The sequence below is a fragment of the Aplidium turbinatum genome, chromosome 2 (assembly GCF_918807975.1).
Source record: "Aplidium turbinatum chromosome 2, kaAplTurb1.1, whole genome shotgun sequence".
Taxonomy (NCBI): Eukaryota; Metazoa; Chordata; class Ascidiacea; order Aplousobranchia; family Polyclinidae; genus Aplidium; species Aplidium turbinatum.
Window position 1 is genome coordinate 40,057,399 of NC_137473.1, and position 72,089 is coordinate 40,129,487.

Below are 72,089 nucleotides of genomic sequence, written 5' to 3' on the forward strand. Positions count from 1 at the left end.
AGCATTTTCAACAAAAATGTGGGTACGAATATTCCTGTAAAATGGTGCTGTCCGGTAGCATAGCAAAAGGATAAGATCATGTTTTCTTCGGCATTTTTCGAAAATAAAGCTAGGTCTCTGTGTTTTCTTGTTGCTAATTCTTGGCTGAGATGTTTGAATGTTTGGTATTGGCAAAACTCGTTCTTTTAATGCAATTTTGTTTAAAATTAGGCAATTTTTTATTAGACTGAAAGCATCATTCTCAATATCGTGACGTCACACGCGTGCCAAAGGGGGGTTGTAACCACCAACCCCCCCCCCCCCCCATTGGCTACGCTACTGCTAGTGTGCGTTTCATCGTTATTGCGTTTCACGAGCAGTGTTCTCTTTATGCAAGTTTTTGTTGGCAAAATAGATCGGTGTGCCAACTCAATTTATAATAAATTGGCAAAATATTATATATAAATTTAACGACTTTTTCTGATTGTAGGGGAGAACCTCCATCAATGGGACAAATTTTGCGTTTTGCTAATTTTTTTAAATTTTGTAACGAAATGCAGTGCTTTTTTTTTTACAACACTTATGCTAATGCATTTTTTTTCAAATAACACTTGGTTTGATTTCATTATCTCCAGTGGTTTAGAAATAACGCGCAGTTTTTTAAGGTAACTCAAAACGTCCCATTGTTGAATCTGGCTCCACCATTGGGACAGGCAATTTCTAACAATGGGACACAATTTATTATCTGTGTAAATGCACATTATAAACTTGATATTCACTTTGTTATTGATTATATTTACTGTAGTGCATTATTAAAGTTTTCTAAATTTTTCTCAACTTCATCATTCAAAATCTTTTTGACACCATAATGAAGTTGAAAACCTAGATTGCTTTTAAGATCATTATTTGCTTGGGCTCTTTTGTATGTGTCAACCCAGCTTTTCAATGTTTGGCTTGGTATATCAAATTCTCTTGCTACAGGTCTATTTTTTTCCGTTTGTATTGCTTTTTCAACAGCAGTTTTCATAGTTAAAGGATCTGTGTTTCCCTTTTTACGAATAAGTCGAGTTGATTTACAGTGTCCCATTGATGGGCAAGACCTGCTGTCCCATTGTAAGATGCCATCCGAAAATGCAAAAAAAATCAGCTAATTTCTTAAAGACTACTTCACTGACAACAACGTTTTGTCCCAAGAACTGCCAGACATATAGACTATGCTACCGTGCTTTTTCAACTTGCTTCGCCAAGTATGTACAAAAATATCTTCAAGACAAGCGACCTATCTTTTTTTACTTTGGGTATCAAAAAACACACTTTTTTTTTAACAAACCAGCCATGCATGCAAATTGAAGGATCCCACTGTTGGTACAAGCGAAAGACTACATGGCGAATTGTAATTCGTCATATACATTGTGCTCGCTTGATCAACCAAGCGTGGGAAACCAAGTGTCCCATTGTAGAATCGTCCCAATGATATTATGAAAATATTTAGCTTAGTTCTGCAAAATGTTTTTTTTTTAAGAAATATGGAACGCTTCACAATTTTGCGTGTCATCCTTGCGCAGGGACCATGCTAATCTTCTCTGTATCGTTCCAATTTTAGTATTGCCGAAGCATGTACTGCCGAAGCAAATACGTAGGCTACTGCAAAATGTTGTTCAACAAATTCTTGCCACGCTGATAAGCATCGCAAGTGACAGTTGTCTATAGGCTAATAACAGAAAGACGGTTTTATAGACTCCCACAAAAAGGATGAAAAACCAACTCATTGCTATTTTAGAGGGAAGACTGTTCATGAATTACGATAGAATTACGATTTTTCGGTGATTTCCACAAGCGTTTGTTTCATGGTGCCTGGTTTCTTTCTCCTTGTTAATGGAGCCAATTTTTCGCTGATATGTTTGCCGGTCACTATTGTTGCCTATATTGCGATGTGTCAAACATTTCCTTGTTTACTGAAATTGTTAATTGCAAGATATCTTTTGTGAAGCGAAGTGACAACACCACTCTTGCTTGGCGATGAAGATTCTGATGAAACCGCTCGCCTCGCTATAAGTGCGCAAAACAATAAGTGGCCTCGTTTATTAAGCATTGTTGAAAAGTCAAAAGTGTTGTAAAAGGAGCTTCCCAGCCAGCAAGCCTATATGGGCCCCACATGGGGACCCATATGGGCTGATGTACGGGCCCCATGTGAGATGCCCATATGGGGCCCATACACATTGTGTCCGCGGGCATCACATTGCCCCCATATAGGCTGCCCATATTCATTTATGGGTTTCATGTGGGTTGCTCACACTCAAACCACAAATCTAATATGGGCTGCCCATATGTAACCCATAAATCTAATACAGGCTGCCCATATGTATATCAGGTATATAACTGCAGACAGATGCCAAAGTGCCAAACTGCAAGCAGTGAACTTTGCGCAATGCATAGCAAGGTGCCCCCAGTAAAGTGCTCAATCGGCGTAAGCCAAGAGCGTCAACTGCAGACAGTGCACATGATGAACTGTTTTATTTTTTGATCAACAACGCACGAGTAGGTATATAACTCCATGTGACATTTTCCTATTTGTGGTACGTAAGCACAAAAAATAGTACTACTGCTAACCTTGCCAAAGTGCTCCAACTGCAAGCAGTGAGCTTTGCGCAATGCATAGCAAGGTGCCTCCAGTAATTTTGCTTGTTCAATTTCATTTTGTGTTTGTTTAAAAGATCAACAAAAGTCGTTTAAGACAACTAAAAAATCTCAAAGTCTAGACAAATGCTGATCGAGGTGTATATCATATTAGTATGGGTTGCCCACAAACCTTTGAATCATTGTGTGGGTAGCCCATGGTCTGCCCATAAAAAATGTGGGCAGTCCATGGTCTGCGCATAAAAAATGTGGGCAGCCCATGGCCTGCCCATGAAAAATGTGGGTAGCCCATGGTCTGCCCATAAAAAATGTGGGCAGCCCATGAAAAATGTGGGTAGCCCATGATCTGCCCATAAAAAATGTGGGCTGCCCATGTTCTGCCCATAAAAAATGTGGGCAGCCCATGGTCTGCCCATAAACAAAGTGGGCAGCCCATGGTCTGCCCATAAACAAAGTGGGAAGCCCATCAATATTTCATGCTTAGCCCATAATCAATAATTTTATGTGGCTAAATTTCTTAAAATGCATTTATATGATCACGCATTTGAAGATTGGAAGTTTTATATTCCCCCTTGTCATTTAACAACACATTCTGCAAGAAAGCCCATATTGGGCGCATATGGCAAAAACAAAAAAACCCACATAAAACCCACATGCCCACAAGCCCATTAAAATAGTATATGGGGCCCATATGGGCTTGCTGGCTGGGTTGGTCTGGCAGTAGCGTTGTTCGATTAATTTTGTTGCTGCGGTATTCTAACATAAATATGAACGACATGTAACGCTGGATACTGGGTAGGAAGTGCGTTCTTTTCTAGCATAGGCTAAGAGTCAACCTACCTAAAATTTTATTAGTGCGGCCCGCCACAGCTCTCCTTAGTGCCAAAGTGGCCCGCATGCAAAAAAGGTTGGTGACCCCTGGTGTAGTAGAAGAGAAACAGTGGTTAAACCACTAGCGATGGATAAACGAATGTTACTGTGCTATCGGAACTGGCTAATTTTCAAGGACAAAACGCTTCAAAACACAGTCTTTTCTTGATCAACAGACGAAAATGAATCTGGCAAGAAATTTCTGGATTTCAACTTAAAAAACACTTTCTTAAACAATACGTAGGCTACCGGTAGCCTACAACTAGGCCTGGAAATTTTACTAATGCTTTCAAGTAGCCTAATCACCCGAACTAAGCACAATAGCTAAAATTTATTTTTTTAAGCATGCGCAGATACATTGTCACAGCATATACTTTCAGTGAACATGGTAGGCTACTTTTTATTCAAAGCATACGATTTATGCAAAGCAAGTAGGCTAAGCTCCCTTTTTTATATCAAGAATTTGCTCTAGTTTCGGTTGAAATAACGAATCAAGAGTGTTTTGCAAAAAGTCAACCTCGAGTCTTTCTGATTAACTTTAATCTCTTCAGATATCTCATCAACACATCTACGTGAATGATTACAGACACATAAGCTGAGGCGCGGAATTTTTGCTTTTTTTGCGGCGGCTTAATGGCTAAAATATACCAGGGATACATAAACAGCAGAGCGGTTAAGCGGAAAACAATCTACACACCCATGTGATCCACTTAGCTTCTCTATTCAAACGACGCGGAAGAATGATTTGACCACTCTGTGATTTAACTCGTGATATGACGCAACACGTGCAATGACTAAAATACTTCATGTGTTGCAAACTTGGGTCAAACGTACAGATCGGAGCAATTTGCAGAGTCCGTATTATTTGTCACGACAGGCTACTCAGCTTAAAGCTGCTCTAAATTAAGGCCACTGACGTCGCTAGAAATTTATGCGAGAAAAAGATTGAGTGAAGGGGTCCACAGCTCTTGACACAATTACAGTGAATTTTAAACTTTTTTAAACTACGGAACACGGGAACACCAATGAATTTTGGAATCTACCGCCGTACATTAACTAACTAAGTTACGCCAGTGTTGTTTTTTTGCTACAGTAGGCTACTGGTTTTCATTAACTCTTTAATCGCGGCTGCTACGTTGAACAAACGATTGGCCACATCACAAAAGTTACTTGTTAAAGTTGGCTTTATTTTAAGCAATGTAGCCTACTGTACATTATCAGTGGCGTATGCAAGGAGGGAGGGTGAGGGTTGAAACCCCTCAATTGATCTTCATATTTTTTTTAAAATGTTATTGCTAATTATGGCTTTACTTAAATGCGCTGTCCTCCAAAGCAACTTATAAATAGTTTTTATGTAAATCAAGTTAATAAACACGTATTGGTGTCATGATATAACTGTAATATATTGAGTAAGACGGATAGCCTACACAGGTTTACAATCAATATGTCCTCACAACACAAAGTCTCTCAACATAATGCCAATTAGATGTTCTGTGCATGTCTCGTTTAGAACAGAGTTTCCAAGTTAACAATTAAGATTCTAATAGATCACAATAACAATAGTCAAAAAATTATCTGCGACTGGACAAAAGAGAGAAAAATTGAGTATCTGGTTTTAACAATTTTTGCTTACTTTCGTTATTGATCAGTCTACTAGGGGTGATTGAAGTAAAACTAGGCTATAACTACTTGCTTAAATTACTGGTCTGTTGTTTGCTGGCCTATTTTTAGTGGGCAACAGTTTCCACCGTTTGTTGGGACAACTCTCTAACATGAGCAACTTTAGTCACTTAGGCTAAAGCAATAAAGTTTTGTATCATTTTGAAGGATATTTCTTTTATCTTTTTTGATTTCAAGATCTCAGCAATTTCGTTTTATTGCGCGCTTGAAATAAATATGAAGTAATATCAATGCATGAAAATCGTAGCCTAAAAAGAAAGCGCCAAAAAAAAGACGCGTAGACTAAACAGTGTTATTTTTGAGATATGCTGACGGCTTTGACAGGAGTGTTTCATATTAGCCTATAAGACAAAGCATATTTCAAAATTTTGTTTCATTTGATAAATGTTAATAATCAAAGGGTTTGTAGAGATTTTTTATCATAGGCTACTATGTCTACCATTTTCTATTGCAAAATACAACCAAAGAACTACAACGAGTAGGCTACGGCATTCAAAATGCCAAGAGATACAGTTTCAACGTAACACGAAAAACATCTCCGTATCCACAGGAAAGACCTGCCAAATTCCGGGTGGACGGTGGATTCATGATTTACATTTCATTGACCACAACCAACAAATTTTGAAGCAAGCGTAGCCTAATCTTGGTGAAGCTTAGGCCTACTTAACCGTCTTGTAGCCCTCATCATCAGCACAGTTACAAGCCTACGTTTTGCTATACGCTACGCCTAGTTTTTTTCTGCCATGATGAAGTAAATGTTGGATAGCCTACGTTTACTAGCAGTCGTCGTCGTCGTCGTCGTCTGAGCTTCTGGGGCCGAGGGTCTATCCTTTTACCACCCCAGATTCACGATGTTCCCGGACTACACTGGAAGGCTGCTAGAGAGCAGCCAGTCTTTAGTTTCATCATCCATGACGCGCAGACCTTCCACTCCGTTAGGTGGCTTGAAGATGGTACAGTCATTGATGATGTGGTCTGCGGTCTGTTCCTCGGCACCACATTCACAGGAGGAGGAAGAAGCCATTCCCCACTAGCAGTAAGCCCTCGAAGACTAAACTTTGGTTTTATGTTTGGTCCTTCTCGATAGCTTAGTTTAGTTGGTAAGGAAGCATTTTCAGAACTGCTTTTCCTTCAGCGGCACTTGGCGGATGAAAAATTAAATCAGACTAGAACGCTTCAAAAAGCGGAACTCATTCAAGCTCGATGGCCAGGTCTGCGTCATTGCTTCAAAGACTCAAGTAGCCTGCACATGCTGTATACGAAACTGCTTGGTTTAAGCTCTGAAGTGGAATTTCTTACAATCAACCTATTTGTCAAAAACGAAACTGATCTTATTCAATGACTGCTGGGGAACAGTACCAATTCATTTTTTAAGCCAGTCTGATGAGTAGTAAACTAAAACAAGTGCCACGCGAAAGTGTTTAGGCTTGCATTAAAAGTAGACATCGTGTTTCAAGCAACTCTTGTAACTTGGTTACTATAACAAGGCCTTACGGCCTTACTTAGCCTACGCACTGCGGCTCATCTGCTTGCTTTTATCATCAAGATAATTTTTGATGTGATGAGCCTACATATGAACAGTACGTAAAACGACAATGAAATTTATTTTTAGCTTACTCTTGTTTAAGAGCTACAGTATCATATGACGTCATTTTTTATTTTTCTTCCGCCCCATATAAAGTTTGTCGCCAACCAGGCGCAACCAATGCGTCGGTAAGAACATTGCAACGGACATTGTATTTAAATATCGTACGATTTTAAGAAAAAGCTTGTTCTTTTCAACTTAACGAACTGTTCAAAAATCGCAAGACACCCTTTACGCCATTCTGTAGGCCCATAAGACATGACAATTCTAACATCCCTTCTTAGAACTTATGACATATTTGGACAAGCCCCTAAGCCCAGAGGTGAGGATCCGCTACTTCGAAAGAATCGCACTATCGCTACCTGTCGATGAAAAGTAACGCGCTACTACTACTCGGACCAAAAGTAGCCTGTACTACCGCTACTTCTGTCTTACACTGACACTTGAAAGCTCTATTCAAGTACATTGTGAACTCAAAATGACCTTGAAAACGAATGACATCACCGTTCAGTACAGCATTCGTTTAAAAAAACTACATTGCTATTTTAACGTCGTGACGGAAAACAATTTCTAGGTGAAACTTTGTTCTTATTCTCCAGTGTTTCCATCAAAAATTTCTAAAAACAAATCATTTTTTCTACTTTAAATTAGAAAGTAGCGGGAGTACGATTGAAGCAAGTGTAGCGCCTCTCCGCTACATTGTGACAAAAGTAGCGTCGCTACTGCAGCGACTACTACCCTCTTCTGTAAGACTAATGGGGTTCTAAAAAATCTACATCGTGTCAACTTAATACAACTAGTCGACGGACTAATGTAGTCTTGCTTTTTCAAAGGTAGCTTCAAGCAACACTTCACATTATTTAAAACATGTACGATTCTATTGCCTCGGGGTAGGTAGGTTAAATTTCTCGATTGAAATCAATCCCAGGAGAAATAGCTTCACATTAGCATATCTTTTCATAAAGAATGTTGTTCATTAACATCAATTTGAAGTTTCTTGTTTTTCTTCAAGAGCAGTGTGTTTCTAATCTTAAGTTAAGAAAAAAATTCTGTCAGCTGCAATTTCTCAGAGTTTGTTTGTTGCTGACCATCATAACGTCAAGCTGACATACGGTAGGGTACTTTTACGACACGCGATTACGTCACTGGAACTAATGTGTGAATAAACTAACCGACGAGAAATAAGACATAATATGGAACGCGAAGGACCGTAAACTTTATAACGACTCATCAACGCTAACAACAAAACCGTCCACACTAAATCATGGCAAGCGGGTGCCATCGCAGTCTATGCCATGACCACAGGTGGCCGCCACAAGTGCGCCACCATTTTTTGGAAGCGGCGCTACATTTTGTTAGAGTAGCGGCTGCAATAGCGACGCTACTTTTTCCCAATGTAGCGGGTAGCGGAGAGTAACTACATTTTCTTCAGTTGTACTTTCGCCACCGGCTATTTACCAATTTAAAATAGAAAAAATAAATAGTTTTTAGAGTTTTTGATGGAAATACTGGGGAATAAGAATAAAATTTCACGACATAGAACTTGTTTTTCATAACGACATTGAAAATTAGATATATTAGACATTGAAATATTAGTGCAAACGAATGTGGTACTTGAAGATAAGCTTATTCGTTTTCAAGGTCATTTTGTCTTCACATGGTACGCTACTTGAATAGAGCTTTCCAGTGTCAGTTTCCAGTTTTAACACAAACGCGTTACTTTTCATTAATTGGTTGCGAGTAGCGACAGCGCAGCTTTTTTGACATAATGCAGCGATCGCGCGCAACTTTCAAGGGAGCGTATGCCCAACCTCTGGCCATGACGCACAGAAAAATAAATAAAGGAATGAGAACACAGCAAAGAAAATAACTAAAATTACAAAATCGCCAACACATAAACACAGTGCAACGTTTCAAAAACAAACAGTAACACTTAACAAAACAGGCGCCACCACAAGAATGACAAAATAAAAAGTAATTGCAATATGAAAAATGAAATCACGATGAAGTCACTTTGTAAATCACATAAATTTAGATACATAACGTGAAAGTTTGCCATAAGTAAACGCAAGAAAAATTCTAAATTCAAGCTTTTGATTGCATAAGAATATCACAAGGAGTTGCTTCATTGGCTACTACTAAACCATGCAAATTGCTGAGTTCTTTTTGGATTCTGATAAATACCTTTTTACGGCGGGGATATCAACTTTTTCATTCTTGTTTAACTCTCGTCGAAAATTTAAAGACAGATTCATCTCCACCAAGTACTATCTGATTAGAATTTGGATATTCTTCATGCAGTTTATTTTTCCTACTGAAGTACATTTACGTACTTGATAGACGAAATTTACCTCCCAACCTCGAGGGATAAATTTAACCCAAGTTAAAAACTTTGTAACATAGGACAAAAAAAAATACATTGAAAATTGATTGATTTTGATGTAAAAATTTCCTAACTTGCAAAATTATCCCACCTCAACGGTATCCCTAATATTTTTGTATTTTTTTTCCAACCTGAACTAATCTTTGTGCATGCAGGCCTTGTCTTTGACCTCCAAGTATGGCCATAGCCCTCCAAGCATCTGAAATATAACATGTGAACGTAGACTGCCGTGTTCGGAAGTATAATCAAGTTATGTTTCTATTTCCCATTCTGTGTTAGTGGGAAAGGTTACGTTGGTTTCCGAGGTAGACATAGGCTTCCGTCTATATTTTGTGCTAATACAAGACTCTAGAAAGGATTACTGTGAGTTTTTTCTGCAGGAGTCACATATTGCATCAAGATTTACTCAAAATCTAGCGTTGAAATTAAATCATCCACTTAGATTAGGACAGCAACACGTTGCATCACCAATGCCCAGCAAGTTACCATTTTTGCATCATTTTAGCATAGTTAGATAATTGTTGGCATGGTAAAGTTCTCATTATTTACAGTAGATGAAATTATTTGAAACTGCAATGGAAAACAAATTTCTGATATCAACAACGGAGTAAGTACTTTACTTTCGATTAAAAGACTGCTTAGCCTTAGAAAGTAGTCGAAAATGTCGATAGCCACCCCACCTGTACGCTGCATGGTCGTTCCAAGTACAGAGCCCTCGCATGGCACGAGAACATAATCTGCAGGTAGGTCGCAAAACCTGTCGCAATGTGCCACCAAGCGTGAAGTTGAGTGGCTACTTTTAAGACACCAAACTGATCACTATTTTCCCGAACATTTCTGCGTAAATGATGTACGTTTGATTGACACATCAAGACAACTTTAGATAATCTTTGGAGTCAAGAAAACGTGAATCATGCGCACACATAAACTACTTTAGACAATAAAATGTTTAGATATTTTTGTATTTTTGGGGTTTTTGAAATTTACTATGCATTGGATTAAAGTTTTGGTGTTTGGTCACATTATAGTTTTTATCTGAAAATACCATTACGTATATCATCATATAACATATCAAAGAATAGAATATTTCTATTTGAATAAGACCTTCTGATGAGCCCCTTTTTAGGGTGAAACAGGCTGTAGACTGTAGTGTAGAGGTTTAAGAAATAACTATATTTAATTTAATTTGCCCTGCTTGGCTTTTTTGTTTGGCATGAGCACTTTTTGTAGTATTAATGGTATTTATTGTTTAATCATACTATATCATTAATTCATCATCCCTATCATCAATGCCTCTACAGCAAGCTTGCCACAATTTAATAGAAAAGTTTGTTAAAAAGCAGAAGCTTGTATTTTATTATCAATTATCATGGGCGGTCGTAGTAACTGTGAGTAGTAGATGAAGGAGTAATAATAAATTATTCTTTCAGTTTCACAGTTAGTCAAAAGCAGGTTACCTGCATGCACAGTGCGCACGGGAGTGGTATTTTGCAAGCCCAAAGTTGAAAAATCATCAAATTGATACAATACAATAGTATTTCTTAATTTTTATATGTAGCGCATAGAGTGGTTTTCAAACCGAACATAATATAAACCAATGTGTTGAATCACTCAATCAATTTTCCAAGCTTTTGCTAGGTTAAACAAAATAGTGAGACTATTTGTATAATATGTAATAAAGAATCGGTAATTCTCTGAGACTTAGAATTGGAATCGGATACTCTGACTAGTAACAGACCGAATTATTCAACACGCAAATACTAGAATTCGTTGGTAAATGAGATATTTCAAATTACAAATGTAACTGAACAACACATAACCTGAGAGACGGGCAGAAGAAGTTGTCAATGTTCCAGAGGCAGAAACCGAACAAATATAAGCATAGTGACGCAAAAACAGTGGATCGAACAGGAGGGAATCTCTGCATTGTACATATGGCCTCATATATCAAGCCAAAGACGAGTAGCCCGTAACATGTCTGAAGAAAAGCGGAAAGTGTTGTCAAATACGTGCCCCAGGGATTCATAGTGTAGGGATCGCCAACTCGGCTGGATATCTGACAAGCGGAGTGTAATGGTGTTGCCAAATATTTTTTAAATTCTTAGAAAAATTAATTTTTTAGCATTTTCAAAAAGTAATGGTCTCCCAAAGCTTGCCCGTTTATTTACAGTAAAGTTTTGGGCAACTGCAACTTTAAAAACGCCAAAATAATATTTTTTCTAAAAATTTAAAATTATCTGGCAACACTTTTACACTCCGCTTGTCAGATATCCAGCCGAGTTGGCGATCCCTATACTATGAATCCCTGACGTGCCCAATGAAACTGAACGTTCATGACAAGCACTTCTCCAAAATATATTATACTTCTCTGACATACGAGCATAACTGATTAAACACAGAACAACAACAGGTAAAGCGGTAATAAGGTTGCGTCATTACTTTTAAAGCATCTTTACCTAAAACTTGTTAAAAAATTATAAAACTACAGTATGTCAGGCCGAAAAACTGTACACTATCTCCCTTATCAGGATATCAGGTTGCATTATCAAAGCCACAAAAGTAGATTGTCGAAATCTGAGATAACTAAAGCACTCATTTTCTCATTTTATGGTATGGCTTTTCCAATTGCCCTAATGTAGCTCACCATGCTCTAAGTAAGACTTGGCAACCGATTACCTCGAAGTTACTCTTAAAAATAACTAACTTGAAAGTTTGAAGAAATTTTGTGCATTGCTTGAAAATACGATGAAACAAACTTGCGCGCTTAGTAAAACAACCTTAATATTATCAATAAACAGTAGCAAGTTTCCAAGACCAAAATGCAAGCAAACTTCTCAAGCAGTTAACTACGGTACTTGAGCAGCATAGTATCCACGATGATAGCAACAATGCCACACAAGACACAAACCTGGTGGAAAAGAGGATTTCGCCATTGAAGGTATACAACAGTGACCACAATGCTGCAAAAAGCTAATCCAAATACGATAAAACTGTTCCGATGCTTTTGCGGAGTGGCATGATGTCTCCTGCAACATACATATTCAATAGTTACTGAAGAAGGAATACTTAACTTATACTTCAGCAAAACGTCTCAAAAACTATACTGTCATCTTCAGTGCTATAAACGTTTAAATATTAGTTTCTCCATTTTGGTATCTTTATTTTTTTATTAGAGTAATCAGGAGTTCCAACCATTTTTTCTTCTAAGGAATTCCTGTGCTAACAATATCACGTATACTGTGCGAACAACATCTGTTACCCAGGAATGGACGCCTATAATGATGTTCCACGTAAGGAGTACGGCATAGGTATAAATTTAAAGAAGATACCATTTTTGTAGGAAGTACTCACATTGCATAGAGAATGATGCATGTACCATAAATCATCGGTAGCTCATCAAGCAGCTAAAAATATTTTACATTAATAAACAATGCAATGGTAAATAATTATAATTAAAAGAAAGACAGAAGACTGCAATACTTTTTCGTTAATTGATTTAAGTATTATGTAACATATTTTTAAGTATTATGTAAATTTCAAATAGATTTCAATAATACCATTAAGTTAAATTTCAAAAAGCACATACTCAAGTTGAGAGAAAAAACGTTATCTCGATAGTTCTTTTTTAAAGTTGAATAAAATATCGTAGAGACGAAAAATTACCAAATGCTGGAAGTTTGTATTGTACAGCACAATAGGCAAACAACTAGGACTTTCCCTTGGTACGCTGTCAGGCTTCTGTTCAAGGGTGGGTCACTGGGCCAACGAAGCCAAATCTGCAACACCCAGACTACTTCTCTCCCCTCGTCTCCAGCCCACAAAGCATTCCCTCCTTAAAGCAGACGAGTAGAGTCCTTAAACCAACTCCCCGCCTCAGGTGTCTGCCACCTGATTAAAAGTTTGTTGACGTCCACGTTGATGTATAAACTTAACGCTCTTCCTGTTTTGATGCCTAAAAAACTTTTGTCTAACATCAACAGAAAACTTTTCCAATTTCTGTGGGGTTCGTCATGGGAACGAGTAAGTCGCATGACTCTTTGCTGTGATATACATGAAGGAGGCAGACATACAGTCTTACATCTATGCGTTCCAATCTCGATGGATAAACAAACTGCTCGATGAAGATTATTCTGCTCCTTGGAAAGTTGTTGAACAAGCTTTGGTATCCCCAACCATGCTCATGTGTCTAGCAACCAGCACCTTTACTTCAATAAACAAAAAAATCAAAAATATTATACCTTTCCAGTCAACCTCTGCTTGCATGAAGTCTCTGCAAATATTATACTGTTACCACAACGCATCGCACGCCGAGACTTTGTATCAGCCCCTATGGTTAAATAAGTCAATAAAACTCAATGGGAAACCTCTGTATAATAAAGAATTAGCTGAGGCGCAAATTCTCTTTTTTGGCCAATTGCTAGACCATAACGGACAGTACCAGTCTTATGATGACATATGCTCAGCATACAACTTGACACCCACCAACGAAACATTTATTAAATTTATCGAACTCATCTCATCATTACCTCCTTCCTGGGATGGAGACAACGGCAATTTAAATCACCCAAACTACACCACCAACATTACCACACTCACATCCAACCTAAACACAATATGCGAATCAACAAAAACTGCATATCACTTTTACCTTGACAAAGTCAAATTAATTCCTACAAAGCAACAAAACAGATGGCAGCACATTGCTGGAATGAATTGGAACCTTCTTCTTTCGTTTGAGACTAGATCAAATCAAATTTCAGGGCAGGTGATGGAGAGCCAGGTGAGTGTAGCTTCGTCCAGCGTTGCTATACCATGCGTTCCATTTGGTGCCTTATAGATCGGACATTCGAGAACGACATGGTCAGCAGTTTGTTCCTCCGCGCCGCATTCGCAGGATGGTGAGGGAGCCAAACCCCACTTGTGCATGTTGGAATGGAAGCGACCGACTCCGGTTCGGATTCTGTTGAGCTTGACCCAAGTCGGCCGAGGCAGGTCCATACCAGGGGGGCGCGCCACCGGGTGAGGTATAAAACGATGTAGTTTCGTGTCGGTGGCACACCACGCTGCATTCCAATTGTCTTCCATGAAGTGTGCTGCGCTGATGGCATGATCGCTGAACGGATGTAGTAATTCAACAGCAGCTGGCACAAAGGGGTGTCTTGACTTTAATTGCCGGGGAGATTCCTGAGGTGGGATGTTGAGTTTTGCATGAAGCAAGTGGTTAGGATCCCCCGCCCGGCGAGCCAGGTGTATAAGGGGTACCCGGTCAATTGGTCGAATGACATTTGGTCGACAGTCATTTGGTCGACAGACATTTGGTCGACAGGACGTTTGGTCGACAGACAATTGGTCGACAAAACATTTGGTCGACAAGACATTTAGTCGACAGGCATTTGGTCGACAGGACATTTGGTCGACAGACATTTGGTCGACAGGACGTTTGGTCGACAGACATTTGCTCGACAAGACATTTGGTCGAAAGACATTTGGTCGACAGGACATTTGGTCGAAAGAACGATTCATTTTAGGATTAACTAACCCTAACCATAATCCTAACCCTAACCCTAACCTTAACCCTAACCTAACCCTAACTCTAACCCAAATGTCCTGTCGACCAAATGTCTTGTCGACCAAATGTCTGTCGACCAAATGTCTTGTCGACCAAATGTCTGTCGACCAAATGTCTTGTCGACCAAATGTCTTGTCGACCAAATGTCCTGTCGACCAAATGTCTGTCGACCAATTGTCTTTCGACCAAACGTCCTGTCGACCAAATGTCTGTCGACCAATTGACTGTCGACCAAATGTCTTTCGACCAATCGACCGGCCACCGTATAAGGGCTCCCTTTCGGCGAAGCTCAGCAGGTTGGAACCTGACGCGGTGGGAAAACATTTACAAATCTGTACACTACAGCACGCTAGAGAGCAAACTACGAGCATTCCAAATAAAGTTGAACCTCAGAGCAATTGTGACCAATGACGCGTTGTTTGCATTTGGTCTGGAGAGCAACCTCTGTACATTTTGCAAAATTGCTACGGAGAATACCTTTCATTTGTTTTGCAAATGTCATGTTGTAAACTCCGCCCAACTCCAACTGACTGTTTGCCTGTCCTTGCAAGCATTGAGCCAGCTGTACTACGGCGCCAACGTGCTGTTCTTTCCCTGAGCCGTAAAGCCCTAAACCCTGGCCATCCGCTACACACAACCACGCTGAGATATCCACCAAAGCAGCGGCTAAAATCAAGAAAGCCATTTGTACGCGCTGCACAAGACCTTCTGGCAGCCTCTGGTGGAAGCCCTAGCAAACAGTGGTGCCACGCGGCGTGGTGTGAACAATGGTCAAGCAGCACGTCCCCACTTCGCCAAGTATTCAGATCCCCGTCCGAAAACCAGCTGGGACATGGCCTCTCTAGACTTGCCTCATCAAGGCGTAACCGTTTGCTCACTGGTGTTGGACGCTATGGTGCAGACATGTTGCGCTGGGGCTTGGCAGAGAGTGCTGCTTGTGAGTGTGGCGAAATGCAGACGGCAGCCCACATTATCAAGGATTGCCGGCTATACAGACCACCCCATGGTATGGAAGGCCTAATTTCCATCGATGACAACACCAGGCAGTGGCTAACCAACGGATGCCCTGACATATAGCGACAACACGAGAGAAGAAGAATGTTGTAAAGAATTATTGGGAAGATGTTTTTTCTTGGATATCAGCAAAACTGAGATATCCTGTTAAAGCTAACCTGTTATAGATATCCTGTTATAGCTATCCTGTTATTGACCAGTTGATTCTGTTTGGAACTGTGAACTCTAATTTGTTGAATTGTTTACTTTTATGCGCAAGATATGTTGTTTATCGATGCAAATATGCCGAAGCTAACCCGACAATTTCCCAGTTTATTCAAACGGTGAAAGAAACTCGGCAATCAGAGCGAGTGATCGCCGTAAAGTCTAAGAATTTGAAAAAAACACGAATTGAAATGGAACCACATGACATAGATAGTTTGTGAACTAGAACTTGCATGCATCTTGCTGATGTGCTGATGAGTACAATATTTTTGTGTTTGTTATCTGTGTTGTTATTGTTGTGTAATAAAAAAAAAAAAAAAAAAAAAAAAGAAAAAAAAAAGACCACGAATGACACAATCCAACGGGCAGGCGGGCATCTATAGTGCTCAGCTGTTTTCATTGGGAGAAAACTGCCTTTATAACGCACTGAAATGGCTATCGTCGAACAAACGATCCTCTACCCACACCATTTGCAAATCACTGGTCCAGACGGCGAATAACAACACCCTACACCCAGATAGTAGTAAATCCATCCAGGGTTGGTTGATTTAAATCAAATGATTTAAATCATGATTTAAATCAAACAATAAAAATCAAAAAAATCAATTAAAAAAATCAAATGATTTTTTATTTGCTAAAATAAAAATAAATACATCAACAAACGTTTCACTGCTTCTCTGTAATACAAAAGTTATATTTAAATACTTAATTAAGGCTATAGGCTATGCATGTTTTGAAAGGCAACTTAGTTTACTTGGCAGTTCACAAACAGTGTTGTTCACTAAACATAGTTTTTGAGCAAGTTTTATCCACTTTTGGTCTGGTTCAATCAGAAGTTCGAAATCGATTGGGCACTGCAAAAGCTGGCAAGCTTGTATTTATGTACAAACTTCTCAATGCAAAATAAACTGCAATTTTGTGTCATCTGAACTTTTATTGTTTTGGTATGGTATGTCGGTAACATAATTATATTACACAGTTAAACTTTTCTTGTAAAAAGTCTGGTTGTAGGCTATGCATCAGTTGAGCAAAAAAGCAAAGTGATGTGTGCTCAAACGTAAGGAAAGATCTTAGTGTAGTGAGATGACAGTCTGAGAAGTACCTCAATCTCGATATGCACATTATGATTTAGTATAAAGCAACATATCACACCTACTTAAAAATATGTGTAATAGACAGGCTAGCCTACAATATGATAATAAAAATGATTAAACACTTGCAAAGCAAAGCTTTTCAATCAATCAAGGGGTTAAAAATAATTCTGCTATCTTACTAAAATGATCTCTTCCCCCAAGTAGACTCGACGCTTTTTTATATAAAAAAAAATCAAAAAAATCTGTTTTAAATCAAAAAAATCCGATTTAAATCAAAAAAATCCGATTTTTTTGATTTTTTTAAAAAAATCGTGATTTTTTCCAACCCTGAATCCATCATTGTCTTGCAACGAATGGCACCGATCCTCATTACCGACAAACAACTAATGGTTTTCTGCCACTGCAATCTGCTGAGAAATAAGCCAGCAAAGTAGGCCCATACACCCCTTAACTAAGAGATTGATCTACACATCGTGCTCTCATCCGACATTAGTTCGCCCTTCTCTATCGAACATCCGAAGCTCAAGGAGGTCTTTAACTAAAAGCCGGATGAGCAGCTAAAAGCACCCCTCCCCAAGGTTGATCCCACCAATCGATTGACATCTGTTCCCATGTAGTCACCACACTTTCCTCTGTCGATGGCAACATCTTACAGCCTTGACCAACGACCTCAACTGTAGATTCCGTGGGGAAAAGATGGGGCATCAGAGCATTTCTGATTTCGTTATCCTGCTTTCCTGATAGACTGTCAGCTCACTATCAGTGAGGAGACTCGGTCTAGCGAAACTGCGGGAAATCTCCAGGCACCTGCAGTGATTCAACAGCAACCATGATGTACAAGTACATCATGTAACATACGATACTTATTGTTTTAAAGTAGTAAAGTACTTGGTAGCCATGAGAGCACTTTTCGAAAAAGCTGTTATTTACGCATACAGAATGTTTAACATGTTGTTTGGTACTGATTTGAACTCAACTCATACAAAAAAAGAACATGATTCCTCACCTGCATTTCATACTTCAAGGTCATGTGAAACATCCATGAGCCAACCCCAACAGCTTTGAATAACAATAAGTTTACAGGAGGTATTGGACAAATTTTTGGTCTACAAAAAGTCTACAATAAATTATCAACTGTCAACCTTGTTTCTTATCTGGTCCAAGGATTTTGATTGATTGAATCTTTATCCTCAGACTAGAAAAGCTTTTTGCAGAGCTTAATCCTGTTCTGGCAGTTTCGCATACTTGTAGAGGCTTTGAATCACTGACGCAGGCCCGGTCACTGAGATTGACAACTAGTGAAGTTTCCGATTGTTGAAGTCTTGTTGCTAGGGAACTATTCCATTCATTAGATGCCGCTGAATGGAGAGCAGTCCTTAACGTGCGCTGCTCCAGCGCACACCCCGAGAGTCGAACCAGCGCCGCTTGATCTTGAAGCTTCTTCATTCCAGAAGTGGCGCGCTAAACAATTGAGCTATCGGGGCGGCTTTTTTGTTTTAACATTCCAGAAATGTTACTGTATTGAATAAGTCGAAAAATTAAACTGAGGCATAAACATTACCACGCAAACACATTAGTTTTCGCTGAGACTGTCTGTTCAATTCAACAAATAATTATTATTTTAGTCAACATTTATGTCATAACATACACGAGTTACAACGTTATAAAAGCGGTCACCAATAAAACATCAAATTAGTAATTTTAATAAGGTCAGAGAAACAAGCAAAAGTTATCTCAAACTGAATATTAGCTATCAAGCTGTAATATTATTGTGTAATTAAAGATTTCACTTGGTGTTGCCTAATGCCTAATATAATGAGGTACGGTAAAGGTGATTCCTATATGTCAGTGGTTCCCAACCTGGGGTTCGCGGACCCCTTGGGGGTCCGTGATTACCTTGAGTAATTTTGGGAAAAAAAACGAAAAGCGATGTTTTTACTTTCATTTCTCTCTTTACATTCTCTCGAAGCTACGACATAATTAGATGGGTAGAGGACTAGAGGTGTGTGGTGTTTTTCAACAATAAGCATAAGTTGGGAGTCAAACTAAAATCATATGATTGGAAAGCACTTTATCCACTGCGCCATCCTACCATGCCTATGACTGCAACAACATTCAAATTTGAGGATTATCATTCGATGCAGTTTTAGCTTAAATTCAGCTGTAAAACATTACCGTGTCCGTATCCTTGGATAAAAAAAATTTGTCCTGAAGCAAGCTCAATTCCAGCAATTATAAACACGCTGCATGGATGATCATAATGCATAGATTAGGAAGCACTGTTTATAGTTTAACCAGTTGGTTTCCAAAGCTAAGGTAAGTGTGAAATTATCAGTCTAATATAAATATCATGTGGGCTGACTTACTTAAAAATGCAAGATATGTCAATAAATATCGTGATTCAACTCCCTTTCTCCAATAGTAGTATACAGAAACTAAGGCCGGCAAAATCATAATAATATTGCTAATGGTATTCCCTGAATAACAAAACACTAATAATTAATTCAGCTACACATATATATATATATAGTGTATGTTATGCATGGTTGATACATACTAATTGAGAAACCTAGGAAATCACTAAAAGAAAAAAAAAACATCACTTATTAATTCAGCTACCGGTACACATACCAGTATGAAGACTGAAGAGTCATACAATCATACATGTACGTGATTTGATACAAACTTATTACAGCGGCAACAGTGCATAGGAATTTGATACAACAATGCATTGTCTTTTACGCCCAACACCTGTCCCATTGGCCTGGCCCTACCAAGCCAGCTGTCAGTACAACCATCAACTCAACCATCTTTGCATAAACGGCAGACTTATCCACTCAACTTTGCACCAGATCCCACCATATCAACAATGATTGTATCATCTTTAACTTTTCCAACAGAACAGAAGGTCTGCACCTCTTGCAGGATGAAGCTAAAGACTGGCTGCTTTCTTGCAGCCTTTTAGTGTAGTCTGAGCAACATCATTATGCTGGGGTGGTAAAAAAATAAACCTGAGTTCCCAGAAGCTCAGATAAACAGAAAACCAGTTTGTCTTCATACTTATCTGACTGCAGACCATATAATCAATGATTATATCATCTTCAACCATTCCAAAAGAGCAGTAAGGTAGGTGTGTTACGAATGAGACTAAAATCTGGATGCTTTCTACTCACATTTCAGCGTACTAGTCTAGAAACATTGCCAACCTGGGTTGATAAAAAGTTTTAACAAACTTGATATATGACCACATGACGATAAAGGTATAATAAAAACATAAGGGAATGTTCAAATATTACGTAACGCCTTCGAGGGGGAGGTTTATGCAAAGCGTTACGTTAGCGTCACATCGGGGGGGAGGGGGTTCAAGCAAAACGTTACGTAACGCTTTTGAGTACGGAACGGTAGTTTTTTGTGCTGAATTCGTAGTGAAAAAGCGTTACATGGGGGAGGGGGGGGGTCAAAAATTCGGAAAAAAAGCGTTACGTAATATTTGAACGTTCCCTAAGTGCAATTTTAAACATGCTAGAGTAGATAGCTTTAAATCAAAGTCAAGACCTTGGTGCACAACGCTTTGTTGAGTCAATGGAAACATACTATTATATATATACTGGATAGGCCAACTAGATGTGAACAAAATATTATCAAACTCACAAAATTCAGCAAAATATGGTGTGATAGCATAGTTCTCTTCACACCAATCCAGTGTTGAAGTTGGCCTCCCCCAAATTCCCGGTCTGTCTACTGTAGGTGCCATGTTGCAGTAAATGTTAATAGAAATCCTGAGTATATACACTCTACAAATTCAATGGTAAATCATAAAATAAAAAAAATTAAATGGAAAAGTAGTTAGGCTACAAGATAACTTAAAGCCTAGACTTGACCATAAAACACTATAAAACTATTTGGAGTTATGTTAAATTACTTTAAACTAGTAGATGGGCACTGGGCACCTCCAAGCTGGGTTTTTTTTCGGTTATTTAGCGGTCATTGACCGATTTTTTAGCAAAATGTCCGAAAAAAATATAGTCAATTCGGTCAAAATATCCAAAAAAAAGTTATAGTCAATTGACTATAAATGACTAAAAATGACCAAAATAAATAAAAATGACTGAATTTTTTCAAGCCATTTCGGACAAATGACCGAAAAGTCTCAGCGAAAAAAAAAAACCCAGCCTCCAAGTCACTCCCAATGGTTCCAAAATAAAAAGTTGTTTACTTGGACCTCTCCTGACGGGAAGACAAATAACCAAATAGACTTTATCCTATCACGCATCTCGCCCTCTAGACTAAACGTCCTGAACAGCTCTACCTTGAACACTCCTGACATATCAGACCACAGAATGATACGTACAAAATTCAGAATTAAGGTGCGTCTACACGAGAAAGTGTTCTTGCTTAGAAATTCTTGCTTAAGCTAGTGATTAAGCTCGTTTCGTCTACACTGGCAACCTCGACGAAGATTTTGCTCGCTTGAATCGCAGTCACGTGAGTATCTAATCCCCAATGACGTCACGTTTTAAAAAGTTTGCGCCAAAGCATAGCAGTTTGCGCTAAAGTACAGCAGAGTAGACCAAGCAACTGACTGTTCTTTAACCATTTAAAGTTGTTGCAGTTTTTCAGTCATGGCTTCCCAGAAGTTGTGTAAAAAATGCTGCAAAAAGCGAAGGATGCAAACCCGCAATTTACTGCTTATTGAAGCATTCAGACACCTCAGTGAGGTTGAAATGTTGGAAACAGAATTTCGTGTCAGCGTGGGTGACTGGTAACAACCAGCAAGATCATTCCTCCGCTATTTTTATTACCCGGTGTGCTATGGCAATGGTTTTCTGCTGAGATCCTGTTTTGGATTTGAAATTGGAAAATATTGTGCTATCTATGGGCTGTTTCGAAAATGGTCACCGCCAGTTCAGCCCGCAACATTAATAAGAACGGGTTGGAATCAAAACTTAACAAAATCCTTTAACGATACCGCCCTGCCCTGTCTGGATACTGAGCTGAGAGGAGACCTGAGATTTTGGCGGGAAAAACATTTCTAAGCAAGAGAACTCACTTAAGCGCACAGTTTTTCGCTCTGGAGCGTATTTTTTCTCAACGGCTCGCTTACTCGCCCATTTTCTTAAAAGTAAGCGGCACAAACTGCGATTAACTTAAAGAAACAAGAAGTTTGGCTAGCTTAAGCAAGAAAACAGTCGTCGTGTAGACGCACCTTAAGTTTCTCATGGCCTCAGAAGCAGAAGCGGAAACCAATCCAGAGACCCCACCTTATGAAACAACAAGAAGTCGCTGAACACTTCCAAGTAAATTTACAAAACAGATATGCCACTTTACAGCCAATGACAGACCCAGAGTCCATACAAGAAGCTATAACTGCAGGACTACGGAAGCATCAGAAGTTGTTCTTCCCAGAACAATGCAACAAAACCAACCAAACTGGATGTCGCAACAAACTAAACAAGCCATCCAATCTAAACATAAAATTTGAAAAGAACATGCATCCTCATCTACTCAATACAAAATCGCTATATCTGAGTCAAAGAAGCTCGTGAAAAAAAACCAAATACAGCAATTAGAAGATAAATTTGATGAACTTAACACCATACCTCCACACAAAATCTATTATGCTGCCATTTAAAGAAACTTAAAACAAAACCTAAAAACATCAGTTAAAGATGCAAAAGGAAACATCCTCACGAGCAAAAGCTGATGATGAGTAGGCCTAGATGGGCAAAAAACATTAACAGCACAAGCCAACAAAAAAATTTTTTTTTCAAGAGGCACTGCAAATTAAAGTCAATTTGGGGTACCGTATTTTCAAGGCCACCAATGTTGAAAATGCACTTGCTTTTGTTAAATTGGCTCTAGTTTTTGAAATAAACCAAAATTATTTGCTTTGGAGTTTTAAGTACGGTATGCTACAAGTAAATTTAACGTCATGTTGTTAATTACATTGACATGACTGGAAGTAATTCCAAGCAAACTTCTGAGTTATATAACTGCTATTTGGAACCAATCAAGTTGATTAAAATCAAACAAATCCATGTGTGTTACAAGTAGCTCACTGTGCAGTACCTACACAAGTAGCTACTGCCAGAGATGTATGTATACGCCGCACACCTGCGGCGTAGACTTTTTGTTTGCGCTGACGCTTGCAGCCACATTTTTTGGATAGTTGTCGCTTGAGGCTACGCCGTAAAGGCTACGCCGCGATTTTTTAGCGCATAGCGTCAACGCATACTTTGTAATGTCTTAGCTGTTGTTTGCATTTTTTTATTATCAAACTTTCCAAATTTTAAATGATTTGAAAGAATGTTTTCAATAGGCAAAGACATATTGAAACCAAAACGCAACAAAATTTCAGATGAACACTTTCAGATGCTAGCTTGTGTTTCTTTGTGGAAATTTAATATAAAACTTGTTTGTTTCGAATGGTTTATACCTTATGAATGTTTGGCACCTAGCAAACAAAAGGAGTTTACGCTAGCTAGTGTATGCGCTAACGATGACGCCGCAAGCCTTAAAGCAGCCGGCGGCCATGGACGCTAAATAGTGCTTGAATGACCGCCGGTGCTACCTCCTCAGTCGGCCAAGTTTGGCAGCCGGTTTCTTCTAGCCAATCATTTAATTTCGCAATGGAATGATCGTGGATTAACTGTCGAAAATATCTAGCATCAAAGACTGACGCAGAATTAGGTCAGCGCGTCATAATCACCACTGTTGTATTGTGCGGGAACATTTGCTATTGTACGGAAAATATCAAGTCTTGTTTGTAATTCCCAAGTCCCGACGTTTATTTTAACAAAGTGTTAATCCGAAGTGCTAATTTACATCGGTTGGCAATATTGTCGTTTTTATGTCGATTCAATGTTGTTGGACATTGAATCGTTGTTAAAAAGGAGAACTACCTAGACAACAAAATTCGTCATTTTTACCCTGATTTAACGACTGCAAACGTAGAATCAATGTAAAAATGACAGATTTTGTTGTCCGGGTAGGTTATTTGACATCCGAGGGGAAAATACGTGTCTTCAGAGTTGAGAAATGTTTCCGCTGTGTGTTAGTGACTTCACACCCTAAATGGTGACATCATAACGATATAAATGGTCAGGCGGTATGCAGTTGAAACAATTTACTGAGCAGCGAGCAGTTGAAACAATTTAGTGTCGTTAGATGGTCTCGCAATACCGGATTACAATCCCGCTAAAGCAGTTATTGTGTGGTACAACGATTCTATTGCAGGATGTCGCCCAGACTTCAACACTAAGTGATCATTTTGGCCTTGTTGCAAGTTTAATTCTATTTACTTGTGCTATCGTTATTTGTATTTTGGCCTACAAGCACGCAGATTCGGCCGCCGAGAAGGAGCTCCCGGTAGGCCACGATGGCTGCCGGAAAAAAACACGAGTTTTAAGGAATGCGCCGCCTACTTTTTTCACAAGTTACGTTGACGTATACGGCAGATGGTTTTTCGAACGTTTGCGTTTACACTGACGGCATCAATATTATTTGTACAGTAACTCCTCAGCTTACGAACAAGTTGCGTTCCGAACGGCCGTTCGTATCTTGAATTGTTCGTAAGTTCAAACTGTACTGTTGTTTGGTGTAGCCTACAGAACTGCTTAGGCCTATGTCTACTAGACATTTGTCCATCACATACGCATTACGCAACATACACCTAAATTCTTTCTAATATTAAACGCATAGAAATAAAGTAAAACACAGCAAACATTGTCTCAAATCATTGCATTGTATTTACATAAATATACAGTGTAGTGTGCAAAGTAGCCTACGTACATTGTTTTATGGATTTAAGCTGTCCATCGACGTTGGAATAGAAGGGGGAAACGTCTGACAAAAAAGGCAGCTTATTCAAAACACATTAGTTGTTGAGTTTGAATGCAGTTATTCTACATTTTCTTGAAGACTTTCTACAGATTCGACGTTCTCTTGCGGGTCATCACGCTTCCTGAAGAATTGGTTCAAGGAAAATTGCACTGTCTTTCGTTTCTTTTCATCGTAGATGATGCGATAACACTTGAAGGCATCGCGGACACTGGCTGCTACCCTTGAGAATCGCTCTACATTCGGATCCTGATTCTCAAAAGCACTGAGAGCTTTCTCAATCAAACTAAGCCCATCGGCCATCAACTTTGTTTCAAACTTCTTTGTAGGAACAATCTATTCATCATCTTCATGTCTTTGCATGGCTTCCAATTCCATTAGTTCCTCATTTGTCAGTTCCTGTGTGTGTGACTCAAAAAGCTCTTGAAAGTTGAATCACTAACGCACGCCCGGTCACCGAGATTGACAGAGTGAAGTTTCCGATTGTTGAAGTCTTGTTGCGGGGGAATTATTCCATTCATTAGATGCCGCTGAATGGAGAGCAGTCCTTAACGTGCGTTGCTCAAGCGCACGCCCCGAGAGTCCAACCAGCGCCGCTTGATCTTGAAGCTTCTTCGTTCCAGAAGTCACGCGCTAACCAACTGAGTTATCGGGGCGGACATTGGTATTGCGGCAGTGCACTCCACTGGCCGTAATACTGACTTACTGAGCGATTGTCGTCGCAACAATGACCATTGTAGGATCACGGTTGCCATTTTGACGATACGGAAATTATTATACGTAAAGAGAAAATAAGGACTGTTTCTAACACAAACAAACCCGCCATAGATGCATTTACGAAAATTTTTTGTGAGAAAATATAAATGTTCGTATCTCCGAATGTTCGTAAGTCGAATGTTCGTAAGTCGCAAGCTCAAAAAGAATTCGAATCGGAGTCGGTCGCTTCCACTCCAACATGCACAAGTGGGGTCTGGCTCCCTCATCGGCCTGCGAATGCGGAGCGGAGAAACAAACTGCTGACCATGTCGTTCTCGAATGTCCCATCTACAAGGCACCAAATGGAACGCATGGTATAGCAACGCTGGACGAAGCTACACTCACCTGGCTCTCCACCACCTGCCCTGAAATTTGATCTAGTTTCAAACGAAAGAAGAAGACCGTCTCTATCAAATTGTCAGACAATCACAAAAGGGTAAACGACTATTCGACGCGGCACTTTTCGACGAGGCCCTATTCGACGAGGAAACTATTGAATGCGGGAATTATTGGCCTATACAAAACTAGATAGTGTAACTTTTGACTTTGGTAAGTTTTTAGAAAAAATCCAAGATTTTTACACTTTTTAAGGTTCATTTCCCTACTTTAATTTGCATCTATTGGCCCCATATTGGGAAAAACACATAAGTAAACCAATAGTTTTAGGTATAAAAGAAATATTACAATATTATATCAACTTCAAATAACGCGAAAAAAACTTTGAAATTTTAGGGATATTTTGAAATATTATGAAATTTCAACTCAAAAAGTGGGTAGGTTCCTGTTGTCAAAAATCGCTGAAATTTTTTGTGTGATGTTTTCTCAAACCTCCACAAGAAATATCTGCAAGAGAATGCTCAAATCCAAAATTAGTACCGTACTTTTTCACCCCACCCTAATGCGCGTACATCACTGGCTACAAGTAGCCACTGCACAGTACCTACACTTTATGTTATGGCAACATCTCGATGCTGGTTATATACTCATGAATTTCTGAGTAAACAAATATCTGAACTCATAAACCATGCAAAACAAAAAGAATCTGAAATTTTTTTTCCCAAAACATCATTAGCTTCAATGACACAGTCAACAAGTTTCAAAACAAACCGCTTCCTCAGCCTACTTCCTACACAGAATTCCCACGGTTCCCACGCGTAGGCGACGTTTTCGTATGCTGAAGACAGTTTTATATGTTCCGTGTGAATCTCGCCTTGGATCGCAACATTTACCTGCCTGATAAACATTCTAGCAATTTTGATTATCCGACCTCTTTAAACTCTTTCCACATAGTTAGTGTTCGAATTTTAATTTTGAAGTTCTCTGAAGGTGTTCATAATATAGACGAATCGGGAATCGCCCACGCGTGAGAACCGTGGGAATTCGGTGTAGAAAGTAGACTGAGGAAACCGTAGGCTACTCAGAGTCACTATATTGTGACTCTGGGCTACTTACCTTGAGAAAACCGAGGATATATAGATAAGGATTCAAACCAAAAACCAATTTTAACACTTTCATGCCTGGGCTAGGGCATCTCATGCCTTACGAATTTTTAAACGCTGAAAACCATAGGATAAAACTATTCTAAAAAGCTGAAATTTCATGACTTTGTCACAAAGTTCATACGCATATTGGAGATGCTACTCAAAAATTTGTATCTCAGATACTATTTGAAATACAACGTGGCTTATGACACCTTGTCACAAACAATTTTGCAGTTTGCTCTTTTTTGGGGCAGAAATTTTCTCTTGTTGTTTCTTTATTCACTGGTGATACGCGCCGGCGCATAGCACGTGCCCAACTTGCAAAATTGAATCTTTTATAGAAACATCACCCTATTTGCATTGATTCAACGCCAGTAGACGTCAAATTATTATGAACATCTACTTTCGTTCCTCGCCTTGCGTTAGCTTGTGCAGCTGTAACCGAAATGATCGCGCTGCTTTTACAAGACATACACAACATCAACAGACGTCGAACGTATGTAAGTAATCTACTCTACCATAATATAATCTACCATATAATTTGTTTGTTCAAATATCAAGCAGCGAAAGGTCAACTCTGGTTTGCCGTTCTTGCCCTGACCTAATTCTCATCGTAGAGAAATAAGCACAGCTTGATATGTCCTATCGTGTCATTGCGAGTGCTAACAGCTTATAGATACTTTGCTTATGTCGATACAACGTTCAGCGGTGTTGCGATACAACCTAAGAAAATCATGAGTTTGTTTCAAATTGCATTCCTCTTGAATGAATGCTTTTTTGTTACGCAAAACTTTCGCAGGAAATGTCGGCCGCTTTACAGCGGTTCACCATCGTCAGACGTTGAAACAGTACAAACATTTGATCTGTGAAAGTAATGCCTATCAGCGAAAATGGAAACACATAATGTCATCCAGGCACTGTTTATTGAAAATGAAGACATGCAGTTCGTCATTGCATTGAGAAAAACTGACTTATCAAAATTTTTCGAAGACAAGAAATTCCAGTCACAAAAAAATATGACTTGTGCGAAATATTGTAGGCTACAAAACAGACCGTATTGCAAGTGTAGTAAATTAGCATCGTCAAGTATAATGGTAATGAAATTGAACCGCACAGCTTTATAAGTAATATTTCGATCAATTAATAGATAGAAAAATACCCCGCTTTTGAATAAATCGGTGATGACCAAATCATCATCATCATCGGCCATGCCTGAATAAGGCGTCGGCTACCGTGAGTCTCCACAACGATCGATTGTCCATACTTTTAATTAGATTTTCAAAATTTTGGTTTGTCCACGTTGAAAGATTTTTGAAGATTTCCAAACGTGGACGCCCCTGGTGTCTCTGACCAGGAAATCGCCCCATCATTGCCGAGTGTTCAATTCCGCGTTTGCGGTAGACATGCCCGATAAATGTCATTTGCCTTTTTTTGATAGTTGTGATGAGGACGCCAGGGGTGCACCCAGAGCGTCTCCACACTTCTTCTTTAGTGATTTTATCCATCCAGTTAATTCCCATCATTCTACGAATGAACCAAATTTCAGCACTGTTGATCTTCTTTACTATCTTTGGGCATACAGTCCAGGATTCACAGCCATATAGCAGAAATGACCAAATACTGTGATTAAAATATCTAATCTCATAATCAACGATAACATGATAAGAACAAATCTTATGATAGCCCGCTATTTCATTATGAAAACCACTGGTAATAACAAATTTGAGTTTGCTGTTAATCCATGGTTTCGTCCCAAAAATGTTGACATTGCATGGCGGAGTGACCCACGTAGAATAGGTACATCATCCGATCGTCTAGACATGTGTGGTTTGACTAATGACATGGCTAGCTGCCACCCCTCCACAAAACTTTCGTCTCCCTTGGCTTGTGAAAAGGACAACTCGCGGTTCAAGTAACTAATGGTCATTGCATTGACCCGCGCAACGTCTAAAATGTAAGAAAATGCAGACACAGTCCATTTTGCTGATTTCGGCTTGACGCTATAATAGGGGAGGGTGGGGTGGTTTGAACCACTTTTCTCAATATTCCTAATGTCTGCTTCAGGATTCAATTTTTCAGCAATTTTTTTGCATGACATCCAAGTCTAGGATGTACTTGAGCAAGCCCAAAGTGAATTTGCAAATGAAATTTATTACAACGAAAAATATAAAGTATTTTCAGAAAGTTCTCAAGTGGTTCAAATCACCCTTGGGTTGGGGTGATTTGAACCACTCAAAAGGGTGATTTGAACCACACTGGGGTAATTTAACCCACCTTTTCAAAGTTGGATAAATACACATTGTTTCACAAATAATCAATGAAAAAGATGTCTCAAACATTTACAGCGGTATAAGTACAAAAATAATAAAAAACATGCAACACAAACAACGACCAGTAACTGTCAATCAACTGTCTCGTAAGAGTAATTAAGCATTGTCAACATCAATATGTTATCATTCCAAATTGAACTCTTTCAGGCAACAATTGAATATAAAATGGCTCTCCCTTCTTGCAGTTCCTCCCGCTTTTTGTGGATTGGGTAAAACTTTTACTATGTCGCTTCGTGGAAAAGACCCTTCATCATTTTCTTTGAATGTAAATGATGGCTTTCCACTCTTAGTTGTAGATGGAACCTTTTGCAAGAAGCGAGCTTCAGGCTCCTCGTCGATTGTGCCCACGTCATCTATCTTGCCAATGTAATGACGTGTGTTCTCTTTGGTATTAAATTTAACAACAACAAAATCTCCTACAGCAAGTTCTTTGGGATTTTGCTCTTCATTTACACTACTTCCACTCTCTGATGCTGTGTCTGACATATCGTCCAAAGGAACTGCATCATCCTCATCAGAACTTGAGCTTTCATTAAGAGCTAGCACACGTTTTGTGGGGGGTTTCTTTGGCTTTGGTCTAATAATTTTTTGTTTTCTTCTGAGCAATTTTTCCTGCTTTGCACGTCTTTCTTCGTGCTGAATTTTTATTGCCTGTTTTTCTGGAGTCTCTGTGAGAACCCGACTTTTTACTCGTTTCCTTTTGCGTTGAACTCTTGGGGTTTTGCTTGATGGTAATGGAATAACTTCGTTGGGTGGTATGAAGCTTTCTGAGGCGTGATATTCCTCGAGATCTTGCAATGAAGATACGGGTAAATGTGTCGCACCTTCAAAGAAATAAGCATTATCAGTTGATCGGTTAGCAATAGTGTTGGGAACTGCGGCCATAACATTAGCTTCATTCACTTCAGGTTGATGGGAGGTACTTGTTTGGGGATTTGGTCTATCACTCAGAAGTGATGGGGCAAAATCTGTGTCTGTGAATATACTTTTGTTAAAAGGATATATTCCTGTAGAGGCAAAGCCAGAAGTGATGTTCCTTGGCGTCATAGCGTTTAAAAAAGCCTCCTTAACGCATTGTGGAATGTCATAAATCCGAAAAGTTTTGTTGTTGTAGGTTCGCATCCATCCATCTACAGCCTGGTTGAAATAGCCTTTAAATGGCCCAAACACTGATTTATCAAGCGGTTGAAGTTTGTGAGAAGTGTGAGGAGGCAAAGTCAGCAATTCAATGCCACTTTTATCAGCAAACTCCACAGCCTCCCAAGAAACGTGAGACTCATGGTTGTCGAGAATTAAGAGGACAGGTTGAGAGGGGGAACAACCACTATGCTTCACAAAATGTTTCAAGTAGACCAAAAATTTTTCTTCGTTAATCCACCCAGATTTGGTACCTTCTCCAATGGATTCTGCTGGTCCATGTCTAACAAATTCCTCCTTATATCTTACTCTTGGAAAGATAAACATGGGGGGAATGGCAACACCTGAAGCACTGACAGCACATACAACTGTTACAAGTTCTCCTCTCTCTGCAGATGTCACAGAACCAACTTGTTTTTTTCCTTTCGTTGTCACGATATGATTTGGTCTTTGCACGGTTGTGACACCTGTTTCATCAAGGTTGTATATTCTACTTGCAGCAAAGTTGTACCTAAAACACAAAACGATACAATGAAGCCTTTTTCAGATCATAAGAATTGCTAAGTACAAAGCAATGTTAGGCTATTGTTACGAGACCTGTCCATAACTCTTCCAAGGTTGTCGAAAAACTCCCCAACAGTTGTTTTGTTGAAAGCTGTCGCTCTTCCTAAAGACGTCGCTTCTGGTTTACGACATGTCAGATGGTGTCTCTCCTTGAAACCTTCAAACCAGTCAATTCCTGCAAAAGTTTATGGGAAAGAATTGAGAGGTGGTGTGTGTTGAGTAATGTCGAAAAAACAAACCAATGTGATCTACAATGTGCTACCGTACACAATTTTCCACACAGAATTAATAAACAAGTTAATCGTGTCTGATTAACGAAACGTCGGAAAATAAATGCAGATTATCACTAAAAACACCTTGTGATAGTTTTGCTTATTTTACACCAGAAGAGCGTATCATGTTATTGAATTAAATGCCTGGTGAACAGTCTCATTCAATTTTTAAACAACATAGGCTTAAAATAAAACAAACCTGCCATCTTAGAAACCACCCAGTTACTTGGCATCTGAATGTTGTTCTTGTCAGCCAAACTGAAAGCCAACTCACGGCATTTGGTGCGTGTGAGTCCGTGAAATCTATCGTCCAGGTCTTTTATGTGCTGTGCGAGCAGACTTTCCAACTCCCAAGGAAACACCAGACTTTTTACCTTCGTTCTATTATAGCCAATGTTTTCTGAGAGTCTACCATTATCAGATCCAGGACGATTGCACTCTTTGTAATAGCGACCTAAAGTGGTCCTGTTAATATGTCTTCTTTTGGCAACTTCTCTGATCGACATTCCATTCTTTATTTCCTCCAAAGCAAGCAACATCTCCTCACGAGTGGCTGATGCGTGGCTTGTAGTTCTAACATGTTTGCGAGGCATAGTGATGGAAATAAAAACTTAAATTCAACTAATGCTTGTAATTTACTGTGGCCAATAGGAATACCCTGTGTAAGCAATTCGCAATATTACTACAGTTAACATAGACTGTATAGCCTATTTATAAGTAGCCAAATGCATACTAAAGCACTAGACTTACAATACATTGACTACTACAGACCGCAAACTATTTCAGAAGAAGCTACTAAAACTTATTTTCTTCTGGGAGGTTTGAGCCACCGGTTCAAACCTCCCGAATCAACTGGTTCAAACCTCCCTGTTGCCACCATTTTAAGAAACTTGTCTAATCAGCTATTAAATCTTTCACTTACAGAGCATTTGCCAGCATCATTAAACACCTTTTAGATAGGACTACTCATGGTAGTATTAACTATTGCCTAAGTAAAACAGCGAAGATGGCATGCAGCTACAAACTGAAATTCCTAAAATTTACTTTTTGCAAGGAAAACAAGTTCTAACCTGCTTGCGCTAAAATCGCTGCTGCTATCGCTCTAACGTAGACATGCTTTGGAATCACTTTACTTCCTCTGTCTACAGACATAGTTACGTCATTTCTACTTTTATGGTATCCGCAATAACAGCCATGGTTCAAACCTCCCAGTGGCTCAAACCTCCCCACTCTCCCCTATGCCATCTTCTGGTCGACGACATCAGTCCCACCCTTGGTAAAATCGTAGAGCTTGATTATTGCAGGTTTTTCCTTTCCGTCATCTTTGGTTACTCCAAGGATTGGCTGCATAGTTGATAAGACCAGAACATTGCGTTTACCGGTAGATTTTGGTTTGACTGCGTACGACGTAACGGTAATGTGGTTTCTCGACTCCTCCCAGTAAATTTTGGTACTGATGGCTTCCCAATCAGTGAGAGATTTTAACTCGCTAACCCCTTTTCTATTGCTTTGCCATTTTCCAACTAAAGTTATGTTTTTGTTCCAAAGCCATTCTGCCTAATCAAGTGAAATGTAAAAGCGATCAAGGGATATGTTTCGTCCTTGAAGCGAAGAAACTCTGTCCAAATTGTGTACCAACGTTTCCACAAATATTTAGCAGGCTTATTTTTTGCCTGAAGCTTATTGCCTGAAGGACACACCAACGCGGGATGGAAACAAAGTCTCATCCAGTGAAAGGAAGTCTTCTGGTATTAAAATCTTTTTACAATTTCCAGTAAAATATTGGAAAAGTTCTCTGATTGCTGTAAATCGGTCACTTTGCCAGCGATTGGCCCTAGTGCTTTTATCATCAAAACGAATATTTGCAGACAGAAATTTGAATCGGTTCAACGACATTGTCGCACTAAATATAGGATGTGGATGTCCATATAAATGGGAAAAGCAATCTTAATTCGGTGAAATGTTCGCTTGAGTAGTCCTCTAATACACCACAATCCAATGAATGCTTCTATTTCCATGGCATCAGTTTGCTGAAAATGTGAAGCATGCCAAGATGTTCGTTGAGTCTCCGATATTCGCGATAGCCTCTCTCGTATACATGTGCTGGTGCTTGAAACAATGATGTAGATCATCTCTGCTGTAAATAAGAAACGCCATGCATCATACGACGTCGTTGCATATTGATAATCGCGCTTTACTCCTGGTAAACTGTGCACCACATTAGCAGAGTTTTGTCTTCCTCTTATTGATGGTTGCTTGGTACTCCAAACAACTTTCACTCTACTTCTTTAGTCAACAACCACCGACATTCGCTCCTCTTCCTGGTCAGGCAATGTATGGTAATTTTCCTCATCCAAGGCGCTATCTAATGATTTGACGTCATGGCTCCTACGACGTTGGGACTGCCTATGTCTGACGGTCACGACCTCATCTTCGTTACTCTTGTCAGATGTTAGCGGACCACCTTCACCATCAGATAAAGGCAAATCAACATCACTATCCGAAAAAATTTGCATCTCTTTCATTTTCGGTTGCTAATAAATTTGCCGTTTGCTTTGCATCATAATACACATTCGAAACCATAATTTTGAACTGTGGTATAAGGTACACACGGGCCACTTGCTGAAACAAAATGACTTCATTTTGCAAGAAAAATAAATCCAATATAGGGTGTGAGAAAATTTTTGTCTTCAACTGTTCGTGTTTTGAGCAATTAAGAAGTTAAATTTAATAATACAATAATCGGAGGAAAGAGCAGACATTCGTTACAATTATTATTCAGACGCTATACTATCCCTTGCTGGCAGAGTCAGCCATTTGCATTGATTCAACGTTGGCAGATGTTGAATCGTTGTTGAGTGACTGATTTTGATAGCCGAGGTGACTCAACTACTGTATCGCATTTTTCGCTCGATTTTGCCATTGCAAAAACATAGCTTCATTCTTACTTTTGACTGACGATGAAAACAGCAGTTATCGAAACGTTTGAATAATATGTTCGCTAATTTGTTAGCTTTGATATTCATAGTCCGAATTTCCTCTAAATCCTACGGTTATGCTCCGAAGTTTATTACTTTACTTCTGGCCTTTTCAATATCAAATTAATTGGGCCATAAAACATATTTTTTTCATATAGCCTAATGATGTAACCTGAGTTGTAATATCGCCATGGTATTATGTGCATTTCTACATTACTCCTGTACGCAACGTTGGTCTTTAGCATACTTACATATCGTAGATGTCGTTTTATTTGGACAGTTGCTCATAGTACTCCCAGAGCTAAATATACTGCAAACCTGTTGCAGATAATCTATATCGCACCTTTAGAGGAATTCATCAGTACGATTTTACATAATTCAAGAGTTTGCCGCAATAATCAGGAATGCTTTGTGTCTTATTCAAAGTATTCTTCATCTCATAAATAACAAAGTGCCATGAGACATCAAAATGACGTAGAATAGCTGTAAAGTTTATAAGTTTTGCGCAAAGAAATTAAAATGAGCCAGGATACTTTGTTTTCTGTCCGATATAAACTCATCTATATTTGTTTAAATAGGTTGAATGACAGTAAATTAGCATAATTAGACTGTTACAACCGATTACACAAATATGTGAAACGTATAATGATTTTTAGCAATGATGGGACCGCTTGAAGTACCTCTCATTCTTCATTGTAAGGATGCTATGAACTCATAACGAAAATCAATGACCTAGAATTCATTACACCGTGGTGCTGACAAAACACGTTATGTATGTAGCATGACAGGTGTTATATTATATTGTATCGACGCTCTACGAGATAAATACAAGTGAATATACTTGCAAGAATCTAGGGTACGATAAGGCGTTGTGAAATCAATAATCGAGCAATTTTGTTATTATTATGGGAATACAACATGCATCAAAAAGAATGCTAGCATACAGCGTTCGCCTAACTTTTACTAGTATATAATAAGGATAAAAAGCATTTAGGCCACCGTCGCAATGTAACAATTATTATGGAAAACAGACGAAAATATGATGATTTGGTACTGCTGTAGATGACAAAAATTAAAAAAAAGATAATATCGAGAGAAAGTCGTCCTTTGCATGAAGCCCTTAAGGTGTGTATGAATGTCCATGTTGGTTCTTGACATTTTTTTAAAGCCATGGAACTGTGTGGTCACAGCGGTAAACCATAGGCTATATCTCCGTGGGAAAGTTGTAGGATAAAATTCCCAAATCCTTCGTCTGTATGCGATGACACCGAAGAAACACACTTCTGAAAGCCTCTTCACGAATTGTATCTCAGAAAACACAGCAACACGGGCTGTTACAAAGACAGCGCAACACGGTACGCTCTAACAAAAAACAACTTGTCACCACAAAACAGACTTCTGGATAAATAACGTAAATTTCGACTTGTTATTACCCAAAGCAGAACTGTTTAATATCTGACCAACTTTCACAGCGACAGTCTACAAAAATGAGAGAATTGATTGCGATACTTCAAATGACGTAAGACGCCAGGTTAAGTAGACTTTAACGGTTTTATGTGACGTTTGATTTGGGGAGCAATTGTTCGTAACACTGTGAACCTTTTATGTCGTGTGAAGGGTTTACCGTTCCATCGCATTCAGTTTCAATTTCCATCGCGTCTAGCTTCAATTTCCAAAAGTTTTGTAAAAGTTACAAGCGAAATAATTTTCTGACGATTTAAATGCAATGATTATTTCATGCCATTATTGCTTTCACTTTTTATTTACTCTGCTTGTTTGTTTATATGTTAGCTGTTGGTTAAACACCACAAGTGGTCGTCATAAGCAGGCAGTTTCGCATACTTGTGGAGGTGGAGTCTTAGAGCCATTGCCCATTGATGCAGGCACGGTCACCGAGATTGACAAAGTAGAGTTTCTGATAGTTGTTGAAGTGTTGTTATTGCCGGAAATTATTTTATCCAATGCTGCATGAAGAGCAGACCTGAAATGCGTTGCTCAAAATGGACACCCCGAGAGCTAAACCAGTGCCGTTTATCTTGAGTCGGCCGCGTATCTACTGAACTAACGAGAAAGGTAAAGCTAAAGTGCTGAAACATGTCAAGACTATTTAGTGACCGTAGCGGTGGCAGAAAGAAATAGATTTTGTGTTCTTTGTCAAAATAAAATAAATGCTGACTTGCTGTCTGTCATTTCGTTATGCTTCAACAAGTTTCATAAGACAATTGCAGGGTTACCAGATACAGAAAGAAGTAATAAAAAATCAACCAGGTTTGGTAAGTACAAAAATTTATTGGTAGAGCTTTCGCCGCCTTAAAGGCGGCTTCATCAGTACTCTTATTCAAATAGAAATGACTTATCAAAATGAGTTATCATTTTGATAACATTTTGATATCATTTTGTTAACAGAAATGAGTTATCGATTCTGAAGTTTCAATAGTTGTGAAAAAAGGCTTGAAGCAGCAAACTATTTACCGAAGTATAACCGAAGTACAGTACCTTTTTCTATATGAAAAACATTTTTTTTTTTTTAGAGAATCACATTGATGTGGCTCCTCTCCAGGATATAAAATATTATAAGGTGCTGTGGAAATTTATTGGTAGACGCATATACCGCAATATTAGATCCTTTCATGCACGTCTTAAACCATTATGGTTTTGTCACTTTTTCCTTTTGTTGGTTTTGTTACTGTATTTCTTTTTCACAATAGCATTTCTTTTGCATTCTGACAAAAAAATTTGAATTGACATCTGGTAACACCTTTTGCCATTGTATTTGCTTTGTTTTTCTGGATCTTAGGCTAGGCAGTAGGCTGCGAATGCGACGAAAGCTAAGCTGTGAGTGGTAGCCTACTTGTGCAGAGTAGGTCTAAAAGTAAGCAGGTTGTCATCATGGCGTCAGTGTGAGTGCCGCTGAACTAACCTAATCTTGTTGTGATATCAGAACTTTTTTTTTATGAATAGCAGAAATCAAAGGTTGAATAAAGAGAGAGAGAGAAACCTTTTATTTTGTCTGCTGCTAAAAAATAGTATATACGGTACAAATATATTCAACAACAGGCAGGAAGCAGCGAAAGACTATATTAGTTATCGAGTCAGCTGCTTCCCATGTTTTTAATGTGACAAATGTAAAGCATCGGCATTATGTTGCAAAAAAATAAGCATAAGTTCCCTAAAAATGTAAACAAAAAAGTGTTCCTAGCCCTGTGGTTTTATTAAAACATCAAAAAATATCATGCCCTACAAAAGTAAGGGGTAACACTAAAAGGCGGAAGCGCGGAAATAAGCCGAAATAACTTTAGAATTAAAACAGTCATAGTATTTAATGATCTCACAAATGCTTCTAAATAATATCTTTCAATGATATTTCAACATAAGAAAATGTTCGGTATTAAGTTGTGGCTAAAAATCGCATTTCCGCGTTTTTCCTATTTCAATAAATTCCATTAAATTTCGAAATTTACTCCAATAACTGTGGAATTAAAACAGTCAAAGTATTTAATGACCTCACAATTGCTTCTAAACTATATCTTTCAATGATATTTCAACATAAAAGTAGGTTCGGTGGTGAGTTGTTGTTAAAAATCGCATTTCCGCCTTTTTCTTTGGTTGCAACATTTCATTCTTTCATTATGAAGTTAATGCTATGATAAACAATATGTATGGACGCCAAGATCGTATTTCTGCGTTTTCTACATCGGCATTAAATCGCTACTTTTGCGGACAATACGCCATTTCACGCCCGGCTTATTTCCGCGTTCCCCATTTCCGCCTTTTTAGTGTTGTCCAGAAGTAAGTTAGTATGAGAAAAAAAAAAAAAAACACCTATGCAAAAACAACAACTGGTAACTGCTAGCATAAAGGACGAAGTAAAAAAACTAAAAGTAGGCCTATCGTATAAATACATACTTCAACAAAATCAGTCAGTTTATAGGCCGACTTGAGTACAGTTAATAAGATTGCAGTCGTTAATAAGTACAGTAGAACGGTGGCCGGTCGATTGGTCGAAAGACATTTGGTCGACAGTCAATTGGTCGACAGACATTTGGTCGACAGGACGTTTGGTCGACAGACAATTGGTCGACAGACATTTGGTCGACAGGACATTTGGTCGACAAGACATTTGGTCGACAAGACATTTGGTCGACAGACATTTGGTCGACAAGACGTTTGGTCGACAGACATTTGGTCGACAAGACATTTGGTCGACAAGACATTTGGTCGACAGGACATTTGGGTTAGAGTTAGGGTTAGGTTAGGGTTAATGTTAGGGTTAGGATTAGGGTTAGGTTAGGGTTAGTTAACCCTAAAATGAATCGTTCTTTCGACCAAATGTCCTGTCGACCAAATGTCTTGTCGACCAAATGTCCTGTCGACCAAATGTCTGTCGACCAAACGTCCTGTCGACCAAATGTCTGTCGACCAAATGTCCTGTCGACCAAATGTCTGTCGACCAAATGTCCTGTCGACCAAATGTCTTGTCGACCAATTGTCTGTCGACCAAACGTCCTGTCGACCAAATGTCTGTCGACCAAATGACTGTCGACCAAATGTCTTTCGACCAATTGACCGGGTACCAGTAGAACTTGGTAACTCGTCTTCGGAAAACTCATCAGTTTTCCCAAGTCGTCAATGATTGCCAGGTCCCGGCAGAAAGCCTATCTTTTGTATACACAATCAAGTTCGGTTAAGTGGTCATCGCATAATTCGTCAATTCGATTATGTCGTCACTGTTTTTCTTCCCCTGGGACGTAAAATTTGTCTAAGTTGTCATCCACCCAAATACTAACGTGGCATTCACAGACTCTTTCGAGAAGAAATTACTGCGCTGAGACGTGTGCACGCACACACATGCGTGGAGTATGTTGGTCGGGTTGATTGCGGGTATGCGCGCACGTGCTCTGTTGCCGATAAGAGAAGCGCTGTAAGAAATCCAAGGCACCTTAGGTAGAGAAAATGAAGACAACGAAGAAGATGCTGGTCAAAAGGAAGAAGAGCCTGTGCCACCTATATCTTATGCCAAGAAGACAGTGGTGAATTCGCAAGCTCACTATCAAATATGCATGAATACTTGGTTGACAAGACACTTGCAAGCAAAACGCAGTTAAAAATATCTGTGTTCTTCAGTAAAGCTGTTAAGTGCGTTATTACTGTAGCCTACTGTATTTTATTGTGTACCGTAATTAAATTCTTTTCTCGCTTTCCTCTTCGTCTCACTTTACCACTAACATATCGCACTTAATTAGGTCGCAGAGCACCATGAAATTAATGCAACGCGAAACAATGGCAAAATTTAGCTGTTTGCATTGGTCGTCAGTTCGCGTAAGTCGTCACTTTTTCTGTTCCCCCTGAGGTGACGAGTTATCCAAGTTCTACTGTAGTACGTAGCATAAGTTCGTGAGTAGTAAGCCTATGTATAATACTAACAATGTTCAATCCGAAATAATCGTCAATGTTGTGACAATAAAAACAGTCACGAACCAAGTTCATTCATATAATAAATTTTTAGTTTTTTTGTGAAAGTTTTAATACTCGTAGCCCCAATTATTTCTGAAGGTAAATCATTCCATATTTTTGGGCCTAAGAATTTCAAACTGCCTTGACCTTTTCTTGAGCTGACACTGAGCAAGTGAAATTATTTTTTTGAGAAGCTCTCGTGCCATGGCAATGTACTTCAGTAATTTCCTTAAAGTAAGGTTCAAAGTAGCCAGGTAATAGCATATTTTTAAATTTAAAGACAAATTTAGAAATTTCTAGTTTATGCAAATTACTGATAGGTAGCATGTCGAGATCTTGGTACAGTGGTGAAAGTTTTGCTCTTCTGTCGCTAAAGGTTATTGTGCAAATGATTCGATTTTGCATTGTTGAAATTCTCTTGAGCAGTTTTTGTGTGCTTGAACTGATATTTGAAAGCAAGGAAGTAGGACGGTAATTAGTTGGATCTGTTTTTGCGTTTTTCTTGAAAACAGGAATAACTTTGCAATTTTTAGAGTGTCAGGAAATATTCCTTGTTTCAAGCATGCATTAAAAAGTTTAGTTAAATGAGGTGCAATAATACTTTTTGATAACTTTAACATTCGGGAAGAGATGTCATCTGGTCCATCTGATTTTTTAACATCTAGTTTGTTTATTAGACATTCGACTTCACTTTCATCAGTTTCATATACCGCACATGTTTGTTTTAAAGGAGGCCCCATGAATGAATCAAAGTTTGACTTTTGCTTTAAGTGTGAAGTTAGTTTTTCGCCAATATGTGTAAAGTGGTAGTTAAGTTGGTTGCATATTTGTGCACGATTTTTGTATGAAATGTTTTCTGCAATAAGTTCATTGGGAAGAATATTTGTTTTAGTTTTCGTTTTTTTGAAGAAGTTTATTAATAGATTTCCATGTTTTTGATAAGTCGTGTCTCGATTCATTGAAGCGATGCTTGAAGTAGTTTTGTTTTGACATTTGTTATAATGTGAGTTAATTTGTTTCTATATTTTTTGTAAAAAAATATTTTTTCAGAACAATTTTTTTTGTAGCAGAGTTTGAATAATTTATTTTGGTGTTTGATTGAAACCAGAATTCCTTTTGTGATCCATGGTTTGTTGTACAATCCAGACTTTTTCCTACTGAGTTTTTTTAATGGGAAAAGAGAGTTGATTAGTGTTTGCATAATAAGTATGAATTTATTAGTGCTGTCGTTAACATTTTTAAAGCTTGTTGTTAATTTGAGGTTTTCAAGCTGATCTGAAAGATTGCTCAAAAAACCATCAATTTTATTTTCTTTAATTTTTCTTGTTAAATATTGACGTTTTTTTCGTTTTGTGTGGCACGGTTTTGATTAATAAAAATGTTGGTAAGTGATCAGATATATCATAAGTCAATACATTAGTTTGTGCACTTTCACTGTAATTAGTATAAATGTGATCAAGTAATGTTGACGAACTTTCGGTAATGCTGGTAGGCACATTAATCTAGTTTGAGCATCCCATGTATCTTTTTTTTCTTTTTTTTATATCTATATATAGGCTATCATTTTTTTTGCATATTTTGGGGAGCTGGTATACCAGTCCCCCCACCCCCCGTGGTAACTCATGACAATAACAGGACTCAACCAAACATAGGGTGAAACTACTTTACCTCTGCTTTACTGTTCACACACTTCAATCTACATGTTTTGGTCAATTCCTCTTTGTGATGAGTTACCAGGAGGGGGGGGGGGGGGACTTGTATACCACCTCCTACTTTGGCTATGTAAAGGTTGTACTAAAGTTTCTTCAGAAGTTTTGTTCATGGAAGCAAGGGGTTCTTAACCCGGGTAAGTATAGTCTGTGAAGGAAATTTTAATCTACACCACCGTCCACCATCAATGAAAATTGATTCCTGTAAATTGTTTGAAAAATAAAACATATATATATGATTATTATCATAGGCCTATAAATGCTTAAATTCTAGTATCATCACCTTGTACTGTCCTTGAATCGAAGGTTGGCTGTAATTTCTCTCCACACACCATGTTCCTCCGCTGTTCTTTTTGCTTCTTCAATGCTTGACAAGTCAGCACACTGTTTTGTATTATCCCCCCAGTTTGTCTTTGTCCCCTGCACCCTTTTCCTTCTACAATACCTTCAACAACCAATTGATTTAGCTAATCTGCTGATAATCTCAAAATTTTTCTTGCAAACTTCATCTTTTATTTTTCCAAAGTGTTTGCCCATCTGCCTTGCACTTCAATTCTTTTTCTAATTACTTCATTTGCAATATGTTTTTGTATGATAATTTTGGTATCTTTCTGTAGCAATGTGAGTTAAAAAGCATTAATTTTTTTGTGAACTTTATTCCTGTAAGTTTAAATTTCTGATTTAAGTTTAAACATGTGATAAAAGAAATTGAGAACCACTGATCTAATGTTTCTTATGCTCTGAAGATAATATGCAGAATTACATCGTTGTTGTTTATCAGTAGTTATTTTGCAAATCTTTCTTTCTAACCACATAGCGCTTGAGATTAAACTTGAAGTCTTGTAGGTTTTAGGCTTCTCATGTCACTGGATTGGGAAAATAGCCATGTTTCAGATTATAGTAGTATAAAACTCTAAACTTGAACATCAAAATACTAATTTGTTAACATAGCCTATCGTATTGAATTAACATGACTTTAAACATAAAATAATGAAGTTTTACGATCTAATTGTTGTGTATTTATGCAAAAATACTTTTATCCAGTATGTGTGCAAAAATGTTTTGCTATTGAATTACCACATCCATAGCTCTCACTGAGCTATCTACTTTGTTAGCTCAGTTGGTTAAGCACCCGACTCAAGATCAAGTTTTGGTAATTTGGCTCTTGGAGTGTACTCTTGAGCAATGCAATATCGGACTACATTCCATTCAGCAGTACCAAATGGATATAATAATTTTCCAGCAACAACTATCAGAAACTTGGTCAATCTTGGTAACCGGACTTGTTTCAGTGGTTCAGAGTCTTTATTATGCAAAACTGCCAGAAATAACTTGAGGTTTTGTCAGTCTGAGGATAAAGATTCAAAACCACCAATCAACCATATTATATCAGTATAAATTTATTGCTGAGCATCAAACGAAATAATAATTGCCATAACATATGTCTAGGAAAAAAAGGCCCAAAAGCATCAAAATGGAACTTAAAATGTGCTCAAGACTGATTGTGTACTAACTTAAAAGGTTTTATTGGATCATGTTCCGGAGGCTTATGTGCTGAGTCAAATTGTTGTGCTCACGTCTAGGCATAATTTCTTGTATTCACCCCTCGCTTTATTACACTATCCAACAAAAAAAATTGTGGTGACGAAGATATTTCTACTGTTTTTAGCTAATTTTTGGTTGCTGATTTTGAAAATGCAGTCAGTTTTTGTCTATCAGGTCTAGTTTTCTAGTTACGGTGATTCCACTGCATGAGTGCACTTATTCATAATTGCTCATGTCAAATATATTGTCAAAAGACTTAAATCAATTTCAGCAAGCCAACAAAGAACTTAAAAACGTACACACACATAGGATTAATAGATACGGTAGCTTTTTATTCTTCACCTTGCTTGAGTGTCTGCCATAAACTTGCGCTTAAGAGATCTACGAGAGTGAACTGCAAAAGCATCATCGCGTTTAATAGACCAGCTATAGTCAGATGGCATGGTAGCATCCCATCTCCCTTGATATCTGACTTCCATCTCACTAATGTCTTGATGAAATCGCTCCCCTTGCTTGTCACTCAAATTACCAAGATTATCAAGAAAGTAGTCTCTGAGATGATGTGCAGAAAATGAAGTTTGATGCTCATGTTAACATCAATATCCTGGAGTCTTCTGAGTAAGTAAGACATGAGCTTTTTGTAATTGGATGCTTTTTCTATCCCAAAAAAGTCTTTCATTTTCACACACAACAACTTTCACAAAAGCATCCCAGGCACTCAGTTCTTTGTCATTCATGAAAGATGGGAAATTCGAATGATTGATTAATTTTGTGATTTGAGGCCCATCAAATACCTCAGCTTTTAACTTTTCAATTGTTAATTTTGGAAATTATGTGCAAATATATATATCTGAAACAATTTCCATCCTTATCGAGTGCTTTTACAAATTGCTTCATTATACCCAACTTTGCTACGTAATTTATCATGAAGGTGAAAAAGCATTGCTGTGCTTGCAACACCATCATTATTATTATATTAATGTAAAGAGGAGTTAACACAATTTTTGATCATTCCACCAGAGAATGAGCTTGAACATTTTTCTCACCATGAATCATTTCACTTCTCAATTCTCATAGGCCGATGTTTCTTTTTCCAATGCTGATCTCTTGCCACGCTGTCCCACAAAAAGAGAAAACAAGGAAACTTTGTGTATCCACCTTGCATTCCAAGCAGAAATTTAACCATTTTTAAATCAATGCAAAAGTCCAATTGTGTTCATAATATCAAATTTTTTCCAAAACAAATTTGACTTCGTTATACTTTTTCTTTGCGAGTTGAACCATAGAGAAATAAAACAAAGTAACTTCAGCGGGTTTAACATGATGTATTACATACACAAATATAACATAATTAAAAATAAATGTTACATATATTTGTGTGTGTAATACATCATGTTAAACCCGCTGAAGTTACTTTGTTTTATTTCTCTATGGTTCAACAAAGCAAACTCTCTACCAATGCTTTGTCTTTGAGAGTTGTTCAATGTCCAAGTGGTACAGATCCATAAACATTTCCATTATGCAGTAAAACATATTTTAGACTTCGTTTACTGTATAGCTGTCAATAAAAAGTCGCCAATCTTGAGGATTGTATTCTGCTACATCAAACTTTTTAAGAAGACCTTCCACATCGGTACAGTACATATACAATATCATTTGCCTGAGAAAAATAGGGCAAAAATTGGACATGGCGTTTCCGATAAAACGTGATTACAGTACCTGGTTCAAAAGTATTTTTTTCTTTCAGTCTTGAAGCCAGTAACTCAGAAGATTCCTTTGGTAAATTTAAATGCCTCGCCAAGTCATTGAGTTCTCCCTGAGAAAAAAGTTGACAAGGTAAAATAGCAGGAGGAAATTCGATTTCAGCAAGGGTGGAATCACTGTCAGAGGAAGCTTGCTCGTCTTCGCTTTCAGGAAGTAAATCCAATTCTGGCAACCCTTCAAAATCAGGAACAGGGAATTCTTCTTTGTGTAGCACTAGCCTGATTGTTGAAGCTAGGTTTGGATATTGCAAGGAAGTCCTATTTTTCCTGTTTATGCCTTTTATGTTTACTGCACAAAAATAGCAGTCGCTATTATGATCTTTTGGTTCACGTCACACCATTGGACTACACCACACCATTGGTTCACACCAAACCTTAATCATTTTGTTCGTCCATTGACATAAATGTTCTTTGCAAGTTTTGCAAACAATGTAGGGAGCCCAAGACATATCTTGGTCCCCCAACTTCACTGTAAAGTAAGCAAGATAAGCACGCTTTACAAAATCATTGATTGGTTTTCTGTTGGGCTCTAGTGTGTAATCACCACAGATGTAGCAGAAAATATTTGTGTTATTGAGACAAGGTCTTTTAGATGCTGTAGCCATAAACGCGCTAGATTCCCCCCTCCCTCAAAAAGCACCATTATGCTGTCTTGATTTGCACCTACTAACATTTAACACAGAAAACAATTGTCTTGGCATTGCCTTCTTTCATTGTTTCTTTACAATATAATGCAAGAGTAATAATAAAGGTTGTAATCCCATGTTGACAACATTCAAACTCTTGTATTTGTGCTACTTTGTTGGGCAATTGTAAACAAGTCAAAACCACTGTAACTTAAAAAGTTGACCTGATCGAGAAAAACTGATTGCATTTTCGGAATCAGAGCCCCAAAGTTAGTCTAAATCAGTTCAAAAACTGCCGGCACCAAAAATTGTGTCGGCCAGTGTTATTTCCTTGCGCCTTTACCTGCGGAAAAAGAGCCTTCCCAAAAGAAAGGCAAAACTCTTTAGTTTTCTCTCAGTTCAGTGTTATGTTGGATGCTGTCTGGATCGCTGCAACTTGATATCAGTTTAATAATTTGGTGTTCTATTTAAAACTCTAATTTTAATCTTAGTTTAGTAGCAATAAATAATAAACAAGTTGGTGATGGTCTAAAGCAGTGTTTCTCAAACTGTGTGACACGGCATAGGTCTACTATGTGCCGCAAGCGATTCTCGTGTGTGCTGCAAAACTTTTTTGAGTTTTAGAAAATAAGCTGCTTGTATAAGGTTTTACGCCCTTTAGTTTTACAGTACTTTCGTTTTTTGTTGCGGTTACCACATGTCAGTTATTGTAACGTCATATATTCTGCTTCGAAATATAAAATCATAGGGTCGTTTTACAAGCAGCTGGTTAGTGCTTTTTTGTGCAGTTTTTATCCGTAAACATCAGCAACTAGTTAGCTTATAAATAGTTAAGGAACATTGAGTGTTGTAGTGAGATGCCATGTGTGTCGGGTTATAAGTCATTGTACAGTTGGTGATTTATGTTATTTCATTTAAATAAGACTGTTAGGTTACCACATGCTTCATGTATTACACAAATACACATGTACCGACGGTTGTCCTTTGATTCAGGGTAAAAACAAAGGATTTGTTGTATGTGCTCCAAAAAAGTTCAGATGTTGTAATTGGGCATTACATGATCCACAGAGAAGCTCTCGTGACCAAATCTTTACCTGAAGGTGTACCAGCCGTCATGAATCAAGTTAGCCAAGTAGTGAATTTCATTTAATCTCGACCGTTACGAAGTCGCCTTTTTCTCAACTTTACAAAGCCATGGAATCTGAGTATGAGTGTTTGCTATATCACACTGAGGTACATTGGCTTTCGAAAGGAAAACTTGAATTGCATGATCCAGTTGAAATCTCAAGTTATTTCCTCCATGGAAAAACAGAAAAAAAGACTTCGGATTTTCTCTTCATGAGGAACGTTGGTGGCTGAAAGTTCTGTTTCTTTCTGACCTGTTTGATGAAATGAACAGTTTCAACTCCAGTGTCCAAGGGCCATCAGAAAACATAATCACAGCAACAGCTAAGCTACGGTCATTAGACGAAAAGTTGACTGTGGAAATCTAAAGTTTCCAAGGAAATCTTTGATTCCTTACCTGCTATTAATAAATCTCCATTAAAAAAGGAAATTGTTCCTGAAATCATAAGCACATTGTCTGGACTACAGTTGGCACTTCAAAATTCCTTCCCACAGTTTTCTGAGAAGTTAGTAATTTAAGTAAACAACTTTAGATGGGTTGTTAATGCGTTTGGGATCAATGGATCAAGCAACCTTTCTTCTGAAAAAGAAGAGCAGCTCATTGGTTTGCGAAACAACTTGTTTTTTCAACAGCTTGGACTAGTCTTGGCTATCTGCATACAAATCCTATTCAATACTTAGTGCAAAAGCCATCAACATAATCTCGCCGTTTGCATCGTCATGGCTCTGTGAATACAGATTTTTCGCTCTGACTGAAATTAAAAGCAAAAAGCGGGAGAGACTTCTTAGAATTGACACCGAAATGCAAGTGTGCTTGGCAACAACGGAACCTCGTTTCAATCTTATTTGTTCCCAAAAACTGGCACATCCATCACATTAAAATTGGCAAAATAATTTTTTTTAAAGCAACTTTGTTTTCTCAGTGTACTGCAAGCTGAAAAAGTTTGAGAAGCACTGGTTTAAAGTCTGCTAGACAGGATAGGAGACTTATTTCACAAGCTCCCTGAACTTAGCCAGTGTCTTTCGACGACCTTGACATACGTTCCATTTGGAGTGTTGGAGTTAAAAAATTAAAACACTGAGGTTAAAGAAAACTAAACAGTTTTGCCTTTCTTTTAGGAAGGCACCTTTCCTGCAGATAAAGGCCAAAGAAAAATAAAACGAGGCGTGAATACAAGAAATTACGCCTAGATGTGAGCCAACAATTTCACTCAGCACGTAAGGTGAATGGGCCTCCGGAAGAGATCACAACATGTTTCAGTCAGTTAAAATACATTTGTTTCAATGTCTAGCAATTTTCTATGATTAAAAAAATCAATGTTAGGCTAATTAGCTGTTAACATTGCTTTTGTTTTCACACGTTTTATTTGTAAACTTTGTCTTATGCTCCTTTATGCAGATGAAGAACAACTTTTATGTTTGAGCATTGCAGTGTTTTATAGCAACCAGCTTGGTGGACGAAAATGTTTTTGAAAATATTATTCTACACTGAAAATTAAAAATACATTGTTACAAAATAACAAATGCTTCTGATATAACTGGACAAAACATGTCATCAACACCAGTGAAATATGGACCTTTCAGTTCTAAGTACAGCCTCGTTGTAGCTTTTTTATGTACAGTAGCCTTTGTCGGGATACTTTTGGCCATTATTTTATCTACATCTGGTGAGTCTAATACTACAGGAACCATTACAAACATTCCTTTAAATAATTCCTATTGGACAACTCAGAAATTGCAGTGTGGGAGGTCAAAAGTTGAACCTAATCTCATTTCAACTAGAATTGTGGGTGGATCTGAAGCAAGACCACATTCTTGGCCATGGCAAATCAGTTTGGTAAAGTATGTTTATGAAAACAAAACTTTTCAATTTATTTTTGAATACAATAGACTGACTTAAATAACTAAACGTGTAGTCACTCTCTGTTATATAACAGGGACTTAATATTAATGTGTGACTTATATTTTTAGATTAATTTAATGTATGTAGGCCTATGGGTTAATAGGTTATATTGGGCAATACATTTTGTATAAAGTGGATTATTAGTTCAATAATCGTCTATTTATATGCACAAGCAGGGGTTTAGACCAGAACTAAGGTTTAGATGTGACTTTGTCAGTGAAAGGATAAAGATATCTTCTAATGCAGGGGTCTCCAACCTGTGGGTCGCGACCCCAATTGGCAGCAGCAGCAGTGGCCGAGTGGTTAGCGCGTTGGGCTCGCAGTCGAGAGCCTGCATGTTCGACTCTAGCCACCCGCACTTGCTGTTGTTTTTCTGGGCAAGAAACTTTACGATAATTGCCTCTACCCAGTGATCGATTTCGAGTAATGGGCAGTACCAAATTTAAGTCATAAGTAGAGTAGACAACCGGAAACAGACATTGCCGTCGGCTGCAGCGTGGGTCAAGTGTACGTCGGAAGGCGTACACTCCGAGGAAAGCGCTCAAGTCCGCTTTCCCGCAATGCAGGATAAAGATATGGAAAAAAAATTGGGGTCGCCTTAACTTTTCCTGGGGTCTTCACAACTCACCATATTCAATTTGTTACCGTTGGTCACAGCGGTAAACCATAATTCTTCGTGGGAAAATTGTAACATAAAGTTCCCGGATCCGTTTGTCTGTACGTAATGACCGAAAAATAAACACACCTTCGAAACGTCTATTCAAAGTGTATTCCAGTAAAATTAGCCCGCGGCTATCGAAATGACTGGTGCAACGCCGTACACCTCTAAAACTGTCACTACGATACAGATTACTTGGATAAAAGACGGAGAATTTGTCCAGCTAGCAAGCACCAAATAAACCAGTTAAATGTGCGACCGACTTCCAACAAACAACTTCGAGAATGAATCAGAAAAATTTGTGATAACTCAAAGGCACGAGAGCAGTTCGTGACGCAATATTTCATGTCCAAACAGGTCTCAAACTGAAACAGGTTTAAACCGGTCTGACACGAGTCTTACGGACGATGGTGCAATTTTGGCTCATGTTTTAGGAATTTCCATGACGTAATATTCAGTAGACCCGAACGGTTTCTACATGACGTTTGACCAGGCGAACAACCGTCTGTAACATAGCGATCCCTAGTTATGACAGTCTGACATGGCATAACTAAAAAAGAATTGACGACAATTGTGAGCCAATGAATAAAAACACATGATACACAAATTGTTTGAATCACTCACGTTTAAGTTAATACGCAAATACAAAGGGCATGCAAAGAATGAACAGCAATAAGAATAAACACGACGATAGGCCTACATGAAATTGGTACCATATGTAGTAGGTACACGCAAAAAATGACGCTATATACCATGGTTGCGATAATAACCGACTGTTCTGGGCTCAGACAAGTGTCGGCCACCGCAGACAAAACCAGGCTCAAACCCTAACACTTAGGTGTTCTTTACGGGGGCGAGGCACGAAATATCCCTCAACACATAGTCTACTTTCACTTTCCCCGTACTCTCATCATAGTTGCAGACGGCAACTTTAGCTCTACGAACCACAGGCTTCCCTTTCCTAATTTGTGGAACTACCTCATGCACCCTCCCAAGTTGATACTTCCCACGTTTACCAATGTCCTGGAGAGAACCTACCACTACAAGTTGACCAGGCTCCAAATTCTCGGCCATTTTTAGCCATTTTTTTTCGGCCCTGAAGACCTGGCAAGTAAAAATCGATCCATTTACTCCAAAACTGATGAGAAAGTGACAAATTGAACCGATAGTCCCTTCTTAATTGGTCACGATCATGTGGTTGCCCAACAGCACAGTATGGGTCTAAGTATGGGGTCAAAAGTGAGGCAGGGGTGATGACAGTAAAATCCCTAGGGTCGTCACTCAAAGGTACCAAAGGGCGTTCGTTCACGATCCGAACGGCACTACTGGTGTACGTAAGCAGTTCAATAAAACTGGGCTTACGTATTGAAGAGTCCAAAATGTGAAAAAATGCGATTTTAAATTGTTTAACCATTGCCTCCCAGGCGCCACCTTGCGCCGAAGCATCACTAAACCCATGCAATTGATATGAAACAATATCATCCGGACTGCACACACCAGAGTTTGCAAAATACCATCTCGGTAACGAAAAATCCTTAAGCAGGTCCAAAGAGCGAAGCCACGACTCCCACTCTTTAACAAAGCTATCAGGGACCTCGGTGTCCCAATCAAACTTGTCTATCGCCAATTGCTGAAGTATAAGGCGTGCTTTTAGAAAAAATGGCGCTCCAAAGCCTAGCGGATCAAAATTTTGTCCAAGCTGACTGAGCATACTTCGGCGCGTGTGTTTAGCTAAGGGCTTTAAGGAACATGCGATACGCATCTCGTCAGACTCGGTTTGCCACACACAACCCAATGTCTTCGCTGATGGCAAAGTCATATTTTCAGTCTGAAAGTCAATGTCACGAATCAAAGGTGAAAGCATCTCATTATCCAAATTTGACAAGACAATCATAGCCTCCTTGTTAGCACTCCACTTACCAAGTTTTAACCCACGGCTATCAAACAAAGCAATTGATTCATGAGTGATTTGCTGAGCTTCCTCTAAGCTATCAGCCGAAAATATAAAATCATCCATGTACATATTATTTGCAATATTGCAGAGAGTCAATTCACCAGCACTGCTGGGATTCTGCTCGATCATTTTCTTTATAGCCAAGCAAGCGATATACGGGCTACTCTTTATTCCCCAAGGGTGTACACAAAAACAAAATGGTACCATCCTACCATTTTCAAGGTCATCATCTTCAAACCACAATATACGAAACAAATCCCTTTGCGACTCAGGTAACTTTATTTGAAAGAAGCATTTAGTCACATCAGCCATGAGACCAAATCTACCAAGCCGAAATCTAGCCAAGACATCTACCAGAGGGTTTAACAAGTCAGGACCCGAAAACATTACATCATTAACACAAGTTCCTCGAAATTCAGACTTGCCATCGTAAACAATGCGCTTTTTTAATTGTGACGTAACAAAGTATGGTAAATACCATTCAAATCCCTTGACATTTCCTGCTTCACCAGTACGCTCAATATAGCCATTTGATTTAAGATCTTTCATGGTGTCAGTAAGGAAATCACGAAGTTCAGGTTGTTTTAAAGCTTTCTTTCTTAAAGCAGCAGCTCTATCTGACGCCAACACAAAATTGTTAGGTAGATCAATATCTTCCTTCAACGGAACAGGTATCTCAAATCGACCATCTTTCAACTCAATATTCGGTTCGACAAGTTCTCTAGCCAAATTATCATTGCGAGACAATTCACAGGTTTCATTTTGCAACGTCAAATCCTGAATGACTTTATTCAGGTCTGCTATTTCCATATCACGAGACTCAATTTTACGCTGAAAGCCAGAGATGACATCCGACTCTGAAGACGTCTGCACTCTGCACACTTTAGCAACGCTTTCATCTAAGGGTGACTTACCACCACAAGCCAACCAGCCGAGAGGAGTGAGCAAAGCATGTGGTTCACTACGATTTTCACCAACACGCTCTTTTTTTGCACACATCAAATAAGCGTTGTCGTTGCCAATCAGTACATCTACAGTACTACAATCATTCAAATGAAACATATTCACGTCATGAAAATGACGGAAACCATTTAAATCTTGTTTATGCGGTAAAGTTTTAACATCATCAGCCCAAGCTGGGTTAACCACCGAAGTTATATCACAAAACAGTTCATCTGTCTCTAACGACTGGATGTTGAGTTTGACAAGGTCAGCACAAGTAGCTTTCTGACCAGCCAGGGTATCCATTTTAAACGACGCTTTATCGTACGGTTTAAGATCAAGTTCACACACCAAATCACTCGAAACAAACGTCAACTGCGAACCAGGATCATGCTGACAATACACCAACTTCGATTTGCCAGTCATTGGATTCAAAACACGAGCAGCAGTAACGCGGTTAAAGGCTGCTTTAACATTTCCAATCTTAACATTACGCACAGGAACTCTGGCACCAGTATCATCTTTCCCAACCGAATCCAGAGAATCACGTGACGTCACATAAAAATCATGCAGAAGAAAATAGTGTTTCCTATCGTTGTTAGGTCCACACTTACGACAGTTATTTGCATGAACGCAATCCCTAACCATATGCTGGCGCAAACAATTCAAGCATTTGCCAGCTTTCACAATGACATCTCTCCGATCTTTAGGTGTCAAGCGCAAAAATTCTTTACAATTAGACAAAAAATGATATTCAACTTGACCACGTGACGAACAACAAATGCATGCCGGTAGGTTTTTACGTCTGGCTTCACCACCGCGCGGTACGCCAACAACAGTCGAGTACTGCAAACTCCCTGACATCACATCATCATGGGGTTTTACGGACGTCTGCCTAACCGGACATGAAGGCAATTTTCCTTTGCCAAACTTTTTTAATTGCTGCGACTCACCAGAATCGCCCATTAGCATAATGCTAAAATCAGTCGACTTACGCGTTTCCTCCCGTACTACAAATTCAAACAAACTCTGAAAGGTAGGCTCATCAGTGCCACCATACTGATCACCTAAAAAGTCAAGATAACGCTGCTTAGCGTCAAACGGGAGTCGCTTAGCCAAATCCAAAACAAAACGTCCTTCTAATTTATCACGCTGACCATAAGCTTGCGCGTAAAGCAAACACTGCGATAATTCATCTTTAAACTCTTTCAGATCACTGGAAGAGGTCGAAGTCAATTTGCTACCATAGCGATACTTTCTAATTTCCGGTTCTGCAAAAAGACCTCCACGAACCCCAAAACGCTGGGACAAGCGAGCTAACGACATTTCTATCCTGTCTTCCTCTGACAAGCCAGGGGTATCAGAAACCAAATTAGCAATCGTTTGTGCAGCTGTCCTAACACAAGCTGCTTGTAACAAAGTCAAACGAGTCCTCTTAAAGGGCGAAGCTGCCATTAAGGCCGTAACACGATTTTTAAAGAAGATAAATGGCATATTATTACCATCGTAACCAATCAAGGCCGCCTTATCGAAAAACGTCCTACTATTTTGGTATTCAAAAAAGCAATCCTGCTGTTGAGAACTCGATTTCGCGGGAGAAGACAAGCTATATCCCTTAAGGGGCTGAGTGGGCTCATTCACATGCACAGCCCGATCACGATCCTCACACACGTTAAAATCAGGAGACGCGATACGCCTCTCACAACCACCCAAATTACGTGTAGCTGGGCGATCCACAACTAGCGGCGCAGAAAACTTTGAAGGGGGCAAAGCATTACTGCTAATGGCGGCCCCGTGACCTGTACGCTCTGGGGGAGGAGTTCGGTTGTAATTCGCAGACCTTGGCTCTACAGCATTCGGAAGACCCTTAGCCGCGGCCCCGAGACCTCCTGAAACAGCTGGAAAACGTGTGGATTGCCCTGGTCCACTCACAGGTTGAACGGGCGTTTGGAAAAGGTTATGTAAATTAAACTGCGATTGATGTTCATTTCTGGAATGCCTAGAAGAGCTCTTCCTAGAGCTACGCCGGGAGCCCGCCTCTGATCGATATTCAGCTAAAAATACCTCTTTACGTTGTTCAGCCCTCAACTGAGCGTCTTTGAATGCGAACTCAGCAGCTCTAGCTTCGGCTCTCGCGGCGGCCTCAGCAGCTCTCGCTTCGGCCTCAGCTCTCGCGGCAGCCTCAGCTCGAATGGCCTCAGCTCTCGCGATGGCCTCAGCAGCTCTTGCTTCGGCCTCAGCTTGTATCTGAAGCTCCTCTCGTCTTAGCTGCAGGTTAATTTGTGCCACTATCCGAGACGAAGTCATAGACATCCTAGTGCTTACATTTGAGGCGCTATCCTCAGGATGTATGTCAGCATCCAACATATCTGAGAACTCACTTTCTTTTTGTTCAAAGTTATTTTTTAACGAGTTAAATTCGGGATCTACCCTATCACGAAGTTCTGCCAAGATTGCAGAGTTAAAGATTTTAGTCAAAAGAGCATGGAAATGCCGTAATTCCTCTTCTAAAGTAGATAACTTAGATCTAAAAATTAACAGTTCCTGCTTATCACTCAAAGAACCTAGGGCTACAGAAAGTTCCCCAATTTGAGTCAAAATATCCCGTCTAAGATGCCGGGCCTCTCGAACTGACTTAGCCTCATCGTTATTGGGTCCCTCCCCAGAATGGCCTGCCCGACCGCAAAGAACATCATCAGGCTTAAACTCAGTCGAGTCTACGGCGGTCGAGTCCTTGTCGCCACCGAGTGTAGACATATTAAATGTTGGGGCTAAATTAACAATTAACAAAAAAATGAAGTTACACAAACACACAAAATTATTAGGCTACAGTAGTTATAAAAAAACTTAACTGCAAAGACCGTAAAAATACAAAAAAGAATTTAAATGCACGATACCGTAGCTGTACGAGTATGAAGTCCTAAAGTCCACAAAACTTGCTTGGATTCTTCCACTTGAATCTACAAGCACAGATGGATTGTCTTTTAATCTTCTTTCTTGCCAATGAATGTCAAAGTTATTTTTCTTCTGTACCAAACTGAGAAGAATTGTCTTTACTTTTCTTTGCTTCTGTAAGAGTGTAGACTACCAACCAACAAATCTTCTTTTATTATTTCTTGTACTTCTAAGTAGTTCTTCTGCACTAGCTGACAACAAACACGTCGTTTATTTTTATGCCTTCAAGTGCTTCTTGGCCTACCAGCTAACAAAATCGTTTTTTTATTTTTCTTGCTTTAATTTCTTCTTGACCTACCAACTGACAAGAACTCGTCTTTTATTTTTTATGGTCACAGCGGTAAACCATAATTCTTCGTGGGAAAATTGTAACATAAAGTTCCCGAATCCGTTTGTCTGTACGTAATGACCGAAAAATAAACACACCTTCGAAACGTCTATTCAAAGTGTATTCCAGTAAAATTAGCCCGCGGCTATCGAAATGACTGGTGCAACGCCGTACACCTCTAAAACTGTCACTACGATACAGATTACTTGGATAAAAGACGGAGAATTTGTCCAGCTAGCAAGCACCAAATAAACCAGTTAAATGTGCGACCGACTTCCAACAAACAACTTCGAGAATGAATCAGAAAAATTTGTGATAACTCAAAGGCACGAGAGCAGTTCGTGACGCAATATTTCATGTCCAAACAGGTCTCAAACTGAAACAGGTTTAAACCGGTCTGACACGAGTCTTACGGACGATGGTGCAATTTTGGCTCATGTTTTAGGAATTTCCATGACGTAATATTCAGTAGACCCGAACGGTTTCTACATGACGTTTGACCAGGCGAACAACCGTCTGTAACAACCGTTTCAATTCATTACCGAAAAAAATACCGATAGGCTACTTTTTTGTTCTCGTTCGCAACCTTTGCATGTGTTTTGAAGTAGCCTACAGCTTGCTACCTCGGGTCACAAATAAACCGCTGTGGTGCAATAATCAAAAACGGAATAGTTGCGACAAGTACGACAGAGCAAAAGCATTCGCGATGCTAGTTTAGACTAACTTTAATTATTCAAGGTGACTCCAGAACGAGCGAATAGTTATTTATGCAGGTGTGGTGTGCACTGTGCAGTGTGCAGACATTTCATCGGCTGTTTACGGTTTGCTTTGCAGCTAGTAGCCTAATGGTAATTTGCAGCTAGAAAGTAGGCCTATAGCTAAATATTATAGAAAAAAGGCAGCAAAACAGTACCAGAAAAAGATCATATGACGAGGCTTTTTTAAAACTTGGTTTTACTGAATTTAATGGCAAACCAAAGTGTGTAATCTGTCTTAAAGTTTAGCGTGTTTAACATAATGTATTAAACACAAAATAAAATATATAACATAGGCTAATAACTCAAACGTTTTCGACCTACTGACTGAAAAAACTGAAAAGCACCTTTTCAGTCCAGAGTGTCGTTACAGTTACAGACAGTGCAAAGTCTGAAAAACAAAATGGGGTCGCATGTAAATGTTGAAAATCATTTTCATTTATATTGGGGTCGCTTCTTAAAAAGGTTGGAGACCACTAAATCTAATGGTTAGCTTCCTGTGTGTATGCTAAAAGGTTTAGCTATGAAATTGGAATTTTATATTCCGCCCCGTTAACTCAGTGGTTACCCGCAGGGTTCAAGATCACGCGGCGCTGGTTCGACTCTCGGGGTGTGCGCGCTTGAGCAACGCATTTCAGGACTGCTCTCCATTCAGCGGCACCTAGTGAATGGAATAATTTCCCGGCAACAACACTTCAACAATCGGAAATTTCACTCTGTCAATCTCGGTAATCGGTCCTGCGTCAAAAGCCTCTACAATTATGCAAAATTACCAGGAATAGCCTATCAAGGCTTCGTCAGTCCGAGGATAAAGATTCAAAACCAACCAACCTATGTTAATCTAGGTTTAAGTGTATTATTAGTTTACATTGTTCAATCTGATTGTTGCTGATAGATACTTGAAGTTTGTTTTTAAATTTGAACCATAGACGTACCTCCAAAACGTTGCTCGTTTAAATGAGTTTCATTTATAAAGTTGAAACTGAAAAGTCTGCATATCCATCAGCCTGCAGCCATGGTTAGAAAAGCAATCTTAATTCTTTTTTATTTGGCCAATAGGCCTACATAAGTTAATATATTGTGAGTATTCATTCTTTGCTGAATTTTAACCCCATTTCTTCTTTTCAATAATTTCATTCGAAATAATAAACTACAGTAGAGCCTTTTGTATCAAGACTTTACTTTTCCTTATTCCAATAACCCAACAGACCTCATGTTGCAGTTCATAATAAACAAGAACCACTTTCAAAAACTCCCTGCAAAAATTTTATTAAAAATTTCAGTGAAATAAGTTGATGATTGTTTCTGCCATGATGTTGACCAAACCAAGTCATTTTTTCTGCTATTTAGCACTTTGCTTATGTTGTGTTGTAACGTATTCTTAAGGGTTGCTTTGAACACTGTTAAGAGACACTGTTTGAAGAACATTGTTCAAATTTGTGTTGCAGTTATCGGTCTGGTATAGCAGGATACCACCAGTTTCGACACGTTTGCGGCGGCTCGCTTATTGGTCCAAATTTTGCTATAACCGCTGTGCACTGCTTTTTGAATAGCCAGCGCACTGCGCTCACTACCGACCCTTCCAAATACAGAGTTATTGTTGGAGGGCACGACAAAGCTCAGATCACTCGTGGAGCGGCGTATGTCAAAAGATATTTATTATGTAATAGCCAGAGCCCAGAGGTGGGCATTTGCTACTTTAAAAGTAGCGCGCTACCGCTACTGATGATAAAGTAACGCGCGCTACCCGCTACAAATCGATAAAAACAGTACGCATCTGCTGACCGTGCTAAAATAGCGCGAGCTACTACTATTTCTGCTACTTTTCTCTTAAGCTGACACGCCATTTTGTGACATCAAAATGACATTGACAAGGAATGCCATCATTCGTTTACAATGCAATTTCAAGGTCGTTAGGCTGAAAAAACACGTTCCTGGTGAAATTTATTGTTTCCATCCTTCAAATATACGAACATTTCACAATGCAAGCCAATGAGTCTTGACTGCGGCACTTTTCTAACGGAGAAGTCTCTCCACCGCAGCACTGGGAGGGATGCGGGTATTGTATTTAATGAAGAGACGTTTTATATCGGCACTGGGAGAGCTCAAACCTCCACAGTTGACTTTTTTCCGTTTCAACGTTTCACGCGATAGCACCAACACGCCAAAAATCATCCTTGGAGTCTTGACTGCTGTTGGTGTCACTTGTCGGTATCAACGTGGATTGATGTTTCCCGCTACAGTCAAATGTTTTCTGCCTTGATTCTTTCACCGCATTGTTGCCGTAAAACATCTCCAAAAACTTGGACAAACGTAGCGCCGCTATTGCAGTTGCTACTCCAATAAAAAGTAGCGCCGCTCCAATTACAGTAGAATTCGCCTATAACGGCTTCGTTTATAACGTCAATTCGCCTATTACGTCACATTTCGCTTGGTCCCGGCAGAATTCCTATCTTTTACGTGCATTGTATTTCGGCTACAACAGCATCGCCTATAACGTCAATTCGCATGTAACAGCACCCTTTATTGGTCCCCAGACGTCTTTTGTTCGTTTATAACGTTACTTTAAGCCATCACCTTCACCCCGAACGGTCAGTCTTTTAATCCAGTTAGCGCTGCTGCTTGCAAAATGTCTTCCCTTTATTTTGCTATGTCGTTCGCAGCAGGGACTTTAATTAACTGAATTAACTTTTCTCCCGCGTGAAAAACTATCACGTGTAAAAAGCAGCTCTACAGCTGACGATCCTGTAGAAGCCGTTTCAACCCCAGCAGAAGCCCTGAAGTCAATCAGACAACTAGACCGATACTTCCGAAGTCACGACGATAGCGAGCAAATCCTACATTATTTAGAAAAAGCTGAACGCTATGTGGTAGAGGAATCCGTGTCAAAACCTAAACAGCTGAAGATCAATGCTTTTTTGCTAATAAACAAGGAACTTCTCTACTACTGTATGTAACGAGCTGTATTGCGCAAATTTCCTGTAAGCTTATCTTTCGTTGTAGGTTAGTTTTTTAAACAATTTCTTTGTTTACTGTATTTTCTGCGTAACTTTTGTGAGTTTGGTGATACACAGTAAACCTGACTGGATTATGCACCTCTTTCTTTAATCAAAAGACAGTTTTGGAATAGTTTGCGGTAGTTCGTCTATAACGTCAATTCGGCTATAACGTCAGTTTTTTGCAATCCCCTAGAGGTGCCGTTATAGGCGAATTCTACTGTACCACTAAAGTAGCACGCTACTGCCCACCTTTGGTATTAGCAATGGTTGGCATTCGCTACTTTCAAAGTAGCGTGCGTAACCGTTACCACTCGATAAAAGTAGCGCGCTACAGCTACTTCTCCCGCTACTTTTGTCTTAAGCTGACCAGAGCCGTTAACAGGATTTCTCGGGTCCGATACCAATTTATTTTCGGGCCCCCTTCTTCGACAATGTTATGAATATAAAGGTTGTGTACAAACTTTTATTGATGTTTAAGCATGGTCATTTAACAAATCTTGCGCAATCTTAAAATTTCTTGTACCACAAAACTTACTATTTCTATCTAGCGGTTGCTTTTTTGAACTTTTTTTTGTCACATGGCGCTAGAGTATTACTTCCCGATTCCATTGATGTTTCACTGGTCATTCTAGGCTCATCAGAAGAGAATTTACAGCAAAGGTTGTGCAGACTGTCAGAAAGTTTTCAATTTGATTTGGGAAAGGTGTTTGAGCCTCGGTCAAACATTTGCTGATTGCTGCAATCTGAAAAGCGGTTTTGGTCTAATTTTTAGTGCAGAATCTTCTTACCTGTGCCTACTGGGATAGCAATCTTCTTACCTGTGCCATTTCAGTTTTTGAGTTTGAACAAATAAATATTAGCCTGTTTATTTTGAAATTCGTGTTTCGGGTAATATTCGTGGTTAGGGAAATCAGGCCTAGCCTATACTAGAAAATAGGCCTATACTTACTATAAATTCTTATTTTACTGTTTGGTGGCCGAAGTGGCTGTTTTACCACCATAGAGCTGAAGTGAGCCCGATAATGTTTGAAGTCACGGGGAATTTTTTAAATCCGGGCCCCTTAAATATTCCGGGCCCGGGTCCAAAAGTACCACCTAGACCCCCCTGTCAACGCCCCTGAAGCTGACACAAGGAAGCACTTTATGTTGTCAAACTGACATTTAAAAATGAATGATATTCGTTTACGCTTTTCAACGTCGTTATAGAAGTTTATTGTTACCCATTTTTCAAAAATAGCCTACAAGCATTTCAAAATGCGAGTCGCTCAGCCCTGCTCGCTTTGGCTTCAGCACATCTTTACCAACAGAGGAAAGTTTCTTTACCGCAGCACTGGAAGGAATGGGATGTTGTATTTATTGAACAAACGTTTTAAATCGGCACTGGGAAAGGTTAAGTACTTGCTTCTATCTGAAAAAGGCCTCCACAATCGGCTTTTCTTTCCGTACCGACATTTTATGCGATGGCACCAACACACCAAAAAATTCATCCTCGGAGTTGTGACTGGTGTTGGTGTCACTCTTGTCGGTATCAACGCCAATAGTAGAATTATTTGTTCCTTGATTTTTTCACGCATTGTTACCATAAAAAATCTTCAAACACGAGTCATTTTTTCTCACTTTAAATGGGGAAGTAGCGGGAGTGCGGCTGAAAGAAATGTAGCGTACTATTGCCACATTGGAAAATGTAGCGTCGCTTCTCTAACAAAAAAGTAGCAGCGCTGCTGCCCACCTCTGCGATGGAATTTTTCTATGGGACTCTTTATTTGTTTTTCAAGCACATTTAGTTTGTTTATATTGGCAATCGAGGCCAGCATTTGTGTCACAAATGATCATCATTTAAATCTTTTCCTAATTTGTTTTGAGGCCCAAGATGTCGGTAGGTTTGATGGAATGAAGAGAGCAAAATGACTTTTTAATTTGAACATCGAGGAATGATCACAACATTCACAAGTGTTTCTTTCTCAAGCAGTCAATATAAATGATTTATTGCAGACTGCACGGACAATCGAAACATTAGCCAATGTGTCAAATCCACTTTGAGATTCACCACTTGTGTATCCTTGACACGCTGCATGTGTATTACGCCATTACGTCACATATCGTCATCATTACGTACTTTAGGTTTACGAGGATTCTTCGAATTCATCTTCATCCAGAAAATAATCTCGCATCGTTTGCGGCCACCAGAAGGCCTCCTGTCAATGACATTGCATTGATTCAACTCCAACATGCATATGATCCCAGCCAAAACCTTCCAGCTGTATCTTTTGTCTGTCTGCCTCCCGTTAATACTCTTCCTCCAGTTGGTAAAAGGTGACTGTTTTGAAAGGACGCTGTAAATATTTTCTGTATTGTTTTTAATGTTGTTTTTTTCATATTACCCATCGAAAACAACCTGTCAGATTTTAATACGGTATGTCTTTTTACACGCTTCATTTTTTGGTAGTCATTGCTGGTTTTAAAACATTTATACTGACAAGATTGGCTCACATTAGCAGTGGTGTAGGCCTATAAGCCAGTGATATAATTTGTTGTTAGATTATTACGACTGCTCAACTTACAGGTGCTGGGCTTCCGGCTGGGGTAAGACTCTGAATACTGGTAACGACAAAGTATTGAAGCAACTTCCTCAACCGGTTGTGTCGGAAAGAAACTGCAACAACTTCTACAGAAATCAAATATCTTACAAGCAGCACTTGTGTGTCAGGGAAAAAAATATGGGGACCTGTCAAGGTGACAGTGGTGGACCTCTCGTGTGCAAGAACCAGGATAACAGATGGGTTCTTTATGGGGCCACCAGTTTTGGCCCAAAAACGTGCGTTACCGCTCCAGGTGTGTTCGCCACAATACCGGGGTACGTGACTTGGATATGCTGCACAATGAGGGATCGAACGACCCCTCCGTGCAACACGATTCAGTGTTGAAGGCCTTGTGGCCTACTCTGCACGCAATATTCATGCAGTTGGTGTTATAGTTTGAATGATGACTGCTGTTTACTTTCATATGTGAGAACTTCCTTGAGTGATCGGAGATCTAAAGCCATAATCATCTTCCCGGAAGAATCCTGTCTCTGTCGGTGGTTCAAGACTTTATTCTAGTGAGAAAAAGTTTTCATTTTTTTTAAATAGCCTATGGCATTTTGACAGGCAATAATCTGATTGTCATTTGTCAATGAAGCCTGACCTCAATTCCAGCTATAGCATGATCTGGAGCTGTAGTTACAAATCCGGTAATGCTCACAAATTTTGCAATCGTTTCGAAAAATTTAAGCCAATGACAGCCGTTCAATTATCTTTTACAAAAACTACCGTGAACAATGAACACGTCACATGAAATGCACTGGACCGCATATCAGCGTTCTGGAAGTTATGTATCAGATTTGAGATATTTTTGCGTGTTTATTCGTTTGCCTTGCCATATATTTTATTTAACTACGGTAGATAGTTAATTTCTATAGGATAACAACGTCTAATGTAATACAGTACGGTATCTACACAAATCCATTGTGGATTGTGCTGCATGTCAGGCCTACGATGAAATCCAGGCGCAAATCGATGTCAGCTTTATTGCTAGTTTGCCTAAACCTAGAGTAAAACATAACTTGGATCTTGTTTAACTTTGGAGCCAGTTCTATTGTAAGGGATCCGTTATTCTGAAATGGACATCCCTAGACTATACTAGCATAGGCTACATTGCTGATTTTTCTGCATGTCTGAACCGATCCAGGTTTCGCAATTTGACGCCAAACCTGTTTGTGAAATCGGTATGGGAACGCGTGGTCAGGTGATTTTATTGTTTGTAGCCTACAATTAAAGTGCAACTGCACAATCGTAGTAACATTGGCTAGAATCCATTGCTAAGACATCGGGTTGAAAGACTCGCTTCCTTACAATTGAGGCCCACAGCCAAGAAACCGACGTTTTTCCCACGCTTTTCTCACGCTACCGGTACCTGGAAGTGGCAAAGTCGTCAACGCCATTTGGTGATATGACTTCAGTTGGAACGAAACTAGAAGACAAACGAAAGAACTTGCAAAAGCGATTGTCGCTTCCAGGTCTGTCTCGAACTGACATCATAATCTGGTGTGTTGTGCAATAAGTTACAATCCGCCTTTTAGTCCAGTCGTTGAAGCGAAAAAAAGGGCCGAACCTTGACTTAATTGGTGTAAAGCTGAAACTTTGCACATTGTTTCTGTTGATTATGTACAATTGTACATTGACCAAAAAAAAATCCCCGTGAAAATCTTTTGGTGAAAAAATGTTATCCGCCTTTTTTGAAAATCCGCCATTTTTTTTCTCAAATTGGCGGATAAACAAAATTTGAATATTTTTCCGAAGTATCGTCATACTATGGCTTCTATAAAATATGATATTATCATTGTCACAATTAATTAGCAAGTAGGTACTCAATAACAACTATATTTGACTTTAAACAAAGTGACATTAACAAAATATTATATAATAGCCTACGCTAATGCATAATAGTTCCAAAAACGATAAATTTGTTCACATATAGTCAAGTCAATATATGGTTTGACCACGGCCTACTAGAACACGGCCAAATATGTTGCTATTTGAGAAAATTTTTAAGAGTCTTAATTGTTACAATCATAGCCATGACAAGCCTGTCATTTTCCCACTTACAGAAGTGTGTAAAATAAGCAATATTTGCATTTAGGCTGCACATATTTTGGCTTGTTTTTCCGGAGATGTATGTATGTTAAGCACAGTTTATGCAATAATAGGCCTAATGTAAAATATGTGAGACTTTTCAACTGTATCCTGGAGGTAGTATCATACAGTCCTTGAGTTTTTTGTATAGCAGGATCACGGATATATTTACTCAGTAAATATGAGTAAATATGTCCGTGAGTAGGATCTTTCGCCAATATAGCCATATTTTACTTGCAAAATTAAGCTTGGCAAAAAACAAAACGAACTAAAGTATTGGCACGTCAAATGAACAGTTTACAACATAGAATGCACAAAAAATCCTTCATATTTTAAATGGAACATGGAATTGCACTAAAAGTGACACACCTAACGATACTACCTCCAGGATGCAGTTGGAAAGTCTTACATATTACATTACCTCCAGGATGTAGTTGGAAAGTCTTACATATTACATTAGTATTGTGCTCAATGTACATACCTAATCTACGGTTAAACAACCTAAACATATGTCTGGGTGCAAATATTGCTTATTTTACTTACTTCTGGAAATGGGAAGATGACACGTTTGTCATATCTATGATTGTAACAATTCAGACTCTTAGAAATTTCCTCAAATAGCAACATATTTGGCCGTGTTCTAGTAGGTTGTGGGTTTGACCCCAAAAAATTCCTACAAAAGGTTTTCCAACGGTTTTTTCTAGTATTTATCATCAAGAATAATAGGCTATATTAAAAATCTAGGAGAATCAGAGCACCGGAAAGTTGTCATTTTCCAGATGGCCGCCAAAACAGTAGCCTATAATGACAATAATTCACTTAATATTTATGCTAGAGCTCTAATTCTGGCGTCTGTCTATCCCTAGGTTTAAGGTGGTAAGGAATTCATTAAAACAATTCAAAATGAAATTAAGTAATTAGTTTAATGGAAAGACTTATATGAAACAAAACCAATAGTGAAAGACTGACAGTAGGCCTACAAGAATCGCAGACCACTTGTTAAGTTATTTACATTCAGTTGCTAAATAAGTCCTGGTCATCATCCTCTTTCAGTAATGACTGATTGTACGTATTGTCACAGGCATCAAGTTGCACTGTCCAGTGTCCACTTGCTGAGGTACAGGGTAGATTATTCTGCCTACACCTGGCAATGCTACAGGCAGTTGTGCAGTTGCATTGGATAATCTGTAAAGGGGGAATCTGGCTCCGCATTCACGTCCGATTCTGTTGTCACAAACTGACTGCCTTCCAGTTTCCAACCCTACCCGCAAGTTTCCATATCACTCTCCTGTCCTAGCCAGACCATCATTTGGTAGTACTGGTAAACCCTTAGACAGTGAAATTTTGTTGATGACTCAGTAGGTGGTAGGCGTTCTGGTGTCACAAATGATTGGGAAGAGAATACTTTTTTTCTTAGTACCCTACTCTGTAGTGCAATGACGAGAAGGAATCCGTCCGCGTGCCCCCAAAAATCACAGCTATCGCTTGACAATTTTTGTTCACAATGGATGCTGCTGTCTGCTTTGGAAGAAGGAGGTAATTGGCACAGTCTTTCAGAATAACATCACCCTTTACCAGCTTGTGAAAGACAGTTTTTCTTATCTACACCAAAGATTCTTGATGTTGTGTCACATCCAGTGTAGGCATGTAGAAAAAGTAAATGGGAACATAATTCTTCACCTATCACCATTTTCAGTTCGTTTATATGGTACACTTTGTCAGCATTTTCCTTGTCGGAACGGAAATATTGATTTATGTTTACTTGATGCGTGTGGCGCCCGAGGGCTCTGACGTAACGCACGTCACATACTGAGGGCTCCCGAGCGCGCATATGAGCGCGCGTATTAACTGACGCGTCCGCTACAATGCGCATAATGAAGAAGCAGGACCAACAGATCTGTGTCTTCTCCAATCAACGTTGTCGAGTGTGACACTGCACTAAGAACAGTAGCCTTCACAATCGGAACATCAGCATCCCCTGGGGCATTGATCACTTCGCAGCCTTTAGGCTACCCCGAAGTGTTTTACTGATCGAATAGGTCAATCATTTTTTTGTTCATGTTCATGTACATTAACGTTATGCTCGGCCACAACACCATTCACAATATTCCTCAGGGTTTGATCTTGAGAAAAAGGTACATAACCAGCCAGTGATGTCTTCTACGCTTCATTGGCAAAGCGGAGTTGCATGATTTCAATCCTAGTCTTCTCTGTGACGTTGAGTTGTGATATGTTGTGCCTTAGAATCATACGGTTTGCTTTCTGACCCGGTGTCAAGGCAGCAATCATTCTCATCCCGTGGAAAGGCCCTTCCCATCCAGGGTGATAATATTATGATCAACATTGTCAGCTGCAAATAACAGTGTGCTTTCGAGTAGGTCTATGTTCTCTAGAACAATGGATTCTGACGCTACACAATCAGCTGCATTTTTTTCAAACCTCAGGACTTCTGCGTAAGAAGAACAGTATCCCATATTGTGTAAACTGTAAAGTATCAACAAGAAATCTCGACCTGTACAAATGATGTCCTTGAACAGCAAGACCAATTTGCAATGATGCAATCACCGCTCGTGGTCTGACAATCTGGTCGGTCGAGTGGTGAAAACGACAGCTTGGCCAACGTGCAACCTTTTGTTTTGCATCTTTTCCTACAAATAAAGAACCCAACAGTGTTCGCAAAGTTTCAGACAAGTGGGCTGCATTAGAGCAGGAACGAGATTGAGTTTCGGTTGCGTAACCGAGTGGTGAAAACGTCTGCGCGACGTTCGAAAGGACGTGGGTTCGACACCGCTCCAGAGCACGCGGCTGTGTCTCGGCAAAGACACTTAATGGCAAGCCAAAATAAGGGGAGCAGCTGACTCGAAGACTATATGTCACTTCGCTGCTTCCTGTCGTCTGTTGTATTGCATCTGCGATCGCAGTGTTACTGTATGTTATGTATCGCAATGGGCGCACATAAAACACGATTACTATTGTTATTGAGTGCGTCTGTGCTTGGATAGTGATCATTAACAGATGGAACATCATTTTTAATGAGCCTTGCCGCAGTTATAACTTTTTCTCTCTTTTGTGACTCTTCATCATCCTCATGCCTTGTTTCTAGGTAATGAGATCGGAGGAATTGGGATGTCTTTTTTCTCATAGTGACAATGTCATGAAGGCCCTGACCTTCAGTTATATAAATAGATTCATCGATTGGGTTTTCAGATATTTTGATCCATAAGGAAGGCAATCATCATTTGCTAAAAACTCCTTCATTTTATATCTGAGGTCTGATATCGTTAACTGTTCTTCATCATTCTGTTCAAGATGTGAACACATCTTTAGAGATGCCTGGTCCTGTTCCTCATCCTTCGGTCGCCCAGATTTTCGACGTTTTGCCTCAATACTCTGCCGTATTACAAGGTTACGATAAATCCATATTATAAAATTAACACTACAAGAATGATGGTATAAACAGTGCTGCATGCAAATCGCCACCGTAATATTCAATACGACCTTTCACGGCGAATGACCAATCGTCAGAACGTCTCTCACAACACTCTAATATAGTCCTTGCAAAAACATCTGCTTTAACAAAACTAAAGCCAGGTCTGTCCGTGAGAACTCGAGTCCCACAAGACAAACAATGAGTCTTACTGCCAAAATTGCCATCAAGAATTCGTACACTTCGTTTCCTCGTGACGCAGGACCCACTTTCCTCCCTGTTCTTCTTAAGCTGTATATCGATTGGGTTGGTGTAACGTTTAGGCCTACGACAGTCAATGTGAAGCTTACTTTTCGACCAGCTATCGCAACAATGTTGTCCCCTCTATTAGTAGGCTACTGGCAGCATTAATCCCATCAGCAGCCTTTGACGCAGTATACTGGAGGCTTCAGAAGCTTGAATATCCTTGTCACAGATCGTAATTTCTTTGCAGGCATTTTCCCTGAACCCTTTTCCGTGTATCCGCAAACTTCCTCCGGCAATCACGGTGGACCAAAACTTTGCCAATGTGAAATAATTGCAGTATGAAATTTACTTTTAAATGAGCACCAACACTAACAATAATTTCATAAAAATTGAATATTTCAGTATTTGTACATCCGCCATGTTGAAAAAAATGGCGGAATTTCGAAAATAGCGGATACGGTAACTTTTTTTCACCAAACAATTTTCACGGGGATTTTTTTTGGTCATTGTACACAATGAACAGAACCAATTGGTCACAGCGGTAAACCATAATCTCTTCTTGGGAAAATTTTAACATAAAGTTCCCTAATCCGTTCGTCTGCATATAATGACCGAAGAAACACACACTTGAACTTCTTTTCAAACAGTGTATTCCTGTAAAATTAGCCCGAGGCTACCGAAAACGAGGGGGTGCAACGCCTACACCACTTAAACTGTCACTACACAACAGATTACTTGGATAAAAGACGGAACCTTTGTCCAGCTAGCAAGCACTAAGCCAACAGTTAAATGTGCGGCCAACTTTCAAACAATCATTTTACGAATGACCAGAATAGATATCAATATCTCAAATTCACGTAGAAAGTAACTGTGACGCAATAAATGAAAGACAATTATGAAGTCATTCCAACAGGTGTTTAAAGCTGATGTAATATTTCCTGTTTAAACAGGCCCAAACAAGTCCAAACAAGTTTGACACAAGTCTATGAACGATGGTGCAATTTTGGCACATTTTCTAGCAACTTCCATGACGTAATATTCAGTAGACTTGAACGGTTTTATATGACGTTTGATTTGTACAGAGATTGGCCGTAACATAGCGGCCCCTAGTTATGACAGTCTAACATGGCATAACTAAAAAAGAATTGAAGGACAATCGTGAGCCAATGAATAAAACACACGATACACAAATTTTTTGAATCACTCACGTTTAAGTTAATACGCAAATACAAAGGGCATGCAAAGAATGAACAGCAATAAGAATAAACACGACGATACATGAAATTGGTACCATAGGTACACGCTAAATGACGCTATATACAATAGTTGCGATAATAACCGACTGTTCCGGGCTCAGACAAGTATCGGCCACTGCAGACAAAACCAGGCTCAAACCCTAACACTTAGGTGTTCTTTACGGGGGCGAGGCACGAAATATCCCTCAACACGTAGTCTACTTTCACTTTCCCCGTACTCTCATCATAGTTGCAGACGGCAACTTTGGCTCTACGAACCACAGGCTTCCCTTTCCTAATTTGTGGAACTACCTCATGCACCCTCCCAAGTTGATACTTCCCACGTTTACCAATGTCTTGGAGAGAACCTACCACTACAAGTTGACCAGGCTCCAAATTCTCGGCCATTTTTAGCCATTTTTTCCGGCCCTGAAGACCTGGCAAGTAAAAATCGATCCATTTATTCCAAAGCTGCTGAGAAAGTGACAAATTGAACCGATAATCCCTTCTTAATTGGTCACGATCATGTGGTTGCCCAACAGCACAGTATGGGTCTAAGTATGGGGTCAAAAGTGAGGCAGGGGTGATGACAGTAAAATCCCTAGGGTCGTCACTCAAAGGTACCAAAGGGCGTTCGTTCACGATCCGAACGGCACTGCCTTTGTACGTAAGCAGTTCAATAAAATTGGGCTTACGAATTGAAGAGTCCAAAATGTGAAAAAAGTACTTGGTCATATCGGCCACGAAACCAAATCTGCCAAGCCGAAATCTTGCCAAGACATCTACAAGAGGGTTTAACAAGTCAGGACCCGAAAACATTACATCATTAACACAAGTTCCTCGAAATTCAGACTTGCCATCGTAAACAATGCGTTTTTTTAATTGTGACGTCACAAAGTATGGTAAATACCATTTAAATCCCTTGACATTTCCTGCTTCACCCGCACGCTCAATATAGCCATTAGATTTAAGATCTTTCATGGTGTCAGTAAGGAAATCACGAAGTTCAGGTTGTTTTAAAGCTTTCTTTCTTAAAGCAGCAGCTCTATCTGACGCCAACACAAAATTGTTAGGTAGATCAATATCTTCCTTCAACGGAACAGGTATCTCAAATCGACCATCTTTCAACTCAATATTCGGTTCGACAAGTTCTCTAGCCAAAATATCATTGCGAGACAATTCACAGGTTTCATTTTGCAAAGTCAAATCCTGAATGACTTTATTCAGGTCTGCTATTTCCATATCACGAGACTGAATTTTACGCTGAAAGCCAGAGATGACATCCGACTCTGAAGACGTCTGCACTCTGCACACTTTAGCAACGCTTTCAACTAAAGGTGACTTACCACCACAAGCCAACCAACCGAGAGGAGTGAGCAAAGCATGCGGTTCACAACGATTGTCACCAACACGCTCTTCTTTTGCACACATCAAATAAGCGTTGTCGTTGCCAATCAGTACATCTACAGTACTACAATCATTCAAATGAAACATATTCACGTCATGAGAATGACGGAAACCACTTAAATCTTGTTTATGGGGTAAAGTTTTAACATCGTCAGCCCAAGCTGGGTTAACCACCGAGGTTATATCACAAAACAGTTCATCAGTCTCTAACGACTGGATGTTGAGTTTAACAAGGTCAGCACAAGTAGGTTTCTGACCAGCCAGAGTATCCATTTTAAACGACGCTTTATCATACGGTTTAAGACTAAGTTCGCACACCAAGTCACTCGAAACAAAGGTCAACTGCGAACCAGGATCATGCTGACAATACACCAACTTCGATTTGCCAGTCATTGGATTCAAAACACGAGCAGCAGTAACGCGGTTAAAGGCTGCTTTAACATTTCCAATCTTAACATTACGCACAGGAACTCTGGCACCAGCCTCATCTTTACCGACTGTTACGGCCAATCTCTGTACAAATCAAACGTCATATAAAACCGTTCAAGTCTACTGAATATTACGTCATGGAAGTTGCTAGAAAATGTGCCGAAATTGCACCATTGTTCATAGACTTGTTTCAGACCTGTTTAAACCTGTTTGGGCCTGTTTAAACATGAATGCATTGGTTCACTAGCTTTGGACACCTGTTTTGAATTGCGTGACAATTGATTTCACTATTGCGTCACAGTTACTTTCTACGTGAATTTGAGATATTGATATCTATTCTGGTCATTCGTAAAATGATTGCTTGAAAGTTGGCCGCTCATTTAACTGTTGGCTTATTGCTTGCTAGCTGGACAAAAGTTCCGTCTTTTATCCAAGTAATCTGTTGTATAGTGACAGTTTAAGTGGTGTAGGCGTTGCACCCCCTCGTTTTCGGTAGCCGTGGGCTAATTTTTACAGAAATACACTTTTTGAAAAGAAGTTCAAGTGTGTGTTTCTTCGGTCATTATATGCAGACGAAAGGATCCGGGAACTTTAAGTTACAATTTTCCCACGAAGAAATTATGGTTTACCGCTGTGACCACCGACCAAATCCAGAGAATCACGTGACGTCACATAAAAATCATGCAGAAGAAAATAGTGTTTCCTATCGTTGGTAGGTCCACACTTACGACAGTTATTTGCATGATTACAGTCTCTAACCATATGCTGGCGCAAACAATTCAAGCATTTGCCAGCTTTCACAATGACATCTCTCCGATCTTTAGGTGTCAAGCGCAAAAATTCTTTACAGTTAGACAAAAAATGATATTCAACTTGACCACGTGACGAACAACAAAAACATGCCGGTATGTCACTACGTCTGGCCACACCGCCGCGCGGTGCGCCAACAGCAGTCGAGTACTGCGAACTCCCTGAAATCACATTATCATGGGGTTTTACGGACGTCTGCCTAACCGGACATGAAGGCAATTTTCCTTTGCCAAACTTTTTAAAATGCTGCGACCCCACCAGAATCGCCCATTAGCATGATGCTAAAATCAGTCGACTTGCGCGTTTCCTCCCGTACTACAAAATCAAACAAACTCTGAAAAGTAGGTTCCTCAGTGCTACCATACTGATCACCTAAAAAGTCAAGATAACGCTGCTTAGCGTCAAACGGGAGTCGCTTAGCCAAATCCAAAACAAAACGTCCTTCTAATTTATCACGCTGACCATACGCTTTCGTGTAAAGCAAACACTGTGACAATTCATCTTTAAACTCTTTCAAATCACTGGAAGAGATAGAAGTCAATTTGCTACCATAGCGATACTTTCTAATTTCTGGTTCTGCGAAAAGACCTCCACGAACTCCAAAACGTTGGGACAAGCGAGATAACGACATTTCTATCCTGTCTTCCTCTGACAAGCCAGGAGTGTCGGAAACCAAATTAGCAATCGTTTGTGCAGCTGTTCTAACACAAGCTGCTTGCAACAAAGTCAAACGAGTTCCCTTAAAGGGCGAAGCTGCCATCAAGGCCATAACACGAT

At 39.3% G+C, this 72,089-nt stretch overlaps 2 protein-coding genes and 1 non-coding gene across 5 annotated transcripts; 1 reads left to right on the forward strand and 2 right to left on the reverse strand.

Moving 5' to 3' along the window:
* Positions 1 to 1,499: 1,499 nt before the first annotated feature.
* LOC145765786 (U6 spliceosomal RNA) lies at positions 1,500 to 1,602 on the reverse strand. The gene has a single exon (XR_014288658.1). It is a non-coding gene; the product is annotated as a U6 spliceosomal RNA (small nuclear RNA).
* Positions 1,603 to 8,354: 6,752 nt separating this feature from the next.
* Positions 8,355 to 20,778, reverse strand: LOC145765178 (alkaline ceramidase 3-like). The gene is made up of 8 exons (XM_082576955.1): positions 20,667 to 20,778; positions 19,382 to 19,492; positions 18,022 to 18,074; positions 12,486 to 12,538; positions 12,043 to 12,160; positions 10,955 to 11,112; positions 9,815 to 9,971; positions 8,355 to 9,333 (listed from the first exon to the last, which is right to left on the reverse strand). Exons 1-8 carry the CDS (start codon positions 20,767 to 20,769, stop codon positions 9,271 to 9,273), a joined length of 816 nt encoding a protein of 271 aa, XP_082433081.1. The 5' UTR covers positions 20,770 to 20,778; the 3' UTR covers positions 8,355 to 9,270.
* Positions 20,779 to 48,000: 27,222 nt separating this feature from the next.
* Positions 48,001 to 62,615, forward strand: LOC145765273 (chymotrypsinogen A-like). 3 transcript variants are annotated; one of them, XM_082577071.1, is made up of 4 exons: positions 48,001 to 48,436; positions 57,538 to 57,729; positions 61,210 to 61,401; positions 61,652 to 62,608. In XM_082577071.1, exons 1-4 carry the CDS (start codon positions 48,144 to 48,146, stop codon positions 62,010 to 62,012), a joined length of 1,038 nt encoding a protein of 345 aa, XP_082433197.1. In that variant the 5' UTR covers positions 48,001 to 48,143; the 3' UTR covers positions 62,013 to 62,608. The 3 variants fall into 3 exon arrangements, with proteins under 3 accessions (XP_082433197.1, XP_082433199.1, XP_082433198.1); XM_082577073.1 differs by having other exon boundaries at positions 48,001 to 48,261; XM_082577072.1 differs by lacking the exon at positions 57,538 to 57,729 and having other exon boundaries at positions 61,652 to 62,615.
* Positions 62,616 to 72,089: the final 9,474 nt, after the last annotated feature.

Excerpts from the sequence above, each read along its gene's own strand:
- LOC145765178 (XM_082576955.1), bottom strand. The coding sequence starts at position 20,769 with ATGGCACCTACAGTAGACAGACCGGGAATTTGGGGGAGGCCAACTTCA. Across the intron at positions 18,075-19,381 it reads GACATATCTTGCATTTTTAA|CTGTTGGGGTTGGCTCATGG; the intron begins GTAAGTCAGCCC and ends TGTTATTCAAAG. Across the intron at positions 12,539-18,021 it reads CCTTGAAGTATGAAATGCAG|CTGCTTGATGAGCTACCGAT; the intron begins GTGAGGAATCAT and ends AAATATTTTTAG.
- LOC145765273 (XM_082577071.1), top strand. The coding sequence starts at position 48,144 with ATGTCATCAACACCAGTGAAATATGGACCTTTCAGTTCTAAGTACAGC. Across the intron at positions 48,437-57,537 it reads TGGCAAATCAGTTTGGTAAA|TTATCGGTCTGGTATAGCAG; the intron begins GTATGTTTATGA and ends TTTGTGTTGCAG. Across the intron at positions 61,402-61,651 it reads CTTCCTCCAGTTGGTAAAAG|GTGCTGGGCTTCCGGCTGGG; the intron begins GTGACTGTTTTG and ends CTCAACTTACAG.